The following is a 72089-nucleotide window of genomic DNA, read 5'->3' as shown; positions in this document are numbered from 1 at the left end:
AATTATACATCCATCATTTGCTGACTCATCTCCATTAAACAGATTTATTTGAAATATTTCCTCTTCAGAATCCTGCACACATTCTCTAGCGTCAGTATCTGCTTTCTCCTCAAATTTTCTTGCCCTTCATCATCTCCTTCTCTCTCCATCCGCGTCCCTTTTTCTCTGGGCTGTCTCTGCACCTGGAACATAAACAGGAAGTGTTACTGTAAAATGAGTCTCACTCACAACAAAGACAAGCAAGGGAAGTTCTCAAATGCCTTACCAAATTTTCTCTATTTATTTTTTATTTTTATTTTACGTTTGTTTACCAGGAGTGTCTGACTAAGCCGAAAAGACCCTATTATAGCAGAGGCCTGGGGAGAAAAGCTCCACATAGAAAAATTACAGATACATTTAGATATTTAGATATGATCTAAACACACAAATTACAATAGACATGTTTTTACAGTGGTATGCAGCACATCAGCAGTTACAGTAGAGAGAACAAACAAGAAAATATTAATTTAAAAATAAAGGCAATTAATAGATTTGTGGTGTACAGCTGAAATTTGGAACATAGGTAGAATACATGCATAGTACACAGGTACAGTACATACATTGTACATTAGCCAGTGTTTGTGAGTAAGAGTGAAAACTATTATCAAGTACTCTAGGTTTAGTATGTGTACCTTATCCGCTTTCACTAGTCTGGGGAGCAACCATGGCACTGCCAACTTTGCTTGAGATGTTGCCTAATGAGGTTTTTAAAGGCGGCTTTGAACGATGTGTTTTGTATGCTAGTGGGGAGATAGTTCTATTTTTTAGCCACTGAACTACTATATAGTGTGTCTCCAAAGCTATTGTAGCTGTTGATGACTTCTAGTAGTAGTTTGCTTGATGATCTAAGAGGCCTTTTGGCTGAGTGATGTTGTACTAGGTTTTTGAGGGCAGGACACTTATTGGGGATGTAATAGATAGAATGACAGAGGCAGAGCTGATTGTAGCTTAGGAGGTTGGGCAGTTCAAGCCAGTGGAGCTGTCTCGTAGCAGTACAGTGATGAGTTCTATATGAGCAATGTGCTGCAAAGCGGGCAATTCTGTTATAGCAGGCTTCCATTTTGCCTAGTTCAGTTTTGTTGAGATTAGTCAGAATGGGAGATGCATAGATTAGGGTGGATAGAAGTTGGGAGCGAGCAATGTCTGATCTTGTGTTGTTGGTAAGAAATGGTTTGATACGGTAGAGTGATCCCAGTTTGGCATGTACTTTTTTATAGTTGAGATGACTATCAAATTTTAGGTGGGAGTCTATGGTTATTCCCAATAGCTTAGCCTGCGCCATTGGAGCGATTGGAGTAGCATTTGTGGAGTAGATAGTGAACTGACTGTTATCAGTGTTTTTGTTAGAACTGGTTATAATCATAAGCTGAGTTTTCTTTGGACTGAGGATAAGTTGGATTTTGGTAAGGTAGTTTTCAACGTCAGAGAATGCTAGTTGATTTGTTTGCAGGAGGGTGGGAATGTTTTGTGCAGCACAGATTAAGGTAGTATCATCTGCATACTGTGAATAGTAGTGGTCCTAAGATAGAACCCTGTGGGACTCCTATAGTTATGGGCAGCTGAGGAGAGAGAGAGTTTTCCCATTACAAAGCTTGGTACCTGTCATTTAAGTAGCTCTGGAACCAGGTAAGAGTTGAATTTGATAGGTGATATTGGTTTAGTTTGTTTAGCAGGATTTGGTGTGAGACTGTTTCAAATGCTTTGGACATATCCAAAAAAAGAGTTGACACCTGCTGCAAGCCTTCCTTTTTGACACGGTTTACTGTGTCTGTGAAGCAAAGGAGGGCTGTAGTGGTACTATGGGCAGGTCTGAAACCATGCTGAGTAGGTGACAGGATGTTGCTGTCTAGGAGATATTTTAGCACTTGGGTATGGATGCAATTTTCTAGGATTTTGGCCAAGGGGGAGAGTAAAGCAATGGGTCTGTAGTTATTAAGTTCAGTGGAGGTCCTGCCTTTATGTATGGGTGCAACATAGGATATTTTCCAGAGTTTGGGCACATAGTTTTCAACAATTTATCTGTTTATGAGAGTGGAGATTGGGATAGCAATAGCATCTGCTGTGAGTTTCAAGAAATAGCTGGGGAGTAGGTCGGCTGCTGTTGATGAGGTTATTAGTTTGGAGAGCATGCTTTTGATTGAAGTGGTGGAAACTGTTTTGAGGGTAAAGCTTGTATTAGTGTTATTTGTGTTGGGGGGAAAGTGAGGTAGGAACTGTCCTGTAATACTAAGGATAGAATTGAGTTCACAAAGTGGGAGTTGAATTGTGTTTCGATGGTTTGGGGGTAGCCTTTTGGGTGGGTTTTAGTAGATGGTTTACATTTTTCCAAAATTTTTGGGTGTTGTGTTGGTATTTAGTTTGTAATGTCATGTAGTAGGATTTTTTGTCGAGCCTAATGCATTTTTTTGCATGGTTGTGCAGTTCTTGGTACCTAGGCTTTGTGTTTCTTTGGTTCTTTGATAGTAAAGCCAGGCAATGTCTCTGGACTTGAGGATTTGTTTGGTTTCTTTACTGAGCCAGGGGTTTGTAGAGGTTCTAACCTTGATTTTGTGCAATGAAGTGACAGTGTCTAGGTGTTGTAGAAATGTTTTGTTAAAATATGCTACAGCCTGGTCAAGTGGGTGGGTTTTTTTGGGGGGGTCAAGTCAAAGTTACAGAGTAAAGTATTGAGGACCTCAGGAGAGAAATGTTCTGTGTTTCTAGTGGATTTATAGTTAGTGGTTTTGCATATGCTTGTTCTACTACGTATGAAGTATGTTATGTTGTGGTCACTTAAGATGTCTGGGAGACTGCCTGTGTGGGGGTACAATGTGGGGTTGTTAGGACCCAGTCAAGGATGGATTCCCTTTTAGATGTTTTATCACATCTAGTTGGAATTTGGACTAGCTGCTGGTAGCCATGGAGATTTATTAGATTACTTGGTGGTTCTGATATACAGGTGAACCGATCTAGGTTGAAATCCCCCAGAATAAGGGTTTCTTGTGAGTATGTGGAAGAACACCAGGATAAGAAGTCTTCAAGGCTAGCAGGTATATTACCAGGTGGAATATAGATCACAATTGTGGTGATCACCTTTTTAGGGTGAAGTTGAAGTTGTGAGATAAGTATATCCCAATTATTGGGGGAGGGGTAGGAGTTTGGTAATTGGCGTACAGTTAAGATGGACTTATACAGTAAGGCAGTTCCACCCCCTTTATGAAGTGGTCTGTCTTGTCTAATGATATTGTAGCCAGTAGGGATAACTTCTGAGTTAGCTATGTTTTTGTTTAGCCAGGTTTCTGTTAAAGCAACTACGTCTGGTTAGTAGTGTGCTATTGTGGCCTGGAGTTCAGGTATTTTATTTTTGATACTTCTAATATTAATATTTAGCATTAAAAGATGGTTTGTTTTGCTGCTGTTGTTGATTTGCCCTGGGATGAAGACAGTGGGGGTGTTATGTTCTGACATTTGTGTTGGAGCAGTTTGTGTTGGACAGGATGGATTTGGGCCTGGGTTGGGGTGGATGTCCCCACTTATAGTGAGCCTGGTGTTAAAATGTTGATACAGATGTTGGAGTTTGGTGATGAGTGTGAGAAAGTATTGTGTTTTTTGGAGTAGGACTGAGAGCATGTGTGTTTAGTTCTGAATTGGTCTGTTATGTAGTTCCTGAACAATTGTGGGCAAATATTATTATAATGTGCGGTGTCTGTATATGAGAGTGGATGATATAGTGTTGTGCTACTAAGTTTAGGGATATTGCTAGAGTGATAACTTGTGGAGTTATAAAGAATTATGAGAAGACAGACTAGACTTAGTTGTGTGATAGTCATGGTTATAAAGTTTAAGTTGGTTCTAGGTGGAGGTCTGGATAGGAATTATAGGGTTGCACTATATGTGGATGGGTAAGTAGTGTGGGTGATGTAATAATGCCTAGCAGGAATGAGAGTGATTGGGAGTATTTTGTGGTGGAGCAAGTTGGTGTGGTGTAATGTGATCTGACTTGAGGAGCTGTGATTGGTGGAGGTGATGTGAGGTTGAGCTGTGGGTGTGGTTGTGATTACTATAAATGTAGAGGTAGTGGGGGCGGGAGGAAACTGGGGGCAGGGTAGGGGAGCGGAGAGAGCCCGAGCGTTAGCAAGGGCAAACGGAGTGGGGCAGAACCCACCAAAACAAGATTAATGGGCAGCAAAAAGTAAGTGTTACTTTAGAAATCTGATTACTTTAAACAAATTCCTGAGGTCTAATGGCTTACCAGCAAGCAGAATTGAATTGCTGAAGAGTGCTTGTGTCATGGTGGGAGACTAGTACTTTAAAGATGGCTCCATGCTTAGCAGGATTCTAATATAGACTTAGTACTGGGGGAGGGGGATAGCACAAGGGGTGTAAACCAGGTGGAATGCAAAAAAACAGTGAAACCAGTGAGACAATCAGTGGAAATCTATCAGTGAAGGCCTCAGAGGGGGTAAGTAATCATTCAAACTCTACCTGTAAAGTGAAAGAGAGAAGAGACAGCAAAGTTTATTAAATTTGGGAGTGTGTCTTCACATTGACTTGCTTATTAGTAGCCAATTTGTGCACAGATTATAGTAGGAGATACATTAGCAATGAAGGGGAATGTATAGAGATGCAAATAAACAGGTGGGGCTCAAGTGATGCAAACTAAGGCAGAAAACACTGAGAGGGCTGCTTGATGGTTAATTTAATCAGAGAGATCTGAACTAAATGTATACTGTCTAGTGGACAGTTAGGATTACTGCACTAGCTGGGGGGGAACACAAGGCTACAACAGTCAGTTTTATTAGCACGCTGAGAACTACTAAGAAACACTGCTAATGTTATAGCTTCACTCTCATAAAACATACAAGTCGAATGCCTGGTTGGACTGTCCCTGCTCTTGAGGCTAAAATTGTATATCTTTGTTTAGTTTTGCAGTACTCTTTCTTATACTGTATGGGTGGGGGTGGTAGCTGCAGACTGCAGATTTGCTTGAGTGTGCTCCTGCTCTTGAGGCTCAAAATGTATATCCTTGTTTAGTTTTGCAGTACTCCTTCTGATACTGTATGGGTGGGGTGGTAGCTGCAGACTGTAGAGTTGCTTGAGTGTGCTCAGCAAGCAGAATTCAATTGTTGAAGAGCACATGTGTCGTGGTGGGAGACTAGTACTAGTAATAGTATAAATGCCACCTTGGGTCTTGCCTGGAAAGAGGCTCCCAGCCTAGTGGGACTAATGTGGTCAACAAAGTATAAATTAATAAAATAAAAATAAATACATTAAATATATTAAATAATCAGAAAGGTGCTTAACAACTTTTTGTTAAGCACCTTCCACTGATAAGCTCTAGTCACAACAGAACATGAACAAAGGGCAGCAGCCATCACAGAAGACTGGCAGGAAACCCACAGAGTTTAATAAGCTTTTAAACACTTCAGTCAGCCCTTGTAAAAAGGCAGACTGAAGTGTTTAACAGCTTTTAATGCCATTTATGCCTTCTGCCAGTCTTCTGTGGTGGCCACTGGCTATATGGCAGTAGTGTTTTACAACTTTCAAAGCATTAACCAGCTTAAAACTCCTACACTTATTTCTCCAATGTTTGTAGTACATGGGAGCAGATAGATCTCTCTGCATACAATGAATCATGAACACGTCTCTCCAATGAATAACACAGATGTGGTGTAGTGTCAAAATGGATATCAAGATTCACATCTGGAGCTTCACCATCAAGGTGAATTTCTTTACATAGGTTCATAAGTTCATAGGTAGGTACTGGGCTATCTGCCCGAAGGCATATATTAGCCCAGCCATGTTGTGCGGTATTCACCGCCCCTTTGATTAGTTCCCTAGGCCCTAGATCTAGCAGCTAGTACCCTTGGCCCCTATCTAATAGAGCTGTTGGTATGATCCCTGGTGTGAACTTTCTGTTACCCATCCACTCGTCAAGGTTCCTCTTGAAGAGTGATAGTGAGGGGCTCTGTCTTATGTAGATCAGGACCTTGTTCCATAGCAAGAGAAGTCTTTGCGAAGGGAATCTATCTCTCCAGCATGTTCTATTCATTGTTGTGCTGAGGTTTATATCCCTAGAGTGTGTAGCTCAAGTAGATTCTGTTTTGCTAAGATGGAGCATGTTCAACAGTTCTGGGTAGGACATGGCTCTGTATGTCAGACAGAGATCGCATCTGAGAAGGTGGTATGCAACAGAGAAAAGCCATAGTTTTTTCAATCGTGCTGTATAGGGTAACTGTTTGAGGCCATTAATTAAGATTTGAGACTTAGGGATATTCTTTTTTAATTGCTTTCCTCACACTACAAGCAGGAGAGGTTGGTATTACTGAGATAAACTAATTTATTTTTCTACCTTTGTTCTTCAGACCAACATGAATTGGAATCCCCCTGCAGAAGAACAACTTGGCTCAATATAGTTGCCCAACATAGATGGTGGACTTTACAGATTCAGTTATACACCAATTGCACACAAAAAAATTGAAACAGGGACCTGTGTAAACCAACTAATTACAATGCAAAGCAAATACACAAAGACCAGCATTTAGTCTAATATTATCTCATTTGACAGGAGTAAAGGCAGTAAATTCATCACATGGTAGGTATACTCAAATAAGAGAAGCATTGCTGCCTTACAAAAAATTGGCTTTTGTGTCTGTATGAAAACTAAAACAACTTACTCTTCATATTTAGGCCAATAAGTTAAAATAATATTAATTGGGAACTGCAGTTCATTGCTTAAATCCATTTTAGATCACACAACAAATTAAACATAAAGAGATATGCATGCAATAAATGTATGTGTGAGCCACTAGGTTTGGGAGGGTGGCCTAATGGTTAAGGTGTTTGCCTTGCAAACACAAGATGCAGGGTTTGAGTCTCGCAAGGGACAATTGGCTAGGCTCAAAATGGCTCACAAGGGCAGTTAGCTTAGTACTAATCTATGAACCTGCACAGCATATTTAAATTGGAGGAATATTTATATAAATAACCCATCCAACAGCAGTAGCAGTTGTGAGGCTCATGCTCAGCTGCAGAATATACCTTTATCTGTTAACTCCAGGCTCCACGAGATAATATTTTCTGTTCTTGGCAGTGATACCAAAATGACAGAAAGTAAATAACCCCCCGTGCTCTGTTTTATTATGTTATCAAACCAGGTGCACACCCAAGACACAAAATTACTGCTTGTAGATTCTGCAGATTGCAAAATACAGACTGGGTCTGTAGTTCATTGTGTGTGCAAGGAATATGCATGGTGAATAAGCTAAAAAAAGACTAACAAACTTCCAGAAAAAAATTACTATTGATTATATTTCTGTAATGTTTTTCTTCTGAAAAAAAAAGACATGAGATTAGATAAGTCTGCAGCGGTCAAGGCCCTGAAAAATTCTATATAGCATATTGATTCCTTACTGTGGATGCTAGCTGATAAGGCCTCAGTCAGGTAAGCTTCAAGTTATCAGGTTCCATTTTTCTGAAATGTTTTTTAAACCCTACAAGTAGTACATAAAAAAAATCGGCTTCAGTAGCCTGGTCCTCACTGAGAAGAATGCTGCACATTTCAGCTGCGTCTTACTTTACAAATAAGTTCATTACAGTCCTTATTTCTGTTTGAAACATTTGGGTGTAGGAGGAAAGCATGAATGACAGGGATCATGATAAAATCAAACACCCTGCATTCCAAAAAGCAGCATTCCAGTGTGCAATGATTGGCTCAAAAAACATTGAGGGTGCAGATAATAACACACACACACACACACACACACACACACACACACACACACACACACACACACACACACACACACACACACACTTACACTTTACCTATTTTTGATTAAATGATAATTATAGACTCCATGTTTAGTGATATGAGGTATGCTAGAATCTTTTCTCCACAAATTGTATCCCACTCAAATATTTATTGAATTGTGAATGTCACTGACTCCAAAACTCACCATTGCTAAAATGAATAAATAACTCTCTGATATGATATCGGCCTCATGGTGCAGAACCTGGCATTCATCTGTGCTGTTGGTGACCAGAGATTGGGAATGAGCATGGGCTGGCAAGTGGGAACAGGATAACGTGGCTATGGTCAGCTCTGCGATACAAGAGGTAGTGTCTGAGTTGAACTAGTTCCTATGCAACCTTTGGTGAAGACCAGAAGTTGTGCAGTGATGCTGAAATTATTAGCTATCACTGCTCCAAGAATAAGCATTGTGTGGATCACAGCCACAAGATATGTCTCACAGTACCTGGCACATGGTTCCCTTTAGTGTTCTCACTACCTAGACTCTAGGAATTACCCTCTAAAGCCAGCTCCTCAAGAAGTTGAGAAGCTACCAAGCAAGGGTTGTCTGGCAAAGAGCAGTGGTTGTACCCAGGGTGAACAGTCAGGGCATACAGAAATATAGCTAGAGGGTTAGCAGGACATCAGGGGAAGTGTAACAGTAAATAAATACATAAAAACTTATATGCATACAGATAGACTGAGTTCTCTGATAAAGCAAAACATGTTAAGAATAAGATTAGGTGGAAATCAATGATTTGTCCAATGCTCATCTCCCATGGGGATCATAGTCACACACCTTCACTTTCCCCATGGATAATAGCTACGTATTCTACCATGCAGCTTATGTATTTTTGGAAGAAGTCTTATTCTATAAAGAGATTTAGCAGACCTTTTATGTTGCATAAAAGGACTTTATACGAAGGTCTTCCTCTGGGGAGTTAACATGATTGGAAAGGTATGATAATGTTTTAGACCTAGTTCTTTCATCCAGTTCATGTAATAGATCCCTTTTGGATGATCAGTTTCATAACCTAAATTAGAAACTTCTCTTTCTTATCTGGTGCCGTATACCGATCCTGATATTTAATACATTCCTTCTAGGTCAAGGGGCCAACATGGATCACTAGCTCATGGAGGGAAGTTGAAATTTGCATACAGTATTTCTACATCACTGCATTAGAGATGGAAAAACTGCATTATTCTTTCCAGGCTACCTGACTTCTCTTCTGCCTGGGTGCATGCAAACTGGCATCAGCAGCACCCAGTATGGTCTAGTATCTGAAGAAGAAGGTGATGGGTTAGATTGAACTACATTAGACTTAGTTCCTTTACTGAAACAAAGGTCTACAAACAGTTTGTATCCCAGGAGATAAAATCTTAGGAGACACTATCAGAAAGATGCCTTACCCTGTACTTTAGATAGTGGTATACAGAAGCTGTCTCCTCTGCATTTCTGTTTTCTGGGTACTGTGGTTTTTTTTTTTTTTTTGGCTTCATTGAAGAATGTCAGGTTCTCTGTTTCTCTCTCTCTGGTTTATATCTCGCTTACTCACTGTCACTCTCTCTGTATCCCTCTCTCTCTCTCTCTATTTATCTCTCTTTCTCTCTCGCTCTCTCTCTCTGTATCTCTCTCCTTCTCCCTTGTTGTCTCTCTGTCCATATTTCTCTCTGTCTCTCCATTACCTGTCTCACTCTCTGTCTATTTCTCCATTTCTTTCATCTCTCTCTTTCTCTCTCTGACTCAGTCCGAATATTACAGATAGCACGCACTGTGGAAACTTTGACCCTAGACTATTTGGCAGCTTTCTGGTATGCCTGCTCTCTCTTTGCGGTCTTTAAAATGATTCTTCAAGGTAAAAAAAGAGAGGAAAATGAGATTTTAGTGGTTCCATTTTTGAGCTGAAGTGGCTACATTTCTAATTACTGCTTTATCTAGAAACCTTGACGCTCTCTGAGTTATGATACATCTCAGCACCCCCCCCCCTTCAGCTCAGAGTCCCTGACCTTAAAACATGACTTTTCTTATACAAGTTTCCAGCAAGCCATCCACTGAAAGAACTTCTGATACCAAACAGAAATAATTTTCATCTGACCAATGAGAAGGTGCAAAACCTCTGTTCAGTACAGCCTACAATATCAAGGTGTATAAGAATCTCTCAGTGTATCTCTTCAGTCCTGCCTGCAATATCGAGGTACATCAGAGTCTCTCAGTGTATCTGTTCAGTCCTACCTGCAATATCGAGGTGCATCAGAGTCTCTCAGTGTATCTGTTCAGTCCTGCCTGCAATATCGAGGTGCATCAGAGTCTCTCAGTGTATCTGTTCAGTCCTGCCTGCAATATCGAGGTGCATCAGAGTCTCTCAGTGTATCTGTTCAGTCCTGCCTGCAATATCGAGGTGCATCAGAGTCTCTCAGTGTATCTGTTCAGTCCTGCCTGCAATATCGAGGTGCATCAGAGTCTCTCAGTGTATCTGTTCAGTCCTGCCTGCAATATCGAGGTGCATCAGAGTCTCTCAGTGTATCTGTTCAGTCCTGCCTGCAATATCGAGGTGCATCAGAGTCTCTCAGTGTATCTGTTCAGTCCTGCCTGCAATATCGAGGTGCATCAGAGTCTCTCAGTGTATCTGTTCAGTCCTGCCTGCAATATCGAGGTGCATCAGAGTCTCTCAGTGTATCTGTTCAGTCCTTCCTGCAATATCGAGGTGCATCAGAGTCTCTCAGTGTATCTGTTCAGTCCTTCCTGCAATATCGAGGTGCATCAGAGTCTCTCAGTGTATCTGTTCAGTCCTGCCTGCAATATCAAGGTGCATCAGAGTCTCTCAGTGTATCTGTTCAGTCATACCTGCAATATCGAGGTGCATCAGAGTCTCTCAGTGTATCTGTTCAGTCCTTCCTGCAATATCGAGGTGCATCAGAGTCTCTCAGTGTATCTGTTCAGTTGTACCTGCAATATCGAGGTGCATCAGAGTCTCTCAGTGTATCTGTTCAGTCCTTCCTGCAATATCAAGGTGCATCAGAGTCTCTCAGTGTATCTGTTCAGTACTGCCTGCAATATTGAGGTGCATCAGAGTCTCTCAGTGTATCTGTTCAGTCCTGCATATGATGTTGTGCAGTTTCATCAGTGTATTGTCATCTGCTTATCTTTTTTAGTAATCAGGATAACCTTGCCTACTCTATTCATCCTTTGCAACTTGGTAAGCACCAAGCTGTTAGTTCACCATTATCTAATTAAATGATTCTTTAAAGTCTTGCAGTTAGTGCAAAGGATTAAGTCACTGAGGTGTTAACAAGCTGCTGCTTATGCCCAGGGTACACAGTTTGATTCTTTCTACCTCTCTTTTCCTACTGTGTTACTCTAAGCAAGTCACTTAAGCAGACAGTGCTCCTGCGTCACCCCTGAAAATGGACACTTGCATCCAGTGCATTTACCCAGTTACTTTACATCTAAAATAAAGAGATATTCTGACTTCCCAAAAGGAGCTATCTATTTTTTCATTCCAAAAGGGCATTCTGTCTTCCCACCTGTGAAATCTATCCCTTTTTAGGATCCGAGTTTCATACTGATAAGACTCATGTTAACTTCTTGTCCCTTGCAAAACGTCTTTATTTTTAGTCAATACCTTTTGAAAGAAATGTTGAACTCTTGGATTTTATATCCTTACCTTGTTTCTCATAAAGATAGTTCTTCTGAGGAAGAATATGAAGTCTGTTTTGGATGGTGCTGGAATTTACATTAAACTACACCATCCACATTATATTAACATTTTATTGGAGAACTATAGTATTGAAAAATACATATTTCATATGTATCTCTGTTAACTTTTTTGAATTAAAAAGGTCAGAAAGTCAACCATTTATTCCCCTCTTTTGTGTAAAACAAGGAGAGCTGCACCTTTGCTCAAATCTCAGTGTCCTGTAACTAAATACCTCCTGAACTGCAGTAATTTATGTACTATGAAAAGTTAAAAAAAATACTTATCCATGGGTGTTTCATCAGAAGTGTAACAGTTTTTGGGGGTTAATTCAGAAGTGTCATTGACACCCCCACTGACATGGTCCCTATTCACATTTTAACTTGTCTCTAATCTGAACTTGGACACCAGATGCAAGACATCTTTAAATCATGGAGTATCCCATTACATTTTTGTCCTGCTAGGTTTTCTGTTTTGAGGATTATCCCTTTAAGAGTTTCCATCTCAGTATTTGAGTTTTCCAGTGTTTGGAACTAGTATACTTAGTGTAGTAACGCTCAGTACTAAGGTAATAAGGTTAAACAAACTCATTTCATAATACTACAAACCATTATTTTGATTTAACCACATCTGTAAATTTCAATCTTGCAGAAAGTGTGGTTTTATATGCATGGCAACTATCTTTTTATTTTTCAAAAGACTTTGTCTGAAAGAAAGTTTACTAATACTGGTGTAGTAAAGAAAAAACTACTGTTTTGTCCTACATATGTGTGTAGGGGGGGGGTCTCTTGCCACATTCCCATACTAAGCTGAGTCCTCTTCATGACTGAGCCATATCTCCAACAGCAGAGAAAGCACCCGAGGATGTGCAGTCACCCTATCTTTGGCAAAAAAGGTTCTCTCTAAGTCAAATATATCACACTTACTTTTGTTTTTTCCTGCCATCACCCCATGAGAATTTCCACAATTAGATATGTTTCTTTTTTCCATAACCTTTATTTTACTTAGAGCTCAGTCGGATTCATGAAAGTCTCAGAACTTTCTGCAGTGTGTTGCAGAAAGACTTCAGGGTGCACTAGAAAGATATACTACTGTAACGAGCTTTAATGTGGGCTGCTGATGTGGATTGAACGGCATTCCCACCAGGAGAGATACAAAACAGGAGGAATTCTGTTAGGAAGATAAATTCCACTTATCCTAGGTCACACTTGCTTTGTTAGTCCCACATTAACGATCAACTCATTGTATCTTCTCACATAGATATATTTTTGCTCATCACTGAAAAACATGAAAGGAACTTGTCATAATACAAAGCTCACAGTCTTGCTTTCAGAGAAAAATCAAACATTTGTCAGGTCGCTCTGTATGCTTCCCTGTGTTTTGAAGATTTTTTCTTATTACCCATTTTAAAATTCTACTCATTCTGTTTTAGATGGTGGCCCATTTGAGCATGTTTTCCTTTCCTCAGTCTGTCCTTTACTTTCCTAGGTTTTCTTCGCTGCCTGCCTTCTGAGGCACTACATAGTTATTTCTCCATGAAATTAGAACTGTTTTCTTTTAAACTTTAATCGGTAAAGTTACTTTATTTATTTATTTTTGTTAAACTAGAACTTTTTTAGTTTAAACTTTAATTGGTAAAATTACTTTATTTATTTATTTTTGTTAAATTAGAACTGTTTTCTTTTAAACTTTAATCAGTAAAGTTACTTTATTTATTTATTTTTGTTAAATTAGAACTGTTTTCTTTTAAACTTTATTTGGTAAAGTTACTTTATTTATTTTTGTTAAATTAGAACTGTTTTCTTTTAAACTTTAATCGGTAAAGTTACTTTATTTATTTTTGTTAAATTAGAACTGTTTTTTTTTAAACTTTAATTGGTAAAGTTACTTTATTTATTTTTGTTAAATTAGAACTGTTTTTTTTTTAAACTTTAATTGGTAAAGTTACTTTATTTATTTTTGTTAAATTAGAACTGTTTTCTTTTAAACTTTAATTGGTAAAGTTACTTTATTTATTTATTTTTGTTAAATTAGAACTGTTTTCTTTTAAACTTTAATTGGTAAAGTTACGTTATTTATTTATTTTTGTTAAATTAGAACTGTTTTCTTTTAAACTTTAATCGGTAAAGTTACTTTATTTATTTTTGTTAAATGAGAACTGTTTTCTTTTAAACTTGAATTGGTAAAGTTACTTTATTTATTTATTTATTTGTGTTAAATTAGAACTGTTTTCTTTTAAACTTTAATTGGTAAAGTTACTTTATTTATTTATTTTTGTTAAATTAGAACTGTTTTCTTTTAAACTTTAATCGATAAAGTTACTTTATTTATTTATTTTTGTTTATTTGTTTAGGAAAGTGGCCTTACTAAGGAAGATCCATCCATTTTAATCCATGACCTTGTTATAAAAGCTTTGAATAAGAAAGCTCTAAAAAGGAACAATATATAAAAAGTTAGGAGATTTGCATAAAATGTACATAAAGGCATTCTCAGGTGACACAGATAATAGCACTGCAACCTTACACCAAGAGGTTCTGTGGTTCAATTCTTAGCTGAGGTAGCTTCTGAGCAGAGTCTGCATGTCCTGTCTGTGTTCAGTGGGGTTTTCTGTGGGTAATCCGGTTTCCTCCCAGAGACAATGTAGGAAGATTGGTGGATCTAAATTGGCATGTGAGTTGTGTATGTGTTATGTTTTGTATGGAAGAAAGGCCTGTCAGTCTTTATCAGTTTTCTTAAACTATTGTAGCTGGCAGCAGCTGTTGACATGGTCTCTACAGGAGTATGGATGAATGGGAAGGCATGTTTGTATTCATGGAACATAAGCACTCTGAAAACATTAAGCACGGTGACCTCAGGAAATGTACAAGTACAGTACAGTACAGTATGAAAGCATCTGAAAATTGATCTGCTTCCAATGAGTTAAAGAAAAGTTAATTGTGTTTCTGAACATGCAGTTTGTTAAAATAATAAAATGGGACAGTTTTTATGTATTAGGATAACATATACTTTAGTAATGATAATGACATCTGAGTAATGCAGCAAATATGATTTACTAACCATGGACATTCAGAAATAGTACAGTTTCATGAACTGTGATTCCAGTACCCATTTTGTTTCTGTCTCACAAGACCGTAGCTTTTTACTCTGTACATGCTTAATCCCCCCTTGTATTTTTCCTCAGTGGCTTGAGCACTTACCTGACTGATCAAAGTACTCACTCACCTGATATGAGAGTAGAGGAATTTGACAGACTGACAGACTCGTTTAAGTTCCAGAGTAATGCATGATATGAGCCATATAACTGCAGTGAAACTATAATAAGATTATCTCAGTCTAAAGAAGAAAACCTGAATACTCCAAAGGACCACAAAGCATCCAAAGTTTCTAAGCTGCACTGAATGTGGAGACTAATAACTGAGTCATGTACATACCTCTTCCTATCTGACCTCAACTTACTTTCTGTCTCTTCACTGTCATCTGTAAAAAAAGGTTACCTGACTTGTGTTGCACAGCAGTATTCCAAATGTTTGGGTTGCTGTACTGAACTCAAAGTATTACTTAATGTGATCACAGTAAGCTGTTCAGTTTTCACTTCTCCTAAGCATTGCAAATTATGAGAATAAACTGCAGAACAAGTGGCTAAATGCACATACACGGGCCAGTTAAAACATCCTTGACAAGTTACAAATATTGTCCATTTGCCTTGGTACATTTCTGTCGTACTCCACAAGCTGCTAATTGGACTCTGAATGTACACTGATGCTGACTCACTTAAAATAAAAAGCACTACTCAGACAAGAACACAAAGGCTCAGTCATTATTACTGTTCACAAGGCAAGCCTATTTATAAATGTATGAGTGCACTGCAATTTGAAAAAATATAACTTCAGTTTCTTACTCATAGCTCTTCACATGTGACAATGCATGTCTACCTCTGTGTTACTATAGCTCTTCACGTGTGACAACGCATGTCTACCTCTGTGTTACTATAGCTCTTCACATGTGACAATGCATGTCTACCTCTGTGTTACTATAGCTCTTCACGTGACAATGCATGTCTACCTGTGTGTTACTATAGCTCTTCACGTGTGACAATGCATGTCTACCTGTGTGTTACTACAGATTTCATGTGTGACAATGCATGTCTACCTCTGTGTTACTATAGCTCTTCACATGTGACAATGCATGTCTACCTGTGTGTTACTATAGCTCTTCACGTGTGACAATGCATGTCTACCTGTATGTTACTATAGCTCTTCAAGTGTGACAGTGCATGTCTACCTTTGTGTTACTATAGTTCTTCACGTGTGACTATGCATGTCTACCTCTGTGTTATGAATGCTTTCATTTTATTACATGCCACTCTTATCGGCCTCCTTAGCAATCACTAGGAATCCAGTTTTAGCCAGGGCAAAAACATCTGCTTTATGATGTTTGTACTCCAGTTCTTTAGATAAGCATGGTTTGCATGAAATAAGATGTCTGTTAAAACAGCCAGTTATTTTTTCCAGTGCGGTTTTGAAAATTAAAGTTCAAATCCTGTTAATCCTTCATCTGCATGACTCTAGTAGTGGCCCCTTTGGGTGTCCCTAATTTGTATTACTGTGTTTAGTACCATCTCATGCCTGTGTAATGTGTTCCATAGACTGGATCCGTTAACATACTAGGTGAAGCATTATCCTGTTATGATTACCATACAGCCTCACAACTCGATTGTGATTCTTGAACAGAAAACAGAATTACATTACAAATAGAAGCTCATCATATGCAGTATGACCTAAATTTATGCTTATGGTCCACCTGGTATGCTGTAATTCATGAACCAATTAGTAGGAGACTACAAGTAGTCTATGAGCACCCTATATGTCATCAAAACATGTCAAATTTGTCTCAAACACCACCTTGGTAACAGCACCCTTGAATATCAATGAAGTCTGATGAATAGTAATCTCACATCTATCTTTGCAAGGACATCTTTTATATTCACAAAACAGCCAAATTCTATGCATTATTATGCTGTGTAGAAGCATAAAGACATAGCTTTGTCTGAACCAGTAGTGAGACAGACAGCACAGTTCCATAGCAATTTACTACAAGCAAAATCTACTATATACAGGACTGCTACATATTACTACCCTGACCTTGACTTGCCTTTAGTCTACTACGAAAATGCTGATCCATGTTTTTGAAATATAGTGTGGATGACACAGTGAGCTGCATTGGTTACTGTAACTGTCAATAATCACATTTTTGTTACCAGTACCATAGGAACAGTGTGGCAAATGGGTCAGCAGCCCTGGGCACCAGCATTCAGGAGTGTCAGACTTTAAAAAAAAACAGTTTGACAGTTTGCAAGCTGTTATAAAATAATTACAGTTGTGATTACTTACAGTTTGTAAACTATCTAAACTCTTCTGATTTTTTAATTGCAAATAGCGGTCTGTCTAAATTAAAAATGCAAATAGAACAGTTTAACATGTAGACAGTTTACAATCTGCCTATAAGTAATCATGACTGAGAACACTTAATGACAGCTTGTTAGCTGTCCAAGTTTTCCTTTTTGACAGTTTACAAGCTGAAACTATCATTAAGATACTGGGAGGTGTCAAATGGACGTGTTACCCAGGGTGTCAAATTCCTTTCATATAGTTCTACTTGTTACATAAACACACACACACACATGCATACACACACACGGACACGCACACACGGACACACACACACACACACACACACACACACACACACACACACACACACACACACACACACACACACACACACACACACACACACACACACGAACACACACAAACGTGTATATTGCTATCTGTCAGTTGTTCTAGGGTTTGTAGTTCTGGGCCAGTCTGGAAGAAGGATCCATATTTCACCCCTTCTTATAAAAGTGGGTCTGTACAGTCTGAAAAACTGAGTACCACAAACATTGGTTTCTCAAACAGGAGAGGAATTGAACTGTGATTTGTTTACTTGAGCCAAATTTTGAGTTTTTTTTCTGGACTGAATTGTAAGTATCATGTATAATGTGGTTGAAATGGTATGATGAGACAGTAAATAACCTGCACAACACAAAGTTACTCTAAATAAATTACACTAAAATTGTGTAGTGAATCTCTAGGGTGCTTGCTAGTGTTATACTGGTAGAAAATGTAGGCAAAGTTTGGCTTAACTACACCAAGAGATAAATATATTTTGATTTTTATGTTGAAGTCCATAACTAAAGACCCATCAAGAACTGACTTTTTCACCAATAAAAGGAGAGACCCGAGTGTGTGTTTTTTTGAGGAATTCTTATTTTATTCTCTGTAATTTAACTGACAGTGCAGACATGTTAAAATTCAACTGTAATGTAATGCAACCATTTTCACCAATGATAAAATTTACCAAAAACAGAGGCACCTGGTAAATGCATGCCACAAACAAAGCAATGGCACCCATCTATCTATCTATCTATCTATCTATCTATCTATCTATCTATCTATCTATCTATCTATCTAATCTATCTATATGTGTACACACACACACACACACACACACACACACACATATATATATATATATATATATATATATATATATATATATATATGAATGAATATTCATTTTGTTGACAAGTTTTGTGGGCATATAAAAAGAGTGACTGCACAAATAATTAAATGCATATTTGTGTGAATGCAGTATGGCTGAACTCAAGTTTTGTATCGTGTAGGTAACCAGGAGTGTGTAGGAAAATGAATGTTTGATTGAAAAGGAGGTGGTTGTAAAATGTGCAAAATTGTGTTACACCATTTAGCTTGTATGTGGAGTTAGGGTTTGACTAAGGGTGAGGTTAGGGAATAGAGTGCTGAGCCTCTTTGGTCTTTGTGTGTTTTGTGTCTTGTCTTTTGTGGTGTGCATAGTGAGTGTGTCTGATTGTGTATATGTAACAATGTAACAATGTACTTACATTTTCCTGTGTCCCACCAATATTTGCCCATTAGGCTAGGGAAGTTTATTTGTATGATAGCCCTCCACCGACATACACAAGCATACACTTTTATATAGAATACATCTATACTTTTTGGCAAATCTTTTGCTGACACAATTGCTCAAGCGGTTTTAAGATCAAGGGTGGCATTTGTTGAACTGATGAATAGCAAATGTAAGGTAAGTGGTATCAGGTAGTAACGCCAATTTTTTTGTCTATAACAATGAGCAATTGTGTGCAAGAGTCTGTTGGCTAGGTTCAGAGTAAGGGCTATTGAAGGAGATACACAGGTTTGAAGTGGGATACTTTCACAGCAGGGCAAAGATATGTTGTTAACAATTTAAAAACAGAGTCCTATGTTATTTAACAATTAAGTTAATTTTATGAACAGCATTACATTTGAACAATCCCAGTGAACATATAAACAGTTTAACACTAAGGAAAAACATTACCATTTATGCTAATAATGAAAAAATATTCCTAATGGAAAAATGATTCAGTAATTCAGATTAGATTTTATTTTAGAAACATTTAAAACATAATGTTATATTAAACTGTTTTCTAATACATTTCCAATATTTTGAAACATGAACATGATTTGTAATAACTGCATCAGTTTTGCTTTTGCATTTCTGCAAGATCAAAATTCAGACATAGAAAAAATAAATAAATTAGTGATGACGAATGTGATCTAGCTCCTAGTCTTTTTTCATTTCCAGCTATTTCCTACATTCTTCACTACTAGTAAATTTTATGTTTACACCAGAGAAACAAACTTACAGAAACAGAGCTCTTTTGCTCGTATGGACAGCGAGATGGTATAAGATTCTGAGCTCAATAAGTAGCTGTGGTAATCAGGTCTAACACCTTTGTTGCATCTAACAGGCATACTACTAAAGCACCTCCGTTTCTAGTAGTGGTATCAGAGACCAAGCCCTGAAAATGTTCTCCTTTAGGGATCTGCATAACTACCAAAGCAGGCAGTATACTAGAACAGGTCTTATCAGAGCAAATGAAATGAAGTATTAGCAAATGGCTTAAAGTGCATTGCCCCAGATACTGCTAGATATATGTTCTAAACAAACAAGTATTTATGATGGTACCAGAATCGGATTTAACACTATTGCACACTTTCACTTTTCCTTTTTAACAGGTATTTTTTTCTTTTTCTTCCTTTTTTTTTTTTTTTTTTTTTTTTTTTTTTTTTGTGAAGCTGAACTCAGTGACTCCAGTGTGTTGGCATTCCCTATCCTATAGTCTCTCTAGGATTGCCTGTAAAGGTTTCTGGATAGTCGTTCAGTTCAGCATTTAGCTATGACAGAGATGATATACCTATGTAAATTACAGAAGATGATATTCAACAACTGGGCTTTGTTTATTTTGAACATGGTTTGGAACCTGGCAGCCAGAAAGAGATCTAACAGGAATTATCAGACCCAGACCACAATGCAAAAGTAGTCTGGGTCTGATAAATACTTAAGCTAGGGCAGGATAATCCTGGAAGTACATAGGAAGGTGAAAATAGTGTTAACAATAAGTTCAAGAAATGGAAAGTAAGCCTTGGAGAGTAAACAGTGGTGCCCCCTACCAGAATTAAAACTATACAACTATTTAATAATTTTTCCATTAGGAACATTTTTCTTGTTCAAACGAAAAGCTCAGGATTTCTGATAAAAAAAACACTTAGACACGATGAGCATTCACACGGTACAGTACTGATGTGAATATTATGTACATGTTGGATGCAGATTCAGCAGACCAGCACTAAGATACTGCTTGTGGAAATTTATTTCAAGCTCAGATATGACTCTTCTTTAGACTGTTGGTTTATGTCACTCTTGTCAAAGCAAAATAAATTGGTGAACTTTCTGTGCAGGAGTTAGGCAATGACTGCTAACTGAAGCAGAATTTTTTATGGGAGTACTTATACCTACTCTGGATAATTTAAATACTTATAAAAGATGCTGACGGGTTCATATTTAAGAACGATCTGGATGCACAGAACAGCCTTCTATAAGAAGATGCAAAACATTCAGAAACGTGGGAATCCAGGAATGTAATGGATCAGATGTTAAAGCTATCTTGGAGATGAATAGGAGTACATAAAATAGTTCTATATCATAGCAATGAAAGTGCATATGTACGACTACATAAAAGTCAACACATAATACGCAAAATCTGTAAATAGCGAATGGCCACAAGATCAAATTTTTTTCCTAGTGAAAAAATTCACGCGGCTGTTCGGAAAACATAAAAATTAAAAAACATTATCAGGTGGGGGGGCTTTGCCCCCCACAAACCCCTAACCTGGGGGGCTGTGCCCCCACCCCCTAACTAAATATACCAACTCTGAGACCGCACTACAGTGAAGGAAAGGGCAACTCCGTGTAGTTGGCCAACTACCTGCTTACCCTGTGATATGTTCATCAACTCGTTTAAATGCAGTTTGATGAATATGTGTCGCTCTCTACCTGTTCGCTCAAAATCATTTTCATGCTTCTAATATAGACCCCATAAAATACACGTTAATTTACAGTAGAAAACAGTTCATGGGAAATGGGTAAATGACAGACTGGGGCAGACAAGGAGGCTCAGAATATCTCACCAGGGGCTCCAATATCCTCGATCTGGTCATTACCAACATGGGAAATCGATGCTCCACACCTATGGTCACCCCCTCGTTGGTCAGGTCTGACCATAAGCTAATCCCTCTTGACATCCACATCCCACCCCCACCCCCCAGTAAGGAAACCTCTGTAAAACATTTCTCCAAAGCCAACTTCATGCTACTCAAGTCAGAAGTGACAAACTTCATGACACTCATGCAGACGGGAAAGGAAAGTTTGACTGCTGAATCCTACACTAAGGAACTGTACAAGCAGATCCACTCATTTACGAATTGTGCCATCCCCAATAGAACCAAGATGCTCTCCTCCAAAAAAAGGAAGCCAATCTGGTGGCCCCTTGCCATAAACAAACTTTACAACAAAAGGAAGAAACAGTTGCAGAAAAGAGGAAAATCCCAGGATGCAAAAAACTCCCTTACCAGCCTCAGTAAGAAGCAGTGATCCCTCATAAAATCTTCCAAAGCTAGTTATGAAAATAAAATTGCCAAAGATTCTAAAGACAACCACAAGGCATTCTATAGCTATGTCAAGAATCTAAATGGCAATGCTCAGATCTGCTCTGAGCTACAACAGAACGGCATTAAATATACTGATCCCAAGGATATTGCCAATATCCTGGCAGATCAATTCAGTGCAAACTTCACCCCCCTCTTACCCCTTAAAGGGCCCATCTCAATACCGAAAGATTGACAAATTCCGGTAATAACAACCACACAGGTAAAAAACGTACTCTCCAAAGCTAAGAATACAGCTTCCATGGGACCAGACAACATCCCAGGCTGTGTACTACATAAACTACAAAATGAACTGGTACCTCACCTAAGTGTCATGTTTAAACATAGCCTCACCTCAGGCTTGGTGCCCACCGAGTGGCACTCAGCTACAGTTATCCCACTCCACAAGGGGGGATCCACCTTGGATCCCGAGAACTATTGCCCCATCAGTCTGACGCACCTGATCTGCAAGGCCATGGAACATTTTATCATGGAACTTATAAGCAAAGACATTGGCAACCTTCAAACACTGGACCTCATGCAGTTTGGGTTCATGAAGGGACGATCTTGTCTCCTGTACTTGACTGACTTCTTCGAATCAGTCTCCAGAGCCGTGGACAAGAGTAAGGTGGTCCACACATCCTATCTGGACCTTGCCAAGGCCTTCGACACCATCCCCCACTCTGGAATCATAGATAAACATACTAAGCTGGGCATTAATCCCTACATCACTTGATGGGTTGCCAACTGGCTTACTGACAGAACTCACACTGTAAAAGTAGCCGACTCCAAATCCAGCTCCAGACAAGTGACAAGTGGAGTACCTCAGGGTTCAGTCCTGGGACAGCTCTTGTTTGGCATCTACTTCTCTGAAGTACAGGCCAACACTAAGGGACTCTGGCTAACAAAGTTTGCAGATGACTGCAAACTGGGAGCCATTATTGAATCCCCAAATGGTGTGGACATTCTACAAAAGGGCATTACAGAAACAGATGCTTGGTGCCAGAGCCATGAGCACAAGCTAAATGCCAAGAAATGCATAGTTATCCCCTTTGGGAAAAAACATGTACCCGTGAATTACCACATAGGTGGCAGTACACTAAACACCGAAAGTGTGATAAGAGACTTAGGGACACAGGTGGACAGTGGTCTCACCTTTGAAAACCACATCACCACAACAGGCAGGAAATCCTTCTATGTGGCACACCTCATCACTAAGGGCTTTTCATCCAGGAAAAAGGAGGTCATTGTCCCACTGTACTCATCCCTCATTAGATCCATTATAGACTACAATGCCCAGTTTGGTATGTACCTCTCAAGACATCTGAAACAACTGGAAAGGCTGCAGAAATACCTCACTAAAAGAATCACAGGCCTAAAGCAGATGCCCTATGCTGATCATCTAAGAAAACTCCACCTATACTCTGTCGCATATCGTCTACTCAGAGACGATCTCTGCTTAACATACAAGGCCATGTCAAACCCAGAGCTGTAGGAAATGCTACACTTAAAGAAATCCCAATCCCTCAGAGACACACGCTCCAGGGATCTAAACCTTGTCATCACAATGAACAAAACATGCTGGAGTGATAGGTTCCTGACACAGAGACTCCCCAGACTCTGGAATAGACTGCCCATACATGTCAAGCAGAGCGCCTCTTTGGCCCTCTTCAAAAGGAACCTTGATGTTTGGATGGGAGATAGGAAATTCACCCCGGGGATCACGTCAGTCGCCCTGCTGGACAGGGGTCCAGGGAAGTAAATACTGTGGGAAGAAATTGCCAGGGAACTGTTATGGCTAGGCTTGTATAGGCCCTAGGACTGATAGCCTAGTTCCAAGCTATGAACCTTATTCACAAAACAACTTGCAACCTTTCTAGCAATTTCTTCCACGACTGTCTCACCTTATTCTAACTTCATTTACATATGTTTGCCTGCAGTGGCTGTAACTAATTGTTCCAAAAATAGATTTCCTTCGCATTGCTGCCTTTATCAAATACTTTAATGCAGACATAGTTTATGAAGTTGTTCTGTGTAACTTATTCCTTTAAGACATACATTTACTAATAGTTTGAAGTTAAATCTATTTATGGGCAGATAAAACTTTTAAACTATTGAGATAACTGTATAGAAAATATTTATGCAGAATCTAACAGCTGTAGATATATTACCTTTACAGTCCTTGTCTTATGATTTTTGATAATCATGGTTCCAAAGAAATACACACTACTTTTAGAATTATCACTTTTCCCCCTTCTTTGTTCTTGTCATTGCCATCTGTATAGAATTCTTTTTTGCTTCCCATTTGTGTGCTGTTTCATTTACTTTCTTCATTTGTCTGGCAGTTAGCACAAAGGATTGGATTAAAGATCTGAGCTGTTATTGATCCAAGAGTACAGGACTTATTTCTTCCCACCTACATTTGCTTACTATGTGACTCTGATTAAGTCAATTTAGTCTTTCTATGAAACATTGCTCCTTCTTTATAAAAAAATCATGTCTGTATACAAATATGAAAATTACTGTATCCATGCAAAAATGCAACAACAAATAATTAATTATGCATCTCTAGCATTCATGCAAATATGTTTGTATATGGACCCTATGCGGCCCACTTATATGTTTATTTTGTATCTTCTTTTTATGTTACTATGCTAATGAATATATTTTATTTATATCTGCTTACATATCATGAATACTGTTTGTCCCATTATTGTAAAAATATTCTGGTTTTGTTCTCTGTATATGGAGCTTGTCTCCCCGGGCCTCTGCTGAAATGAATTTCCAGCCCAGTCGGACTTTGCCAGTAACCAAATGTCAAATAAATAAATAAATCAGACAGTGCTTCCAGGTCACCCCAGAAAAGGGACAATTTGTCCAGTGAGCTTCCCAGGTGAGCAAATAGATTAAAAAAAAACTTCTGCATGTTGCATGATGTATACTTTTAATGCGTGCCCCCTTTCCTGCAGATATAGCAAACACTGACCTTTTGGGATTATTTCTCTTTCTGGCAATTTGCTATAGCATTACAATTATTCAGTATATATTATCCAGTATTCTGCTGATAATTATGAATAACTATTTTCTAGTGCTAAGAGTCTTGTTTATATAATTCATAGTTTTACCTTTAGATTTTGTTGCACCTTCCTTGTCATTCCTGGCTTTCTTTACTCAAGCATATTCAGTTTTGGATCATCAGTATCCTCAAACACTTCACTTTTTGTCTCTCCCCTCCCTTGTGCATTGTTTCTTAGACTTGTCTAAAGAACTAAACTCTGTAATACAACTGGATAAAGCATTGACTGAGACCTAAATGACCCAAGACTGACTCGCAGCCTGGACATTACACAAACCAATGTGTGAGGGTGTGAGTCAGACTCTGATGGTAGCTCACCCATCCAGTGGACAGGGAGGCAGTTTGGCTTAATATACTGACACCCAATCAAGACTGGATGTTGCAAAGAGATTGCCACAGGATTTGAGCCATGCCAGGGGCACAAAGTTTGAGCAATGCATGTTGTAGTAAGAGCTGAGCATGCTCACAAGGCTATTTGTGATGGGCAAATCCCTCAGCACCTGTGATGAGTTTGGGTTAAGTAGAAAACACTGAGCCATATAGATGATAGTTTGTCGTGCTTATATTTTGTCTGAAGAAGAAGTAATGGGCAGGTTGAGTCAGGAGAGAGATGATAGCAGAAAAGCACTGAGGACAAAAAGTATATATGTATTTATAAAAAAAAGTGAAGCCTTCCATGCTTGTTGTAAGAAACTTTAGAAACTTAACCAATCTATTAACTTTTGCTATCTTCAAAGTGATTTTGGAGCAATTTAATACAGACAAATGTGCATGTATAAAGGAGACAATCTTAAACATGCCTCCCTCCAGTGAAGAGAAAGCAGACTGTGTGAAAACTGGGTATGAGGTTAGGGATACTTCAGCACTATCATGTCAACAAGTAAGCAAGCCTTACACCATGGTCCTTCCAATCAGCAAAAAGGCCAACTATAAACTTATAAAGTGCTCCTGTGATCCCAGAATGAATGATTTATAAGTCATTGCTCATATGATAGACCCACTGTTCCTAGTAGAAGCACATTGTAGCAAACAAATAATGCATGCTAAGATATACTGTGTTATTAGCCCACCTCACCTAGGTAAGCCTAATGTAAACTTCAGTATTTCCATCAATTAAGATGACTGCTGGGTCACTGTGACACTTTCTCAGAGTTATTTACTGCACCTGTAAATTGGATCTGTGGTAATTTCAGGAAGACTAGTTGTGGGAATGCAGATTATATTAAAACACACTGCAATTACAAAGAAATTGGAAATGATTCAACCAAATTGCCAAAGCCATTTGCACAGGTTGCTTTCAGCCACTTGGCCTACACCCTAACAAGATTCTAAATTTGGCTTTGTGTAAAATGAAAACCATCTTGATAGCAGTCTTTCAAATGTCAGCATTATTTGTCCTGGTCCACTTCAATAAACACACAACACCGAATGACATTTGACAACCTTTATTAAACTTCCATAAATATGATTGTTAACCAATAGTTATAAATTTCAACCAAAAACATGACACCAGTGATAATAACATCCATGAAAGGAAACATAAAATAACCATAAGGGCAGCGCAACCACTCACCCTTGATAAGCAGCATCCCCCACTTGCTCACTTATCTTTTGCACTAACAAGGCAGCGTTCCCCTGCTCACCTTCAATTTATTGAATTACACCACCATCCATATATGTAGCTCAACTTGCTTATTAACTTGTCCACCAGAGCAACCGCTCACTTTCCTTCTAAACTTATTGACTTGCACATCCATCACCAGAGGGGGAACAGAAGAGGGCAAGCCTACTGCTCTTCTTCACCTTCCCAAACTGAAATAACCACAATCCCCACTAATAAAAAAGGGGAAGGGCAGGAGGGTAGCAAGTTCACGCCAAAATGTGACTCCTACCTCAGTTACCCTTGACAAAACCCTCTAAGCCCCTCCCTACCCTAACCTCATTTCCTCCTAAACATCCCTCCATCCCATTTAACCCTATCCTCCCCTTATTCTCTTAATTCCTGCTAGTCTATTTAACTGGCCTCATTTGAAGATGTCCCAGGTCAAAATGGTCTGTTCCAAACCTCATTTGTCCTGGTCCACTTCAATAAACACACAACACTGAATGACATTTGATGACCTTTATTAAACTTCCATAAATATGATTGTTAACCAATAGTTAGAAATTTCAACTAAAACATGACACCAGTGATAATAACATCCATGAAAGGAAACATGAAATAACCATAAAGGCAGCGCAACCACTCACCCTTGATAAGCAGCATCCCCCACTTGCTCACTTATCTTTACACTAACAAGGCAGCACTACCCCACTCACCTTCAGTTTATTGCATTACACCACCATCCATATAAGCAGCTTAGCTTGCTTATTAACTTGTCCACCAGAGCAACCTCTCACTTTCCTTCCAAACGTATTGAATTGCACATCCATCACCAGAGGAGGAACAGAAGAGGACAAGCCTGCCCCTCTTCTCCACCCACCAGCGTGACCAGGTTGTTACCCCTCTTTTCACCAAAGCTTCCATCCTAAGGCCAAACATCATTCGGTGCACCCATTTTCTAAACTCCAGGTACTCATTAAGACCAGCCCTCATCTGCAAAGAAACAACAAACCATGCCTTTGTTAAGCCTCTCTCATAGACACAGTACCCAAATCCTGAACCATCCCCTAAAACACCCACATACCTGCAATACCCAAAAACCCCACTATCTCAAACCAGTGTATTCAAACAGCAGGAAGAGCCACTATGACAAAACCATCACCTTCCAACCCAACGTCCTCCAGCCCCGACTGCTTACATCTGTAAAAGAAAGAACACTGTAAATTCACGACACTCACCCAACAAACATTCTTAAAAACATGAAGCCATATCAAAAAGTGCCCTTTTCCTCGAACTGCCCCCCATTGCACTGACCTATCTCCCTTACCTCAGCCCAACCCCACCTTACTTGCATAAAATCCTTTCACAGCCAAAACAAGAACATACAACAAAAGCAATCCCACAATAAGCACCAAAAGTAAAATGATACCAACTGAAGATGTTGCAAGTAATCACTGTGGAAACATAAGTTAAATATAACTATACCTTACCTGCCTCCCCTACTTATTTCCATATGAAACAATCTAATAGTCAGCTGAACTTGTATGTGACCAACACCGCAAAAATATCCACGCAGATCCCCACAAAATGTGGTAAGGGCTGTTTAGCTCACAGTTGCCATATGTAGTAGAAGAAAACAAATTTTACATACTCTTGCAATTTAATTTACCAATGCAGTCTATATGACAGCCATTTGTAAACAATAACCCCAATTCCCCCAACTAAACTGAACAACATGCAAAACATCCGCCTAGCAGCAGCCCTCCTAACCTCGAAGAACCCCATCTTCCATAAACAGAATACATATAATCCTAAATAACTCGCTATTACCCCAAATCTGCCTGTCCTCCCATTTCCACTACCTCTGTTCCTACAATTCCACCCCAGTGTTCCAAAATAATGGTTAACAGTACTAAAGTCACACAACAGACTGCCACCAAGGTCCACTTTCTTAACAGCTAAACTTTACCTATAAAACATCTGCTTGCCATCAGAGACAACAAGCCTAAACTAAACAATTAAGATCCTTCCTTCAAATCCCCTTCCTGCCAGCCTTCAATCTGAAAACTCCCCACAAAGCATCAAAATCATCCACTGGACCCATCATCCAATCCCATACCCAAAAAACATAAAACCCCACTCCCATGCCCCCAAAAGATGACCCAAACTCATGTTACAATAATTCTGTCCTTTATAGCCACCCCACCTCCCCCTAAACACCACCAAGCCTACTTCACCCTGCCTCTAAGTTAACTGAAATCACCTATCAGCACCTTGCTACAAATCTGACATGTCAAGTTAAATACTTACCAAACTAGGCTTACCAACCATCACCTCTCAAGAACGCATATGCAATCCACCAACTGATGATCCTCTGCCCTTCCCATCTGCAAAATAAAAGACAAAATAATAGATGTGCACATTAACTGCTTCACCATAGATGCTGCTAGGTGCCACCTTGCTCATAAATTTCACCTCTTTTATCCTAAAAACTCCCCGAAAATGTAGCAATAACCAGTTCCCGAACCATACTATTCATTTAAACCCAGAAACTAGACAAAGTCACTTTCTTCCATTGCTCCTAAAGCTTAGTGCTTGCAATAGCATGAATTCCCTGGCAGGTATGAAGTCAGAAATTGATGCAAAAACGCCATGTTATTGAATAGACCCAACATGATGAAATGGAAAATGCCGAACTTAATGTATATCTCATAAGTGACTTTAAGAATTATATAGCTAAATCATATTACTTCATTAAAGGGATCTTCTTCATAAGTAAAAAGCACATTGACCTACCTAGTTGAAGCTGTTAGTAAACCATAAACACTCGTTCCACATTTTGCCCATTTGTTCCACATTATGACAGTTAACACAACTATCAAAACATTTAGAAATAAGCTTTTTTTTTTTTTTTTTGAATAGGTAAGTATCCAATCTTTGTGTACATGTGAGAAAGAACTAATGAAGGCAGAGAAAGACTGGTAGAATACTTAGATGTGGAATTATTGCTGGAAAAGAAATAAGCAAGCCATAGTAATAAAATTAATGTAAGACACAATGAAGAGCAATACCATCAAAGGGGTGCATACTTACACCACTCGTGTTCGTGACCATATTAAGCCTAAACCATTCCCTCTTGTGACCGAAACTCTGCACGTTATGTTTGTTAAGGAACATTACGGCCTTTTCATGCTGCCCCAGCTAAAATCTGCCCCACTCAGGCACTGATATCCATGCTTCCTACTCAGACTTATCTTACTTGCTTTCCTACAATTTTCTCTCTTTTTCACTCCTAAGGAGTTGAATCTCTAGTGGTTTGTAATATAACAGTTATGCACCATTTTCACTGCCTCTCGAGAGTATCACACTCAGGAAAAGGGCCCTGAGCTAATCCCACCCTCCCCCATTTTTATATATATAAAAACTAAAGCTGGGCCATGCACATGTGGTGGGAAACCATAACACATGGGGCCTTGTAACCCACATACCAATATAGTAGAACACTCTACACATTTGAATATTGCTCTTATAAGCTGGAGCGGTTGTGTGAACTATTTAGCATGCTAAAAGTACTTAAAATCAGAAGCTGCCAAAAAGTAATTAACTGTAATGTGCACTTTCCTTACCTTATAATAAAACCAGAATTAACTGTAATGTACACTTTCCTTACCTTATAATAAAACCAGAATTAACTGTAATGTGCACTTTCCTTACCTTATAATAAAACCAGAATTAACTGTAATGTGCACTTTCCTTACCTTATAATAAAACCAGAATTAACTGTAATGTGCACTTTCCTTACCTTATAATAAAACCAGAATTAACTGTATTGTGCACTTTCCTTACCTTATAATAAAACCAGAATTAACTGTATTGTGCACTTTCCTTACCTTATAATAAAACCAGAATTAACTGTATTGTGCACTTTCCTTACCTTATAATAAAACCAGAATTAACTGTAATGTGCACTTTCCTTACCTTATAATAAAACCAGAATTAACTGTAATGTGCACTTTCCTTACCTTATAATAAAACCAGATGCACAATACAGAAGGATAATGAAAATGGCAGATAGGAGACCACGTAAATAACTATACCTGACACGAATTTCTAGAAGGCTGTAAAGGCACTAAACAGTTTCAGTGAAAGTTTGAGAAATAATGAATTATTCTTTGTACTCAACGGAAGCAACACGACGGTCAAAAGCCAGTTTGATAACAACCTGGGTACCTCCATCCTTCACTACCAATTTTGTACTTAGGACGTTGTTATTAATGTGATAACATGCTGGGATGTCCCCTCCCCAAAGGGGATGATGATGCATTTTCTGGAATTCAGCTTGAGGCCATGTTGCTGGCACCAGTCATTCATTTGGATGAGATCCTCTTGGAGGACATCCCCATCACTTGGGGAACTAATGACCGTGCTCAGCTTGTAGTCATCTGCAACTTGGTCATCTATAGCCCATGGCACTGACTCTGTAGACAGAAGTGTATGCCCCCCCCCCCCCCAGCTGTGCCTGGTCTGATCTGTGAGGAACTTGGGAGACTGGCAGAATGAACATGAGTTATATGTTACAAAAAGTAATATTTAACTTGTACCATAAGCAACGCTAACCTGTGATGACACTTGAATAAAAGGGGGTCCAGCGCCATTACTCTTCCTTCGAAGAACATGCAGACAAAGTCAAGCGACTGTCAACCAATGACCTAATCATGATGTGGTACAACATGACAGAAAAAGTCCATGAGGAACAGAGGACATATCTGTCCAACAAAACGTGGACAAAACCCTGGACACCCTGCAAGATTCACACAGCTGAGGGCGTGCACCCAAGCACCACCCCATTTAAACCTCATTTAACAGAAAACCAGTTAATCTAGCAGCTTCATATGTGTGTTAGAGTTAGAACAATGTTTAATATCTAAATGCATGGAATTATACCCTACTGAAAGTTTAATAGCAAATTCCATCACATCAGATGAACAAGTGCCTGCAACCTTGCTCATATTTAAGGGGGTCTTTGAGTTAATCACCCTCACCCCTGTGAGCCATTCCCAAAATTAGCCAATTATCCCTGTAAGAATCAAACTCTGTACGTTATGGCTGAAGGACAGATGCCTACCCTTGTTAGCCATTACAAACAAAACATAAGCCATGAATCTGGGCACTCTGCAAAATCCGAACAGCCGAGAAGCATGAGTCACGGACCCCACTCAACGATTCTTTTCTTCCCCTTCTTTTTTTTTTTTTTTAATAACTTGCTGTATCAAAGATTTCAGCAACATGACTTAACATGCATATTTCCCTATTATACTCCTTCAGGACTTTGTGATTGGAGGGAGTAATGATGCTTCTACTAATTGCTACTAATTGGCTGAAGCATTATCTGCTGATAACCTAACTTGAGGTGAAACTCCCTGGGCAGTTTTGCTCCACTGACCCTCCTTCTGATGTTAACTACTAAATGTGTCACAGTCAGCATTTAACCATCTTGGCTACACAAATTCTTACTTCACCTGAGGTTTTAGGCTTCAGTTTTGTAACTATGGGTGAAATCCATGGTGCTAGGTCTAGTACTTTTCCTCTTGTGCACATTTACTGTAGTTTCTTAATCTTCTTTGCTTTTTTATTTATTTGTTTTACAAGTAAAAAGGTATTCTCCTGCAAAGCTATGCTACTGAGGTTAACTTGAAATCTGTTTGCATATTATTCAGATATTCTGTAACTGTTAACCATCACAAAAAGATTTTTCTTTTTTTTTTAATACCTTCAGTAAACAATTAATGCAATAAGTGTCATCCTGTTCAATTTACCTTATTCTGTTCATTATATGTACAACACATAATGATTTTGCTGTGCAATAGATCAACAGGTCAGTTTCTATGCTTTGTAAAATACTAAAAATGTTAACCACATATCACACCAAATGAGCCACAAGGCATGTACTCCCTCATTCTCACAACCTCCAAGGATAGAACCAACATGCCGTCAAACTTGACTTTTTCTTTCTTCATTCTTAAGCACATTATTTCTCCTTGTACACATTTTCTACAGATGACTGCACTGCTCAACAAACCAAGCAAACGCACAATCTATTCATGTGCATATATTCTGCAAACAAGAACACAGTCTCAGGGCAATATCACATCCACCCCAAAACGTCAATCCCTCCGAAAAAAGCCCGCGAAAACCATGCAACCACCATTTTCTTCCCCTTCCTCTGGACTGAAACAGTCAACCGAAAGTGACAGAAAATCCCGCCTTTACAGTAAATGAGGAAAGAGCTTTCCCAATACAGCATTGACAGATTTAATCAACAACAATCTGGTCACGATTGTAATTACTAAGGACTATTTTTAATTATCCAGATACCTGCATGAGTGTGATAGCTCCCCACCAATTAGCAGCATGAGCATTAGCACTTCAAGGGGAACTGCAGCTGCATGAAGCATCTGTTCCCCTCTGATCTTCCCTACCACCCTGATGTAAATAGTTCCCAAATACCTGAATTTTTTTTGTGCTAACACATTACGAGTCACTCACTAACCTCCCATTTTAGGCAAAAGCTGAAACTAAGACCTTAACGCTATAACTGAGACAAGTGGTTGAATATTTTATGGTGAACTCTTCAGCGCACACAGCAGTAAAAGTTTGTAACGATCCAATCTATTAGGTAACTTGAAAACAAGGTCATCCACCAACTCTGAGAGAGACATTACATGAAAACTGCCACAAATTTACTAGAAAAGACCCACATTACGCAGCCAAAACCTGGACCATCTGCAGATATTTGAACTGGGAAATATGCCACATGTCCACCTTTACTTCACCTCTCTCCCTAACAAACAAGCTACCCATTGATCATGGCACACAAGAGCTCCAAAATAATCACTGCAGGTCTTGAACCCAGGCCCCTGTGAGCCCCCCCCCCCAAAAAAAATGAATACTGCTACTTATGTTTTGTAACCTAAACACCTATACCAACCATTGTTAATGTGAGGTCTGCCTGAACCAGCAGTTCCTAAAGGTCATCCTGGACATAAACTCACACTTGCTCCCCCTAACAAATATCAAGTTCACACCAAAACGTGACTCCTACCTCAGTTACACTTGACAAAATCAGGACAAAATTGTCTGTTCCAAACCTCATTTCTGCCTATGAATTACTAACAAACATGCGGCATGTATAAATGACCTGAAGTGCAATCAAAAAGTAAGATAAACAAAACAAAGCCCCTAACTTCATACAATGCTCTTAGACTACAATTTTCTGTAGTCTGATCAGTGAAATAAATGAATTGCCATTAGTAAAAAAATCATATTGTATTAATTAAAAATTAACATGAACAAGTATATGATACTAGAGCATATATCTATCACAAATGGAACAGCTGGTTTCTCATCTGCTAGGGTGATATAATACATATTTGAACAGAATTTATATTCATATTTGAACATAATTTATTGTTTTGTCTTTCGGCTTTTTCCATTTAGGGGTCGCCACACTCGCATAATAATTAGCATGTTATTCAAAGTATTAGACTTCACTTCCATACTCTTTTTGGCACACATAACCAACTATCACACACCTCAACATCAGTCTTATGCCCAGTGCTCAGTCCACTGCTGTCAATGGCAACTACTCTCATGTTTCATTCTGTATAGCCCACAACTTATACAACCTGACATCCATCTTTTCAAACATGTATAAAGGTAACAAACCCAACCCAATAACTGTTCACAAAAAAAAAAAATTAAAACCAACTGGCATTGCATATTTCAGTCATCAATACCCTGCCTGCAACTATGCAGTGACATTCACTCCAACCCAGGTACATCCACTACGGCCTCTCTCATAATGGCCCACACAACAATTACTAATGTAACACCTCACTCCTGCAGCTCAGATAAAACAAGTCTAAAATTTATAAACATTCGCCTTAGAAAACTCTGTAACAAAGTAACTGAGCTGAATGCTTTCATATCTCATTATAACTCTGACATCCTTGCAATCAGAGAAACATGGGTAAAAAAGAAATCAAAGACACTGAAGTCCTCCCACCAGGATATAGTATCCTTCGAGCAGATTGTATATCCAAAAAAGCAGGTGGTATAGCTATTATGTACCCTAAACACCTGAATATCCCTTTATCAGAAAAAGCATTATTGAGTAATGCAGAGGCTCCAACTTTATTGATTTGTTCAAGGTAGTCTTGTATAATGCCATACTGTATCATAGCTTTATATATTCCCCAGCAGTACTATCAGCATAGCAGAGGACAAACAGCCCTGGGCATCTACCAATTTTCCCTAAAAAACATCATTCTTGGGGACCTTAGCACAGACCAGACTCAAATTGTAGCTGATATCCCACTACCAGTATTAACCTATATGGTTTCTCTCAGCTCATAAATACACCAAGATATAACAAGCCTTCCTCTAAGGCCTATACTCTAGATTGGATTCTATCAACTTAACCTGGTATTATCTATGATTAAGGTACACTATTTGGCAACCTAAGTGACCACCTGCCCAATTTTGCTAACAGGCTTGTATGTAGTCCAGTAAAACATCATAGATACATGAATGTGTGTAATGTATCAATTTTTAATGTAGACTATTTCATCTCCACACTTAAGCAAGACAATTCAACTATGTTGAAAAATCTTCCTCCAGACAAAGCCACCCTCAAATTTAACAAAACCGTTACCAATATAATGAACTAACTTGCTCCTGTAAGGAGAAAAAGAGTCAACTTCATCAAGCAACATGGATCTCTAAATACAATATTGATGGTGTTTAGAGACTAGGCCTAGAAGCATGGTACACCAACAAATCCCAGAAAAAAATTCTACAATACAGAGATAAGAAGTAAAAACATACTATAACGCATGACAAAAAAATCTGTTACTTTAAGTTGCAGCAGGCACACCAAAATAATCATAAAAATTCTGGTCATGGATCCAAAATCTAGTAACACAAGTCAAAGTCAACAGCTCACTCCCTCCCCAGAAGATACTTCATCAATTGTTACTAATCATTTTAACAAGTATTTGCTTCATACTGTAGCCTCACTTGTCAGAGACAACCCCACCATCAAACCAACCTACCTCTACCCACAAAACCCAGTGAAAGTCCACTTCTCATTCAAACTTGGCCATAACTCCACCACAAGAAAATATCTCCTGAAACTAAAAATGGCAAGCTCTGCTGTAAACCATCTTCCTCCTACATTTCTAAAAATTGCAACTGAAGCTCTGCTATATCCAGTATTTATACTAATAATCAGATCCATTCTAGAATCTTACATCCCAGCTATTTCAAAGAAGGCATACATGCTACCTGTTCATAAAGGAGGACCCTCTGCTGACTACTCCAACTTCAGACCAATTGTCATTCTGACTATTGTCTAAAATATTAGAAAAGTGCATCCATTCCAGATTATTGCAGTAACTAACCATAAACAATCTTCTCTCTCTACCACACATGATTTTGTCCCAAAAATGCACCACTACTACCCTACTTCACTTGGCTGATGCCTTTTATAAAAATGGTAACACCAGAAACCTAGTGTCTTCCTTATTCCTAGACCCATCCATTCAACACAGCCTATCACTATAAACTATTACTAAAACTCACCTACTAAGGTCTCTCTCTCTCTTCTCCCTCTCCTGGTTTAACAGTTACTCCTCCCTCTCCTGGTTTAACATCTACCTAACAGATAGTTTCCTAGCAGTCACATGGCAGCAAGAATACTCATCATTTCTGCTCATTACTATAGGGAAGCCACAAGATTCCATACTTGGACCCCTCCTGTTTAATATATTATAAATGATCTACACACTACGTCCAAGAATGCCACTCTTGTACAATATGCAGATGACTCCACACTCATCTGTGTAGCTTTTAACTTACAAAAAAATCAAAACATTACCCCAAAATCCTTTAATGCCCATAGAATCCTGGCTAGACAACTCAACTCCTACTTAACCCCCAAAAAACAAAACTACCACTTTTCAATCCCAAAACATTCTCCTAAGCAAAAACTCTTTTTATAAACAGTAAACATCTTTATTAAATCACTTATGACATAGGCAATTGGACATTTATATAAATGAAAACAAACCATACTGACAATCTTAACTGAAAGCTTTATACATCACAAATCATAATGACGTAATTTTAGTTGCAAACATTATACATCACTTATAATCGACCCAATCATTGTCAGACAAACATTACATAGCTCATTTAAATCCTGCCTTCTTTTAAACCTCATTCCCCCGTATATATTGTTCCCACAATTTCCATTTTTTCTATGTAATTTGCTCCTTCCCTTTTCTAAAGATCCCAGTTCCAGTTGTTTTATCACTGTTTCTTTATTCACTATTTCTAGTTCATTTGTTTTCAACTTTGACTCCCATTTTCTAGTAATTGCTTGTTTGGCAGACACTGTAATTAGACTCAGCAAGGCCTTACTATGTCTAGGCAATGCCAATCCTGTATAATATCTCAGAAAAATCATTTCCCTAGGTACAGCAATTTGGTCACCCAGTATCCCGGATAGATTAGTCTGCAGGGAATGTTTAAAGTCTGCCAACTCATTACACTCCCAGAAAATGTATCCCAAAGTACCTCTTTCATTCCCATCACACCTCCAACATTTGCTGTCTACCTGGGTAAAAATTCTCTGCAGTCTAATTGGGGTATAAAAATACCTTAGGTAAATATTTCCAAGCAAAAATCCTAAATCTTTAGATTTTGTTGCATATTTGGGAGACGTACATATATCCACCTTTGTTTCTTTGTGAATTGATTTTCTAGTCTTAGTTTCCAATACTTTCTAACCTCCTCTGATTGATTCTTAGAGTTAATATGGAATAGTTTATACGGTCTACTAATTATTCATTTTTTAACAGCAGCTTCTGTTCTAGATTCTAATAAAAACTCTAGCCATGCTGATCTTTCATTCAGAACCCCTCTCCCCCATTTCTTTCTCTTTGTCTATACTCTGATATCAGTCCTTAATATGGAAGGCAATCTCTAATATGCAGTCGCAATACATTCTTGTTGTCTTTACATTCTATAACCTTTCCTTCTCTAGTTATTTGCTCCAAGTACCTTGGTCCCTTGGCCTGTTTTCTCCAATAAATTCCAGACCCTCTTACCTATTGTCTGTATCCCTAATTGCAGACATCCTTATTGGCAGAATCTCCTTTCTCCATTCCCATGTTGGCTTAGTTCTTAAAATACTTTCTGCTACTTTATGAATATAATATTCTGTATGATTAGTGTTATTCTCAATAAAGATCTGCATCCAAAATCCCTGTCTTTCCTTGTTTCTTGATCTTCTCCCTCTTTCATCATTATGCCTTTCCATTTTGAATTATAGGTTTCTGCTTGTGCTATGTATAGGAGCAATAACTAAGCTCCTTTTGTCAAACTCACTTTATTAAATAATACCATGATTGAGCAAATCCTTAACATCAAACTCTTAGGAGTCACCATTGATGGCAATATGAAATTTGACCTACACTTCCAAACTGTTATTTAAAAAACATCAAAAGCTTGTCTTGTTATATATTAAAAAAAACTATCTAACAAACAGAACTAGAGAAACCATAGCTAAAGCCAACCTCCTACCTACCTTTATGTATGCCTCCTCACTCTTTATTAACCTACAAACTTCCAAACAAAGCTGGAACATTGCTACAATAAAATAGCTCATTTTGCTGCAAATCATCCCTCTAGAACTCAGCACTGTTCTGCCCATAAACAACTTAATTGGACTGAACTCCGACATCACATCCACTATAATCCGCTGCTACTAGCTCATACTCTAAGATATTATCCTGATACGTGTCCAGCCCTAAAAGGCATGCTTCAACACTACCACCCTAGAGAAGCTCTTCACTGTAAAGACAAACTCCTCCTGTCTGTCACTAAAGCCCAAAATACATTGTGAGCCCTCTTATGCTCAGACTCTGTAGCTACCCTCAGAAGTGCCCTCCCACATGCTCTCAGGCTTCTTGAAAATCAACAGGCATTCAAAACACATCTAAGAGATCACGTCTCAACATACTAGCTCTGTAGTTATACATCTCCAGGATTAATATAACATCTCTGCCTTCTTCTTCATCTTCTACGATACCTCTCCTCTCCTCTACTCCGTTACTAGCAATCATTCAGTTGTTACCCACCCCACCTTCTAATTATGCACCTCCTAACTCTGTTTTGATACTCATTTCATTTATATCTCAAAATTAAATCAACCTTTTGCCATCCACTCTTGAATAACTCAGCACTCTGTATTGTGACATCTATCCTACCCCTTAGTTATTTATCTAGCTATATCTGCATAGAGTATAATTGGTATAAGAAGCCTTACTACTGTAAGTATAATTACTACCTTATCTATTTTTATATCCTACTATGTTACTAGTAGAACTAGACTTGTACATTTTAAATTTATTTGTTATTGCCTCTCTTGTACCATTTAGAAATCTATGTAGAAAATCTTTGATGTATTGTTAAATATTTTTGCTTTATTTATATTCATCACTGTAATTTTAACTGTAAAAATAAATAAATTTTGACATTGTAAAATTTAGTTTAATTGCATTCTGCCTTACATTGTTGATATTACATAATGTAAAAGATTTTGATTAAACTGCGTGTACTGGAGCATTTCTTCCTGGACCTCTGCTGAAAAGGGGCCTTTGTACTCAACCAGACTTTCCCAGTAAACAAATGTAAATTAAAATATAATACATTTTACACACGTATATGTATATATATAATTTTTTTTATATAAATGCAGTAACATGCTCAGTGCTTGGAAGGTTGACTCGAGCTATGCGAACCCTGCATTCCTACTGTTGGAATGTCAAATACTAACATTACTGACTGTCCAAACTTCCCTCCCTTCCAGACCCATGTTTGTGGTTGTTCTTAGTTGTGTAGTTGTAGGGAGTTTCAATGCTCTGTGCTGTTTTCATGCATGCGGGTATTCAGCTTGCTGACTTTCGAGCAAAGGCTGTGGTGATTCATAGACTCAACCTTCTGAGCATCGAGCTTTTAATAGTAAACCATATATATGAGTGTGTGTGTGTCAAAAAGACAGTACAGGTAGGTCTATATAAAACAAATGTATTCAGTACTCCAGCAATCCCAGATACGAGCCAATTTGGTTTTACAGATTTAATTAAAACTTAGTTACTCCTTGTAACAATGCTCAGCCACACAGGCCCTCTGCAACTCAGGTGTCTTAAAAACAAAAACCCAATGCTGCAGGCCTCTTCCAGGTCCAACTTTTAACTCTTTAAGCAAGTACTCCCACAGGTTACCCTCCACAGTTTACACTCTTCAGGCTAGCCCACCCTGATCACTTTCATTCCATGTTATCAGGTCTTCCTTCTGATAATTTTAAAATGAGGAAATAACTTTTCAATTTTAGCCCACAGAAAACTCCCTTTCATATTTTGCCAATTGGTAGTTAATATCAATGCAATAAGTAGGGTAACAATGTGTGCTACTTTTAAGCATTGCGTCAGCAACTGTCCTTAGCATAAATTTCAGTGCTGTACTCAGCCTGCCTACTAATCCATTAGTCTGCAGATCATAGACTGTCTTCGGCTGTTTGACTTTAAAGCACTGATATAACTGATGCAGTTCCCTTGACCTAAAGCAAGTTCCTATCTGTAAATATCTTCTCAGGGATATGCATTCTGGAGAATAACAGTACCCATTCCCTGGCAACAGCCTTGCCACTAGCTTTGTTAATGGCACTGCTTCTGAGAATTGGTAGCATAGTCCATTATTGCTAGTACAGAGTAATGCTAATTGCATTGAATGAGTGGGTCAGCTTGCCACATTGTCCCTATAGATTCCCCTTCTTTCCATAGTTGCTGTAGTGCTTTAAAATGTGGAAAATCTTTTCCTAATACTAAATCATGAGCTAATTCAGAGATACAGCTACAAATTTCAATAATTTTCCAAGAACTTTTTAAATTTTTACATGTAATAGGATTTTTTTTTCTTTCACAATGACTGCATACGACTTCTATGTTTTGGCTATTACTAATCTTATGCTTATACACTAGGGTACCTTGACAAGAAATGATTTTTCCAGAATATATAATGGATTGGACTTCCTTTCCTTCTAAAAATACAATACATTTTACTAGCTCAACTGTAATAAAGTCACACAGGGCTGAGTCCCTTTTCCTATTTGTTGGAACAACTTCAGGTAAAGCATGCACTGCAGTTTTCCCATTTCTGTGAGAGTCATTCACTCATCACACACACACACACACACACACACACACACACACACACACACACACACACAGACGCACACACGCACACACACACACACACACACACACACACACACACACACACACACACACACACACACACACACACACACACACACACACACACACACACACACACACACACAAACTTGTAACAAATTATCACATTGCCACTAGCACTGGAAGGACACAATCATTTTTAAGTACATCTGTTACAGCAGCATTAGTTTTAGAAGGACACAATTCATTTTAAGTATTATGTCATTAACTAATAAGAGTTGTGTTAAAGTTACTACCTTATCAGACTCTTTAGCATTACTTTGCAGTACCTTTTTTTCTTATTTTACCTAGGCAAAGCTTTTTCAAACCTATCCACTATTAAAATTCCTCCCAATTTTTTCTGTTACTATCAGGTTCAAACCATAGCTTTAAAATGTGTTTTGTGTCATGCATCTCTTCATTTCCTGGATGATCTACAGTAAAATTCTCTTTATGAAGTTGTAGTGCCTGTAAGGCAGAAGTTACAGCAGCCTTGGCTAAAAGGTCTTTCTTAAAATTTTCGTTGTCCATGCAATCAGTTTCTTCAATGTTTTTATGGCAGCTAAGATGACATGATTCTTTCTCAGTCTGCTTGGATCCAGTCCTGTATGGTAGCACAGCACTGAAATGTCACTAAATGAGATTCAAAGTCATCCTCAGTGGTCATTTTCATAAGAGATATCACAGTCTTGGGGCTGAATCCTGTTTCAGCCTGCATATTCAGCTGTTGTATCAGCATCGAATTTTGGTCAGTCTATGTGTGATTCCATTGTCTTCCCCTGTAAATCTTGCATGGTTGTGGAAATCAGTTAACAACATCAGAAACTAAATAGTCACAGTACTCTAGAGCATAGGCCAACTAGGCGGCCACCTAGGGGGCCGCTCTGGTAGGGGCGCTTTTCCAATATTTATTTGGTGTAGGTAGACCAGGATGGGGGCACCAGGTAGTGTGGTGCTCTAGGGATTGTGTAGCCCTAATATGGTTTGCATTTTGCAGCAATGCTGCTGTAAGGAATTAAATAACTTGCAAGTAACTGATCAACTGTCCATGTACATACCAGCATTTTAAGTCCAAAATGATACCAGAGACATGATTATATAAAACAAAGGTTTATTCAGTATTCCAGAAAACCAATATATTAGCCCACTTAGTTTTGCGGATAAATATAATGCAAACAGTACCTTAGTTACTTCTCATAAAATGTTTTGAATGCACACAGCTGCTCCAGGACATAGCCTGTCTTGAAAACAAAAGCCCAAGGGTACAAGCCTCTACCAAAATCATTCTCTAGCTCTGTGAGAAAGTATTCCTGCAAGTTACACTCCAAGGATGAAAAACATAGTTTAGGGCTGACTGGAATCTTTCACTTTACGCTTCAAATCTTCGTTCAAATGACTAAGTGAAGAACTAACTTTCTGTGTTTAGCTCTCCTGGCTGCTCCCTTTTATATCATAATAATTGGCAATTAAGACCTTGTGAGCTAGATAATTGCTGTGAGAATTTTTCTGCACTCCAAACTCTGCAGTACACATTTAAAGGTATATATATATATATATATATATATATATATATATATATATATATATATATATATATATATATATATATATATTCACTTTATAATCTCGAAATACTGAAATATCGAATTTCAGTATCTCGAGACTATAAAGACGAAAAACCAAAACACCGAAACCCCAAAACTGCAAACTAAAACAGCGAACGTAAACACACAATACACCACACAACACATACACCATCCTCCCCATATTACAACAAACAAACAAAACACACACAAACACAACAATACAAATAAATAAACCTACCCTACATATAAGCAGGGGGGCAAGCCCCCCTACACCCTCCACACCCTCGCTACTTATATGTACTAACTCCAAGGTCGCAACAAACAGGAAAAGACAGTAAACTCACTACTACACACTCTACAGTCCCCTCGCACACACACATCACAAATGTACAAACACCACCACTTTCAGCAGTTACACACTCATACCCTTACCTACCAGCCCTAACCCACACCTAAAACATCCAAACACACTCACATACACTCAAATCCCTACCCAAAACCCTTAAAAAAATTCACTTACCTTAATCTCCAACCATATCCACATACCAAACCGTAAACCAGGCACACAGTACATCCCACGTCACGCAGCGCACCACCACAACCACGAATTCAACATTTCCGGATTCTTAGTTATGGGTTTTCACTATTGCGGAAGTTTGGCTTTATAGTCTCGAGATACTGAAATTCGATATTTCAGTATTCCGAGATTATAAAGTGAATCTATATATATATATATATATATATATATATATATATATATATATATATATATATATATATATATAAAATATCGAATGCTTCAAAGAGTGAAGGAAAAAGAGTAACCATTTTAGAGTGAATCTAAAATTTTTTGAAAAGTACAAAAAACAAAAATAATATTTTTAAGCCCCCTGCACTCCCAACACCTACTGCTAATTATACATACCAAATCTGAGATTGCACAACAGCGTTATAAGGGCAAAGTCCGTAAGACTGTGCTGCAACATGATGCTGCACAGAAAGCAGATGACATGATGAAAAAAATTAAACTGGCGCATTTGCTTTTCTGAGTGTTCACTCTTATTAACTACGACAAATAGTGTATATTAGTGTATACTCATCATCTAAAGAAAAAAGTAGTCAGGCAAAACTAAAGGCAGTGTTTAAAGTAGTTTAAAGGATTAAGTTGTTTAATGAAGAAACACAACACAACACGTAAGTGCTTTCACAGTGTATCCCACAGCTTTCTCAGATGTTTGTCGTATACTCTTATCAACTCTGTGTGTGTGTGTGTGTGTGTGTGTGTGTGTGTGTGTGTGTGTGTGTGTGTGTGTGTGTGTGTGTGTGTGTGTGTGTGTGTGTCAAGGTGGAACTAGAACATGCTGCAGAAAAAGAATTTTTCAATGAGTTTGTTCAATTTTAGGAGCTGGTAGTAAACCCTTTCATCAAAATATTTCTTCAAGATATGTTTTACATTCTGTTGCATCATTTTAACATTAGTCACATTGGTTTAAATATATAATGCACATTCAAATACTGTAACTAAAATAATCAGGCTTTATGTCAATAAAGCAATAAACTTTAATCTTTCAGTTAAATCGTTCAATGATTTTGTTAATCCTTCATCCTCTACTATTCCTTTTACTACAGTCTTGTGCAAAAACCATAAATTCAGAATCACAAATAAACAAATTTTACACAACTCCAGGTTTATTTCCTTACATTTCTGAATTTGTTTTTTTGCTGCCGTATGCATAACATAAGATCTACTCTGTATAGGAAAAACAAATAGAAAACACTGAAGAGAATATATGAACATTAACATGAGTGCAGTGAATACTTTAGAATAACAAACTAAAGCATGTGAATGTTTTTAAAATGTTTTATTTTATGTGGTAGATTATGTTAAAGTGAATTTTAAATGGGGAGAATGAGGAGAACTGGAATATAAAGAATTTCATTGGCAAATAAGGTTAGATGCTAAGCTCAGTCAAGGTTTGAATGCTTTATTAAACTTCAGGCCTGTTTTTAAATTGAATGAATATTATTAGATGAATTAGATGGAAGTTTCATTTTTTATTTTCTCGCATGATTTTTTTATGTCATGTAATAGTATTATAAGAATGTGATTTGTGTTTTATTAAATCAGTTTGATGAAGTCTTCAGTAACGCTTAATCCTTTAATTGATTTATTAAAGTCTATTTCTGTATTGACATCAAGGTTCTTTCTTTATTTTCTGTTATAGCAATTGAGTAAGTATATGGTTTTTCATTATTTACTTTAGAAGTTTAACAGTTTGTATTTTTACTTGTTTAAGTAAATGTAAAAGCATTACATCTTCTATTTCAAATCATTTGTCTGTAAAAGCAACTCCACTATTAAAATATTCTGTAGGTATTTATGTGCTGTATAATATGATATTTATAGGAGAAATATATATGTATTCATTTTTATGCTGACATTTAATATACTGGGTATTACTGCTTTAACATATGAAATTAAATGAGTTCTTCAAACATGGTGATGCTGCCACAAAAAGTTTGTTGATTATGGGAATACTAGACAATGCCATAACCATAGCTACATTATTTGGCACACTATGCAGTTCTTGCTACATTTAAAGGGCCATAAATGAGGTACCATCACTGCAAGTCAAAAGCACAAATACAGTATTAGTGCAGCAATTCCACACTATCAGTATGTATCATTTGCACCCTCAAGACTGAGCCTGGGGCAGCTGTCCCTGTCACCATGCTCTAACTACACTTCTGGACCATGCCAGTCTCAGAAACCCTTAAGCCAAGTAAGAGCAAGGCCAAATATTCCCCATAGCACTGGCATTGCTACTCTTAGAAAATGCATTTTATTTACTTGTTTCATTTATGTGACTTTTGACATAGGTGAAGTGAACCACAAGAATACGTTTTCAACTGCAAACTTATTAAACTAATCATCAACCAGTAGAAAAAGCAACAATTTGATTACAATTAAGCAAACACTTCAATGTTGCATATATTAGCAGAAATTTATTATATAGCAAAATGTACATTTGTTTTTCCTTATGTTAAATGAATGAATGGGTTGCTTTTACAAGGTTTTAGTTAATTTTGATTGATAATATAGAAAAACAGTGAATTTATATGCCTTTAAAGAAATTGAAGTATAGTTTTATATAGACCAAAACAGCAGAGACAAAAGGCAAACTTGTGAAACATAAATTATGTTAGTTGCCAGATGGAGAAGCAGTAAAGTTCTTGAAGAAACGTTTATTATCCACAAATAAATAAACTGATAAACGCTTTCATTCATATAAGAATAATGAACTTCATCAGATAAAACTGAACCTGTTTTTTTGTGTTCAAACAAGTTATAAAAGCGCATTGATCTAAGACAATGCTAAAAGTTCTAGGGAGAGAAAAAACAACATCCACTAATATAGGTTTGCATATAGTGGCTTGTAATTGATGCAGTGAATCAGGAAAATCAGTGACTGATTTCTTTTCATATCCACTATTGGAAAGCATTTTCTTAAGTCATTACAGCCAAGTTTGCCTTCAGGTGTTTCTGCAGTTACCTCCTACTGAGCCTCTAAGCATTAAATATTGCTTGTTAATATTTACATTAATAATTGCAAACCCGAGCTACATATAAAGTCTCAGAATATTTTATCTTGAAGCATACATGATGGCAAACATAATTGTATTGATATTTGACCTCTGTCTAATGCAAATAAAGAGAGATTAAATATTGTTTGTATTTATTTGTATTGTAATAATTTACATATTTATCTTAATAGCTTAACATTCAGGTAGCACAGACAGAACTGCGTAATCTCATATGAAAGCTCACAGCTATATGAATAAAATCCTGCTGGCAGTATGAGGTTTGCTCTGGATGGTTACTGAGATGTCATAATCTGTTTATACAACATTACAAAATTAATAGTCGCTGTCATTATTTTGGCTTATAAAATCTAGTTTAAAGCATCAGTCAGAATGAATACCACCAATGTAAAGATTAATTTATCCTGAATAGTTTGCCATTTACAATTTCTTTAACACTTACAGTTCCAGAGATATGAATATTTGTTTGAACTGTAAGGTGATAACTTCATTTTTTAAAGGATTAAGCTTAAAGGCTTAAGCCAAGTCCACTGGGAGTTAAAGGTACACACTCAGAAGAGCTGTACTGGAGGGAATGAGTTAAGAATAGTCAGTTCTTGAACAAAAACAATCTCTACTGAAACCATTCGAGGGAGCTTTACTATTTGCTCTTTGATCATACCTCATTTTTGGTAAAAATGTATGGCAGCTGGATCTATGGAAATAAGTACTGGAAAAAGTAGGTACTGATTACCAGTCCATTCATCCATCCATCCTCAACCCATTTTTCCCATTAATAAAAGGGGTTAGTGTAATCTTTCCAAATTTTAACATCTAAAAAATGTATTTGTGGAAAAGAATATATATGTGATAATTTAGAAAAAATAGTACTAGTCTTTAAGACTTCAAAAAAACCTCACTCCACAATTTTAACATTCCTCTTATCCTCCTGAAAGACATGGGAATAAAAGAAACAACAGTAAAACAGATTTTTTCCTAATAAATTTAAGAACAATCCTTGGTTGAATGTTTTAACCTTTTTCATCTTAAATATATTGTAATTAAGTTAATTTGTTCTTAGAACTTTTATTCATGGCATGTGTTAATTATTAATAATTTGGTCTCAGGCATTTTGTATATATTGTAAATAGTTAAATTGTTTAATTTATATACAATTTGTTTTAATTTTTCACTTATTATATTATATTTTAAATCTTTATTTACTTTGTACTATTTAAATAAGTTTAATAAAATATAAGAAAAAAATCAATTCTACTGTTCCTGACCATAATATAAAAACATGGTACTTTAAATATAAAGAAATACATGCCATATAATGAGAATTAAAAATAAAATCTTTTTCTCTTTTGATAAATGCCAAGTTAACATACAAGGGAGCAGATGCAGCACCTATTGCTACTCCAGCATGCAGTCGATAATATTCTACTTAAAAAAATAAATAATTTTTAAAGTAATTTCATAAAACACTCTATTAATCACAAATCAACATCACTGAGCATTTTGAAGTTTTTGCTTCATCCATAAACCATTCCATTTCTACGTCATAGGGTTTAACAGTATATAAACTACTAATGTCAGTTGTAACAAACAAGCTGTTAGGACTAAATGACAAACCACAGAGATCCTTAAAAAATGCCTAGAATCTGTACGTAAATATGGAAGTGACGCCATAATTTTTTTTTTGTTTTCTATCCACATAAACTGTCAGTGGTTCTATAATAGATCCTCTGGCCGAAACAATAGGACAAAAACGAGGATCTACTATGCTGGAATGCACGTTTGGAATCCCAAAAAATAACAAAACCACTGGACAAAGATCAAGTAAAAACTGATACAATTCATAAGATGCCATCTTCTGCATTAAGAGATTATATAAAATACATCTAATGTGTTTATATGCAGTGTTTATCTCATTCAAAGAAACAGAGCTGTAAAAACAATGGTCAGACAATAAATTTGACACTTAACTGAATAATCAAATGACCTCATAATAACTAACTCACTGCCCTTATTAGACTTTATAAAATGAAACTTAGTAGAAATGTCTTTCATACATTTGTCCTGAACTAGTTAAGTCAGAATAAATTCTCTTCCTCTGAGAAGAGCATAAGTCTCTCATGTCTCACTTACACGTATTTTCAAAAACTTGCAATGGGGAATGCAAAGGAGGGTTAGAACAGTTGTACATCTTCAAGCCTAGAAGAAAACCTTTGATTAGTTAACAACAATTTTAAGTTTTATGTGAACAATTTAAGACCAAAAAGGAAAAAAGACAAGCTAACTTCAGAGAAGGGCACAAAGTTAAACCCTTTTTTAAAAATGTCAAAACCCACTTTTTCAATAATGAAACCATGGTAGTTGTAGTTGATGAGGTCTCCAGCTGATAATATTCACACCTGTTCATGTTATAAATCTTCATTTAAACTACAGAGTAGTGCACATTTTGTCAGGAAGAATTCTAATACAAATCCTCTTTCTTCCACTGCTGTTTTGAATGAAACTGAAGATTCCTGCGTTCATTTAAAAGGGTTGGTAAGTCCTGTTGGCCAACTCTTTTGACATCTTGGGTGCTGCGCATCTGAAAAACCTTTCCTCTGTTGTACTAGACTGGTCACTATTCACGGCACTATCTGTGGAACAATTAATGTGATTACATTGCAGGTGCTCCTAATTTGACTGTACCCTGTTATTTGGGATGGTCAGGGGCAGTTTTTAAATATTACTCTAACTCACTTAAATGTTTACTAGACCAGCAGGTTTTGCATCAACGTGAATTTTCTGAACATTAAGAAGTATAAAACTATAATTTCTGACATTATTCACTGATTGTAAACCAAGGTGATTTACCAGAAAATAAACTAAAAGGGATATGATAGTATGTCATGAAGCTGCAACTCTGAATTTCACAAAATTGTATTGTCATCCTAATAGCATCATGCATTAAGGTGTGAATTAAGCCTTAATGTGTGATTAAAGTCACCATAACATAACTAAATAAAACTGGTCACTCCACTATGCTGTAAAAACTTTGCACCCTTTTTAAAAACAGATAAGCTGTGTAGTTCTGTTGCTTGCTGCAGACTGCACCTGCATGGTGTACAGCATGCAAAGGTCACCCCACCATGTGAGAAGGATCCTTCTGAAACATCACATGTGCACTTGTTTGTTCCCTTCTTACTTTGAGAAGGAGCCTTCAGTGTCTTTTGGATGTTTTCTTAACTCTATCCCCACCTATAAAACCTTTCTCTCATACACTTTCTACCTCCATGTCACAGTGTTAGAATTCTACTTATCAGGAGTTTATCCTGAGAGTCAAAAATATAGGGTCTCTATAAAGAAATCCAGTTTGGTTTGTGCCAAGTCCTCAAGTCACAAGATGCCAAGGCACAGACTGATGATGACTGCTATCCATATGAAATCACCATCTCTTCTGTTTCTCTTTGTATGCAGCAACAGTGATTCCTTTATCAAAATGTGCCATGTTGATAGACTCCTGCCCAAGAAGACTGAATGCTGTCATTAAATCAAAAGGTGCTTCAACAGAGTATTAGTTTAAGGTTGCGCACACACAAGAAAGTATTAGATTAAGAGTGTGCACACTTATGCAACCAGCGTATTGTACATTTTTTATTTTTTATATTTTTCCCCTAACAGATTTGTTTGCTTTTCAATTGAATTGTACAGGTTGTAGGTCACATTAAAGGTGGGAAAAGTTTTGAAATGATTTATTGTGGTCTCATTTTTTTATATCACAAAAACCTGGCATTTTAACAGGGGTGTGTAAACTTTTTATATCCACTGTGTGTGTGTGTGTGTGTGTGTGTGTGTGTGTGTGTGTGTGTGTGTGTGTGTGTGTGTGTGTGTGTGTGTGTGTGTGTGTGTGTGTGTGTGTGTGTGTGTGTGTGTATAAATACGTACATAATGTATATACGTGTGCTCAGAGAGTGTCGAAAGCTTGCTTATTACATTGAAGTGCAGGGGCTGTCTCCCCCACCATACACACACACACACACACAAAAAAATTCCAGTTTAATTTTTCTTCATGTAGAGTTTCACATATGTATATTCAACAATGTGGTTCTTTGGTGTCTGGTGGCACAGTGTTTCCAGTAGAAGTGAGCTTGTCAAGCATTTTGAGTTATTCTAAGTTCTTACACATTTATGCAGTATTTTTCCCAAACGAAATGCTCTTTGCTTTCCCAGATGCATTTGTAACTGTCATTTCTTTGTTTTAACTAGAAACTTGGGAACTGTGAAATGTGACCATAAGATATTTGTTATTCTTTTCAGCCCAGTCCTTTTCATATTGCATTTCAGTTGAAGTATTCACAGCCTAAAAAATCTCTTGAGTCCTCTAGCTGCAGTAGTAATATGAGATTGCCTTCCATCTGCCATTATTGTTTTCTATAGTAAAACTACATGCATCCATACCTCTCAATTGTCCAGCATTTTGCATAATGTTTAGATGTTTTGCCTCATATTTTTGATCTGTTCTTCATAATACCTTTTGTTTGCTGGCAAACCATTGAGGATTGAAGTCATTAAGCATCATACTTCTCAAAGGTACAGCTTTTAGCAGAATGCCCAAATTTTTGCATAATATTTTCGATCTTTTCCTCATAGAATGTTTTTGGGAAGCACAGAAGCCTTTAGTTATCTGGTATCTCAGCTCAGAGTTGTGGCTGGTAGACCACCTCAGTTCAGCTCAGTTCAAACAAGCAGAAACCAGCTAAAATATAGGACTTAAATACCAGAAGCTAAAAACTTTAAAAAAAACTTTTAAAAAAATTCAAAAGAATGAATGAGGGTGTTTACTCCAAGCCCTAGACCAATCACGTTTCACCAGAGAGGTTCCAATCAGCACACTTCTCTCACAAAGGTGCAGAAGGACCCCTTCCAAACAAAGATGGCTTGGAAAATTTGTTTAGAATAAAACAGCCACTACAAGCAGACCCAGATGCAGCAAACTTGTATCTGGACTATGCTACAGCTACTAGCTGCACTAATTTAGGTGGGAAACACTAAAAAATATTGTAAGCAGCAGAAAAACAGCAGTTAGATACTAAAAATTTTTTAACAGCTTGATTACTGTTAAACCCTTAGCCAGTAGAGTCTCTTCATACATACATACTTGACACTCTGGATTTCTTAAGAAAACTCACGACTGCAGAAGTCGCATGAGACACTTGTTCTTACCACTGATACAGTGGCACTGTACAATGTCTGACCTCATTCCTTCTGCATAGAGAGACTAGAAGAATTCCTAGAGCTCTATGCCAGCACACTTCAAGATGAAACATATATTATCACTGAACTAATTGGTCTACTAATCAATTACAACTTTGTTCTGTTTCAACAAGCACTACAAAACAAAAGGCATAGGCTTGGCAGCAGCTATGACTCCTAGCTTAGCTAACACTTCCTTAACATAGTCAGAGAATGACCCCATTTATCGGAGTACCTCAAAAGGGATGAAATGCTATCACAACCTTCCATCCCAAAATTGAGGAAAACCAGCTCTTATAATGAGGAAAGCAGAATAACAGCCTGCTAACAACTTCAACTAGGAAGGTCACAGGATGGTTAAAATATGCCAGTTTTACTTATAAAAAAGATATTTTAATGAATTAATATGATTCATTTCTATTACCATGAATATCAGTTAAAGTATCCTAACACAGAGTGTGTGTCAGACCCTTTTAATGTGGAACGTTGAGGAACATGAAGTTTTTAAGACCCCCCCAAATGAAGTATGTTCCTTGTAATGAGGTATACTTAAGAGGTATGAATGCTACCTACATTTCATTAATGATATATTTTTAACCCAGGAGGAAATGCTTAATGAAATAAGGAGTTCTGCCAACACATCAGCAACTCTTTGGATTTTCTGAAATTCATCACCTACTACATCAAAGAAAAGACAGAATTTCTGGACTTCTCTAGTATTAAAAAGAAAGGGATAGGGAAACTCTGCCATGACTATTTCCAAAAATTATCAAGAGTAAGCCTATTTCTGCATGCCACCCTCATGCACTCCCACATAGCCAAAACAAAAGTTAAATCACAGAAATAAGAATCACACGAGTTATGAATGACATAAAAAATTTCTAGAAAATCTTGACAGGATCTGAAGAGACTTTCCTAAGTGAGGATACATATTGGGATTTATAAAGAATAATAGATGCAAATTAAAACTAAGGAATGACACATCCATCACAGAAGCCCAAAGAAGGGAATTAGCAAAACTCATAATCCTTTTTTAAAGACCCATAAACACAGAAACTCAAAATGTAATGGTGCTCAATTACTACAAAGGTGCACAAGAAATTAATAGAATCATGAAAGAAAATGTGAGCCTCTTAAAAAGCAGCAAATCACTCCTGCTTATCCTTGACAATGAACCAAGCTTAATCTACAAAAAAATGTAAAAAAGTCTACTGAGAGATTAAAACCAAAATCATAGTGGAACATACACAGGTGGCCCCAAACTGCAAATGTTGTGCACTAGTAGGCAGAAAACAAACAAACAAACAAAAATAACTCCATTTCCCCAAAAACTCACAAGAAATATTATAGTACCATGATAAGTAATTGTAACCATGATGGGGGATTACACATGTTGCAGTGCACTAAATGTTTTGCATTTTATATTTGGAAAACCAACAATTGCCTAAAAAGTTGTATTGTACAGTACAGCTAAGGTATCATGCTTAAAAACACAAAAACACCCATAACAGGCACTCCATTGAAGTCAGTCAAAGACACAGCAATTTTCTCTTTCAAATGATAAAAAAGCTGTTGTTTTCCCCCTAAATGTTGCCACCAATGGCATCCTTGAAAAGGATGAACTTGAATGGCAGATTCCACTTCATACCAATTACAGTCTATCCCAATTATACTCCATGCTAATTCCACTCCATGCAGATTACACTCCATACCGATTACACTCCTGATGATTATATTCCATGCCTATGCAGGACTAGGTCTCAACAAATTGTCTTCATCAAAAACATTCTTAGGACATTGGATCACTACAACTTCTACCTGTTAAAGTGTATTTTTTTATTGACATCAAACTCATTTCTTTATTTTCTGTTACAACAGTTGAATAAGGGTATTGTTTTTCATTTTTTTTCACTTGCAGAGGTTTAGCAGTCTTTGTTTTTACTTGTTGAAGTTAATGTAAAAGTATTAAAACTTTTGTCAGATTTGCCAAAAAAATTTAATTCTCGGGACCAACCAATACTTTCTAAGGAGACATCCATAAAAAATGAACAGGCTGTGCACACTGACTCACTTCAGCTACAAAACATTGGGAAGAAATTACTTCACCTTTTGAGAAACACCAGTGTAGGGGGGATCATTCTTGTGAAGATTGGGTGAAGATAGATGAAGGCTGCCAGCCTAGCCAGACAGAATTTTGGAGATAATTCTGTGATCTGTAAATATTAATGCAAACCACAGGTTTGTTGTCTTAAATGGTAAAAATAATGTTACATGTGGAACTGGGAAAAATGTAACAACAGTGCACTCTACTGACCAAGTAAAGCATGTTGTGACCCTTTGATGTTAAAACTTAAGAGTCAGTGAATCTAGAGTGGGGCATCCTGCCTATTGTTTTAAGGCCAGAGTTAATGGCCAGAATTTGGATGCATAAATGTCCTTTATTGCTCTGGTTTCTGCCCAGAGGTGAAGAATGCAAATGTAGTTTCTGAACCCAGGGAATTGTGAAGAATGACATAATGTGCACCAGTAATGTGATTTTAAAAACAGAGAGACTCAGAGAGCATTAAGCATTTTTGTCTTGACCATCCAACTCATCAGCACTGTATTGCTCTATATGTAAGTTTATCTTAGACTTGTGTATTCTCTTAGAAATAGCTAGAAACTAGAATGATTAGACTATTTTCTGTGATGTCAAAACTGTACTACTGAATTATTTTAAGTATTTTTCTGTGATCTTTGAGCTCTATACTAGGACTGTGTAGAAAAAAGTATTGTCTTGTGTTTTGACTATTTGTTATTAAATATTTTTAAACCCTTCCAACTGTGGCTGTTTTTGTAGAGATAATTTAAGCTCTTTAGAGTACTTGCATGTCTTTAGTAAAATTGCACAAAGCCACTTCAATAGCTGTAGCCCTGGGCTATACTACCAATTGGATAATAATATTGCACAGTAATAATTGGACACCCTTTTAAGGGCCTTTGAGTAGCTGATAAAGGCTTGGGCTGACACCTCAGTGGAAGGAGTAGCAATGTCCCAGCAGCTATCTCCTACCCAGGTTCGAGAGATCCAAGCAGTGTTGCAGGAATTTGGGGACATGTTCACTGGGAAACCAGGATGCTCCCACCTGGGGCAGCACCAGGTGGATACAGCACCCCAAAGGCCTATTAGGCAGGCCCCTTACAGCGTGCCTGAGAGAGTCAAACAGACTCTGAGGGAGGAGGTATAGGAGATGTTGGAACTAGGAGTGATTCAGGAGTCCAACAATCCTTGGGCCTCCCCAGTGATGCTGGTGCCAAAGAAGTTGGCAGCACCAGGTTCTGTGTGGACTACAGGAAATTAAATAGTCACACTGAGTCAGATGCTTACCCCATGCCTAGAACAAATGAAGCCCTAGAGCAGATGGGTGGGGCTAAGTTTCTTACAACCATTGCTCTTACCAAGGGTTACTGGCAGGTGACCTTGACTCCCAGTGCTATAGAGAAGTCAGCCTTTGTGACTCCTTTTGGCTTGTATGAGTTCACAAAGATGCTCTTTGGGATGAAGAATGCCCCAACAACTTTCCAGAGGCTGGTAGATCGTATCCTAGCAGGAGCAGGAGGGTTTGCCCTTACTTATCTACATAATATTGGCATCTACAGCCATTTCTGGCCAGATCACCTTCAGCATATCAGGGAGGTGCTGGGCAGACTACAGAGGGCAGAGTTGACCATTAAGCCAAGCAAATGTCAGGTGGGTATGGCAGAGGTCTCCTACCTAGGACATAGAGTGGGGAGTGGTAAGATAAGGCCAGAACCTGCCAAAGTGGAAGCCATTCAGGCATGGCTGACACCTGTTACTAAAAAGCATGAGAGGGCATTTTTTTTGGGACAGCAGGGCCCTACAGAAAGTTCGTCCCCAGATATAGTACCATAGCTGCTCCACTCACAGGCCTGACAAGGAAGAACAGGCCATATAAGTTAGTGTGGACCCCAGAATGTGAACAGGCATTCCAGAAGCTTAAAGAAGCTTTGGGAGGACCCCCTGTATTAGCCAGTCCAGATTGCAGCAAATAATTTGTTGTGCAAGTGGATGCTTGAAACCATGGTGTGGGAGCTGTACTTAGCCAGATTTCTTCACAGGGGAAGAGGAACCAGTGGTTTATATCAGTCGTAAGCTCCAACCCAGGGAGGAATGCTATGCAGCTGTAGAAAAGGAATGTCTAGCCATAGTGTGGGCACTGCAGAAACTTCAGCCTTATCTGTATGTAAGGAAATTCACTGTTATGACAGATTACAACCCGCTAACATGGTTAAACAGAGCCAGCCAGCAAAATGCCAAGTTGCTAAGATGGAGCTTGGGGTTGCAAGCATATGATATGTCCATGCAGCACTTCAGTGGGATTAGCAGTGCCAATGCAGATGAGCTCTCAAGACAGGGAATGGGGTAAGGTATATTCAGATAGACCTAACTCCCTCAAGCAGAGTTTCTCAAGGGTCACTTGAAACATTAGCTTGAGTTCTCCAGGGGGAAAGATATGTAAAGATTGGGTGAAGATAGATGAAGGCTGCCAGCCTAGCCAGAAAGAAATTTGGAGATAATTCTGTCATCTGTAAATATTAATGTAAACCACAGGCTTGTTGCCTTAAATGGTAAAAATAGTGTTACACGTGGAACTGGGGAAAATGTAACAACAGTGCACTCTACTGACCAAGTAAAGCATGCTGTGACCCTTTCATGTTAAAACTCAGAGTCAGTGAGTTTAGAGTGGGGCATCCTGCCTATTGTTTTAAGGCCAGAGTTAATGGCCAGAATTTGCATGCATAAATGTCCTTTATTGTTCTGGTTTCTGCCCAGAGGTGAATAATATAAATGTAGTTTCTGTTAGCCTGGGAACCCAGGGAAGTGTGAAGAATGATGTAATGAAACCCAGGGAAGTGTGAAGAATGATGTAATGTGAACCAGGAATGTGATTTTAAAAACAGAGAGAATCAGAAAGCATTAAGCATTTTTGTCTTGACCATCCAACTCATCAACACTGTCTTGCTCTATATGTAAGTTTATCTTAGACTTGTGTGTCCTCTTAGACATAGCTAGACACTAGAAATATTAGACTGTTTTTCTGTGATGTCAGAACTATACTACTGAATTATTTTAAGTTTTTCTTTGTGATCTCTGAGCTCTTGACGACTAGTACTGTGTAGTAAAAAGTATTGTCTTGTGTTTTGACTATTTGTTATCAAATATTTTTAAACCCTTCCAACTGTGGCTGTTTTGGTAGAGATAATTTAAGCTCATTAGAGTACTTGCATGCCTTTGGTAAAATTGTACAAAGCCACTTCAATAGCTTTAGATATGGGCTATACTACTAATTGGATAATAATATTGCACAGTAATAATTGGACACCCTTTTAAGGGCCTTTGAGTAGCTGATACATATTAGTGGGTGGTGGCAGCTGGTACTACCATATAGTCTGGGAAAAAGGGTCACAGATGGAGAACCTGTTCCAGCCTTCCACAGGAGTGTCTGTGTGGTTGTATAAACTCTTCTCAAAGTGTGTGTGTGTGTGTGTGTGTGTGTGTGTGTGTGTGTGTGTGTGTGTGTGTGTGTGTGTGTGTGTGTGTGTGTGTGTGTGTGTGTGTGTCAGCTACTTGGGCAGGGACACAAAGCACTGGTTGGACAGAGAGGGTGCTGGAGGTTTTAGCTTGCCCACTAGGCTGAGATATGGACCCTATAGCTGTGCCAGTGGGGAATCTTACTGGGGACCTGGAGAGCAAGGGAGCGACCAGCCCTGGACTTACTGTGATCTTTGTGTGCTCTTAAGGGAAATTGCACTTTACTCTGTGCATTTGTTATCCTTTCCTCCTATATGAGATGCCCCTCACTGGTGTTAGTGGTGAGGATTGAGGCTCCTTGATTGCTGGGCCAGGGCACGGGCATCACAGTTTTTACACATTTGGACTATGAAACAGACAGGTGCTTCAGGTCCTCTACAACCCTAACTGTAGATGTGAGCATTACATCTTCACACGCATTGTCTTAGACCAGAACTATAATTATACCTTCAGTATGAGACAAGAAGATTTTTAAACCACTTGTACTATAACACCAGTTTTTATTGCTATTGTGATGTCCCTTCTCTGGGCCAGTAATCAAGGAGCCTGAATCCTCACCACTGACACTGGAGAGGGATGTTCACTTGGAACAAAAATAGAAACACACAGTACTTCCAGATGCAGCTCTCTGCATCAAGCAAAATTTCCCTAAAGAGCACACGGGGAACACTCTCAGTCCTGGGGCTGGTTTCTCTCTCTCTCTCTCTCTCTCTCTCTCTCCAGGCCCCCAGCTGGCACAGCTGTAGAGTTGGAGCCTTGGCTGAGTGTTCAAGCCAAGTCATTCAGCACACTGTCTGTAAACCAGTGCTTTGTGTCCCTGCTCCAAGCAGCTGACACACTCTTTCAGATGTGATTTTCACACACTCACACTCACACACACACCTGAGAAAGACTAGCACAGATTTACTAGCTATGCCCCTTTCTGACCAGACTATAAGGTAGTTACACTGCCACCATACACTCCAAAGCCAGCTACTCTAAGGCTCTTACAAGGATACCCAATTATACTGAGTGAAATTAATATTAATACAAATTATAGTGTTTGACCAATGCAGTAAGCCTTTCAGGAGTGGTCACAGAGTAATGAAATAGATATGAGTACTTTCATGGGTTAAAATATTCTCTAAAGAACCAGCCATAATGAAATGTTTAAATATATTTAATAATAAATAATAAAAGAACATGAAAATATGGAATATCTATTTACAATAAACACCAGAGTTTCATCACAGGAAATATTAAAATAACACAGATTAATAGATTCACACAGATACAGAAAAACTGTACTTAACTAATCTCACTATATTTTTCTAACTGATCTAAAGAATTACTATTCCCTGGTCACTTACTAAAGCAAGGCAAGATGAAGTAGGTGAGGGGTCCTTCTTTGTCAGGTTCCAAAAACCGACTGCTCTGAGACTTCTGGCTCATCTGATATTAAAACATCATTTTAGTCCTGGATTACAAAATTACATCACATACATCTAGTCATCTGATTTCTGGTTTCTATACTACCCCCCTTTACTAGACACTGAACCAAAATCTTGCACATATGTGTTACCATATGCACAGATAGAGCTTTGCTAAGATGTGTTATAGGATTTGGGAGCCATAAAACCATTTTAACACTTCCACCCTTCCTAGGTAGCAATTAATTCACTGCTAAGGGCAATACAGCAGAATTCGTAGTCCTTTTTTTACAGACATTTTTTCTCTGGCTGCAATCAGAACTGTAAGATAAATCCTTATTACCTAAATTAAGTAATTTAATTTCAAACTATTTTTCAAAGTTAGCTGGACTGAGATTAACCTATTCTCTTCCAGCATCCACTGTTACAATATACTAATTTCAGTAGTTACCATACAGTCTGATGTACAGGTAGACTTCTGTCCAGCAGGACCCACTGTTGGTATATATTTTTAACACAAGCAACTTTACAAATACATTTTCAACACAATCACCTGTACAAATCAGTTTGATATACAAATGACATCTAATTCTTTAAAAAATCTTCGGCTAGCTATGCTGGCATATGTTACACATCCATTGCCCTACTTCTCCTGGCATAGCTGGCAATACCTCACATCTTCACAGCTACCAAACCTATTTTTTAATTTGTATTTTTGTTTTCAGTTGTTATATGTTTTTTATATTTTAGTTTTACTTTTACTTTTTTAATGAAAGCACACTAATGAGGAAAAGTATAGTTTTATACCTCCAATAAATGTTGAGACTTTATTTGAAAGAATTTGTGAATATGAAATCAGGAATTTTTTGTCTAACCCCAGCCACAGATTTGAAAACATGCCCCAAGATGAGAGTCAGATTCTTGCCAAATTGGCCAGTGAACAGGACTTGAGAATAATGAAGCCCAACAAGGGGGGGGAGTGGCTTAGTGGTTATGACACAGTTTGATTACACTTCCAGAATGTTTGACATTTTAAATGACAATAACACTTATTCTAGGATTTCTAGAAATGAATTGAATGGGGTTATATGAAGATGATTATTTCCTTTCATACGCCCTTTTTCAAGGTGTGATTGATGGACCTTTGTTTGAATTTTTGAGTGTAAATAATCTAAGCCGGCAACTTTTGTTTGGAATCTCCAAGATACATAAAAATGTGCACAATCCACCATTTAGACTCATTGTGTCAGCTTGTGGGTCTAAAACGGATCCACTGGCAGCACTAATAGACAATTGGGCTAGTGCTGCCGTGTTGGAGGTTGACCATATCTTGAGGGATTCCTGGCACTGTTTGGGTAGACTTAAAGGTATGGAAAATATTGAAACTTTCTCATTTTTGACCATTGATGTTATTAACTTGTTTTCTGTGATCCCACATGAGGAGGGAGTTGTGATGTTCCAAGAGAGTTTATACAAGAGTTCACAGGTTTCTACCAACAAGGTTTTATTTCTTACAGATGTTATGGAATTGTTTTAAAAAACAATTTCATGTTATTTGAGGGTGAAATTTACCATCAAATATCTGGAGTAGCTATGGGGGCCATGTGTGCCCCCACTTTTGCTAACCTAGTTCTCCTTGAGTTGGAGAGAAGATGTGTGTTTGGCTTTGAATTCCAGGACAAAATTTTTTATACAATCGATTTCTGGATGATTTACTTATCCTGTGGAAAGGATCTGAGCAAGAGACCACAGATTTTGTTAGTTAATTGAATTCCACCACTTAATTTTTAAAATTTACAAGCATATGGAAATCTGATGAGATTGATTTCTTAGATATTAAGTTGTTCAAGAACCAAAGGAACCAGGGACTGTGTAGCACTATTTTTAGGAAAAAGTCATATTCAAATATTATGCTACATTTAAAGAATTGTTACCCTTCACATCAGCTAAAAAGAATAGTCAAGGGTCAAATGGTGAAATTATCTCACCTTGTGAGCAAAGATATTGATTTCACCAAAGAACTGTACATCTTAATAGGGATGTTCTTGGAGAGGGGTTATCCCCTGAGTATGTTGATCAAGATTAAGAAGGAAACTTTGACTAAGAGAAAAACATATTTTCTTCCTATCTTGACTGAGGATAACACTCTATTCCACTCTGGACCCTGACAGATGACCACAGATGTAATGGTCCTGCATTATAATACTGACTCTCAAAAAATATGCTCTATTGTTAACAAAATCTGGAATGCCTGTTTTAGTGAAGGGACTAAGCAACTCTTTGGCAGCAAGCCCAAAATAGTGTTCAGCGGAGGAAAGAATATTAAAAACATACTAGAATCAAATTTCAGATCTAGTTATGTTTCCCATATGTCTAAATGTGGGATGTGCAAATTTTGCAAATTCATCAATGATGGTCCATATGCAACTGTAGTAAATTATGATCATACTTTAAGATGCCCAGGGAAATGTAGTTGTAACACCACTATGTTGGTTTACCTTGCCAGTTGCATGTCTTGTACGTCTTTCTATGTTGGTAAGGCAGTGTGCAAGTTAAAAAAGAGAATTGGGGAACATGTCAGAGCTATCAAAAATAAGGATTTACATAATGCCCTTTACATTCATAGTAAATGTGTCAATTTTAAAAAGTTTATTTTTTTTGTGATTGACAATGTCCAGCAAAATGACAGGTGTAGTGACCCCCAAAATGGATGTGGCAGTAAAAGAAAGTAAGTGGCAGATGAGATTGAATGCCACAGTATCATCGGGGCTTAATGACAACATTTCTTTAGCCCCTATATTAAAGCAAAGGGCTAGTGTGGTTTGACTGTTTATGTTAAATACTAATTAAGTTAAAATGACAACATATTTTAAAAAGTTTAAGCACTTCTTGTTCTACCTAACATCATTATTTAGTGATGGTTGTGTTTTAAGATTTGAATGAAAAAAGATTTTTTTATATATTGTGAAAGGGTTTACAGATTTATATTGTCTTTTTAAAAAAAGTTTTAATGATGTCGTAATGGCTTGTGAATTAACTATGTGATTAACTATGTGTTTTCATTGATTAATTACCGTAATTGGACAATATGTGAGGGTATTTAAGCTGTCATTCATTATTTGATTTTTACAACTCTGATGATGCCTATGGAACCCAAGGTGAAAGCGTTTAGTTGTTGTGGTATTTGCCTCTGTTTGTGTGATTAAAGCAGTTTTTATTTCTAGTTGACTGTTGCAATATTTTTCATCACTTTTATAAGTCTGAATTTAATTGCCATCTATAAGTAGCTACCAAACCTGTTTTTTTTTTAATTTGTATTTTTGTTTTCAGTTGTTATATATTTTTTATATTTTATTTTTAGTTTTAGTTTAAGTTTGAATTTAATTGCCATCTATAGGAGTGTGCGCTATTACTGTACATTCAATTGTATTTAAGCAACTTGTTTTCTCTTCTCTGGATCTAAAGAAGCTATGTACCAGAGCAGAAAAGTACAGGCATAAATATATTTGGCAATGAGGGCTTGGTAAATTGGGTAGTCAGTAGCTTGTTTAGTTTATTTTCCACAATCTTAACATTTCATATTCACTGGATTGCAAACATTATTATTGATATATTTGAAATCCTAATTTTTGCATTTAAAAATGTATCTACTCCAGCTTTTTCTCTGTAATACTCTATTCTCAGAAAAAAAAACACAAATGCCAATCCAAAACAACATTCAAATTTGGGTGGAAAAAGCACCCAATCTTAATTCCACCTAATGATTACTTGTGATTGGCTCTATCAATCTCTCCAGGCATCCAATGTTTAACCTCCATTTTCTGAAAATACACTGGCCAATCTAGAAACAGCATTAAAATTAGAGTGGAGAAAGTACCCATTCTTAATTCAATCCAAGGCTAGTAGTTTACTACCTGAAGTGCCTCTACTAACTACTCTAACCCCCATCTGCATACTTTTCTTTCCTGTATTAATATATGAATAGTTTTGATATACAATAACTTTGATTAAGTCTTAATATGAAAATACTTATCAGGAATAAAGCTTATTAGAGAAGATACCATGGATCTTTACCTCTTTTTTTAATATTTCAGTTATGTGTCAGTGCTTAGATGACAGGCTTCTAGAAAAAAGTATGTTTTATTTAAATTCAATGGCTGGCCATCTCAGCTTTTTGTAATATTTAATGTTCATCCTGTAGTAATTTCAAGATGAACAGCAGGGTAGTTAAACACTGTTTGAAAGAGGGTCTTTTCTTTGAGATGGGAGGGAAGGGATACCCATTGTTTAGGGTCAAGAACAGAGAAGGCATGGTTTGTGCAATGAAGTCTTATTTTGGGTGTTATGATGGCAGCTGTCTGATTAGTTTAGAGACTGGGTGGAGAAGGTCTCTTCCTGGAGAAGTTGGAACAACTATGAGCAGTGTAGAAGGTCAGAGTATTGTTGTAGGTGCAGTCACTTTGCTCTTTCAGTAGATTTAAAGTGGTGTTCCATTGTAAGATACACATTGATTAAACAGCAGATAGTTGGTATGTTGGAGGCATTTCTTTTGGAAACTGGTGCTATTAAAGAGAAACCATATTATAGTTGAGTCAGCAAAATGTATTTTCTAATGGCAATCCTAGATGATCTGAAAAAAATGGGGAGATTTTGGACAAATCAAAAATTAACTGGGGATGCTTTTTAAATACTGATACTGTTAACTTACAAAGTCAGTAGAAAAAGAGGCTACAAATTATCACATTTTCTGAAGTAAAAGAAGTTTGTAATGGCACAAAAATTTGAGCTAAAATTAGGGACAAATGAAAAAAATAGGGAGAATTTATTGGAATGTTTTGAGCTTTTTAATATTTCTGGCCATGGGTAATGTCAGAACAGGGGTTGGAAGCTGCTATGGCTTTTCTTAGGCAATGCATTTATACATTAAAAATACATTTCCTGTATTTTTTTATATTAGAAATGTCATGTTTCTGGTATATAATCAGTATATAATTAAAAATCATATTGTCACTTTTATCTTTCCTGAATCACTTTAAACTTGCACAAGTTATTTTCAGTAAAATTCAGTGGAATTGTCTGCATAGAGGGCTATAGGCATTTATTTATGCTATTACTCTGCATTTTCAAATGTATTTTCTTTAACATTTAAATGTTTGTATAATCTGTTACAGATGAATATTTCTAAACTGCTGCAGTTAATAAATGTATATCAGGCTATAGGGTCATTAACTGCATTTCTATCAGAATATTGTACAAGGCCAAAGCCTAACTGCTTATAATTGTCAGTATCATCCTTTTTAAAGAAAATAATAGTACCTGGTCATTTTATGCACATTTTATTACAATAATGCACCATTAATATTAGTTCTACCAATAAGTAGACACTTTGCCTTTCTGTCTCTTCCTCACACCCTTGTAAGTACTCTGTCCCTGATCCATTCCCAGAGATTAACTTCTTTCGTTTGTAGACACTTTGCCTTTCTGTCTCTTCCTCACACCCTTGTAAGTACTCTGTCCCTGATCCATTCCCAGAGATTAACTTCTTTCGTTTGTAGACACTTTGCCTTTCTGTCTCTTCCTCACACCCTTGTAAGTACTCTGTCACTGATCCATTCCCAGAGATTAACTTCTTTCGTTTGTAGACACTTTGCCTTTCTGTCTCTTCCTCACACCCTTGTAAGTACTCTGTCCCTGATCCATTCCCATAGATTAACTTCTTTCGTTCGCTCCCAGTCTTCTCATTCCTCCTGGATTACCACAGCTTGCACAAGATAATCCAGTTCTCTAAAATCCCACACCATCATCTTTGTTCTTTTATCCTTACCCTCCCTCTACTCTGTATCACAGGGTGGTATGGTCATTGTTGACTAACAGTGACTTAGCCTGGACATGCATGTCTTCTGCACTGGTTAGAAACATGCTCTGAATTCTGCTGTTTCTGCTACAGTCCTGTACCAGCTGCTTGAACTCATTGTCAAATACTTGAAATAACTCCTTCCTCTTCTACCTCTTTCTTATATTATTGCTTAGAATCTCACAGTCTGTTCCTAGCAGATTGAGATCCCACTGATTATAACCCTTTTTCTCCTTGTCTCCTTTAGTATTTACATCAGTTTTTCACCCACCTCTCTTCTCATGCTTAGTGGATAACATACTATATCAGTACATCATCTTTCTCCCTTCCTCTGCCTTAACTCACTTAACCTAGAATCTAGACTTGTTTTCCTACTGTTTGCATCTCCCCTTCCAAACTGGTTTTCTTCTCCTTGTCCCCCCTTTCGTGGTTGCTGCTCCCACTTTCTTCCTTCACCTTACTCAGTGCTACTGACTTGCTCATGCTCTTTTGACATCCTCTGCCCTTGATGCCTTGTCTTCTGCCTCCCCCCCCACCCTGTCTGCAGGCCTCCTGTTGCTACCTCTTCTCTATTCCCACTCTGTCTTTTCATGCCTAACAAGCTGATCAACTGAGATCAATAGCTTCCATATTCTGTTATGAAAAGTCCCTCTTCTCCTACAGATGCCATCCTCAACAACTTACATCTCTCCTCCACTTTTTCAGCCTATACTGCTATTATCACATCCATAGGTTCACAGATTTATAGGAGGTTACTATGCTTGCAGCCCAAGAGCTTTTGCAAGCCTAGCCATATTTATCCTGCGTTGCCCCAATTATCAATAGTTAGGTGAGCAAAGTTCGCAGAGGTATGAGTCTGGGGTATGGTATTTGATACCAATTGCTTCTGTCCATGAGGGACATGGGCACCACCCTAAGAATGAATTTATGATCACCAATCCATTGATCTAAGTTGCATCTGAAGAGGGTCAAGGAGAGGCTCTGCTTCACGTGACTGGGAAACTTGTTCCAGAGAAGGGTAGTCCCTGGGAGATGCAGCTATCTCTCCAGCATGATTTATTCTTGTCAGACGCTAGGTTAAGATCCTTGGAGCAAGTGACCTTCATGCAGTTTGATTTACGAATGTGTAGCATTTCCATCAGGGCAATGTCCGAGACTACCCTGTAAGCCAGGCACAGATCACCCCTTAGCAGCCTGTAGGAGGCAGAATACAGTGTCAGGGCTTTCAGTCTTTCTCTATAGGACTTGTTTTATGTACCCTCTATTTTCTTGGTGAGAAACCTATGTGGTCATTTCAGCTGTTGTGGGTGTCTGGTGAGATACATGCAAAAGGGAGCATTGCACTCAGTTAATGGTCTGATGAGGGCTGAATATAATGGAATTATAGCATCCTTACATCTAGATGCTACGCCTTTACTTATGAGATGTGCCACATAGAAGGACTTATTCACCACTGTGGATACATGGTGGTCTAAGTTCAAATTGCTATCAACCTGAGTACCCAGATCACATACCATTGGGTCCTCTCTTAGGGGGGGTGCTGTCTATATTGTAATTAGCAGGTGTGTTAGCTTTCCCAAAGGGAATAATAATGCATTTTTTGCATTTAGCTTCAATTTGTGTCTTTAACACAGATCATTTGTTTACATTAATCCTTTCTGCAGTATATTAGCATCTTTGGGGGTCTCAGTGATTGCTCCCAGTTTGCAGTCATCAGTGAACTTGGTCAGCCACAGGCCATCTACATTTGCCTGGACTTCACTAGTGACTGGCCTTTTGCTAGAGGTAAATTCACCCATTTTGACACTATGTGTCCTGTCAGTGAGCCAGTTGGCTAACCATCTGGTGATGTAGAGGTTAATTCCCAAATGGGCAAGTTTCTCTATATTACCTGAGTGGGGGATTGTGTCAAATGCCTTGGCAAGATCAAGGTAGGCAGTACGCAATGTTTTTCACTCATCCAGAGGTTTGGTGACCTTCTTGAAGAAGTCAACCAGGTTTAACAGAAATGATCTACCCTTAACAAATCCGAAATAGGTTAGGTCCAGAGTTTGGAGATTACCTATGTCCATGTTGATAAGCTCCATAATGATTTTTTCCGTCACCTTGCAGATGAGGCTAGTCAAGATTATGGATCTGTTATTCCCAGAATCAGTTAGTTGTTCCCTCTTTGTGCAGAGGGATTACTGCTGCTGTCCTCCATCCTGCTGGAACATAGCCAGTCTGCAGGCTGTATTTAAACAGGGATCCATGTGGGTCTGCTAGGTCATGTTATCAATTGTTTAAAAGGCAACCTGGGATGTTGTCTGGTCCCATTGATGCTGTCTTTTCGGCCTCAGAGAATGCAAAGATGCCCTGCTATCTTGAGATAAGATAATAGGATGAGGAATGGTGGCAGGTATACCTTGGATAATGACTGGTGGGGACAGGGGGTAAAGTTTGATCCAAATCGGTCAGCTAGAAGGTTGGCTATTACCTCTGGTTTATTATGGGTGGTGCCATCCACAACCAGTTCAGCACATAGCTGGGTATTCTCCTTTAGATTTTGGACATATTTATAGGTTCATAGGTTGGTATTAGGCTATCGGCCCTAGGGCCTATACAAGCCTAGCCATAACAATTCCTTGGCTATTTCTTCCCACACTATTTACTTCCCTGGACCCTTGTCTAGCAGGGCAACTGATGTGATCCCTGGGGTGAATTTCCTTTCTCCCATCCAGTCATCAAGGTTCCTTTTGAAGAGGGCCAAAGAGGTGCTCTGCTTGACATGTATGGGCAGTCTATTCCAGAGTCTGGGAAGTCTCTGGGTCAGGAACCTATCCCTCCAGCATGTTTTGTTTATTGTGATGACAAGGTTTAGATCCCTGGAGCATATGGCTCTGTGGGATTAGGATTTCTTTAAGTGTAGCATGTCCAACAGCTCTGGGTTTGACATGGCCTTGTATGTTAAGCAGAGATCGCCTCGGAGTAGACGATATGCAACAGAGTATAGCTGGAGTTTTATAAGGCGGTCAGCATAGGGCATCTGCTTTAGGCCTGTGATTCTTTTAGTGAGGTATTTCTGCAGCCTTTCCAGTTGTTGCAGATGTGTTGAGAGGTACATACCAAATGGGGCATTGTATTCTATAATGGGTCTAATGAGGGATGAGTACAGTGGGAGAATGACCTCCTTTTTTCTGTATAAAAAGCCCTTAGTGATGAGGTGTGCTACATAGAAGGATTTCCTGACTGTTGTGGTGATGTGGTTATTGAAGGTGAGACCACTGTCCACCTGTGTCCCTAATTCTCTTATCACACTTGCAGTGTTTAGTGTACTGCCACCTATGTGGTAATTCATGGGTACATGTTTTTTCCCAAAGGATATAACTATAAATTTCTTGTCATTGAGCTTGAGCCCATGGCTCTGGCACCAAGCATCTGTTTCTGTAAGGCCCTTTTGTACAGTATTGACATAATTTAGGGATTCAATAATGGCTCCCAGTTTGCAGTCATCTGTGAATTTTGTTAGCCAGAGTCCCTTAGTGTTGGCCTGTACTTCAGAGAAGTAGATGCCAAACAAGAGAGGTCCCAGGACTGAACCCTGAGGTACTCCACTTGTCACTTGTCTGTAGCTGGATTTGGAGTCAGCTACTTTTACAGTGTGAGTTCTGTCAGTATGCCAGTTGGCAACTCATCGAGTGATGTAGGGATTTATGCCCAGCTTAGTAAGTTTATCTATGATTCCGGAGTGGGGGATGGTGTCAAAGGCCTTGGCGAGGTCCAGATAGGCTGTGTGGACTGCCTTACTCTCGTCCATGGCTCTGGAGACTGATTCAAAGAAGTCAATCAGGTTCAGGAGACAAGATCGGTCCTTCACAAACCCAAACTGGGTGGGGTCCAGTGTTTTAAGGTTGCCAATATCTTTGTTTATAAGGTCCATAATAATACATTCCATGGCCTTGCAGATCAGGCTCGTCAGACTGATGGGGCGGTAGTTCCCGGGATCCAAGGTGGATCCCCACTTGTGGAGTCGGATAACTGTAGCTGTGCGCCACTCAGTGGGCATGAAGCCTGAGGTGAGGGTATGATTAAACATGACACTTAGGTGAGGTGCCAGTTCATTTTGTAGTTCATGTAGTACACAGCCCGGGATGTCATCTGGTCCCATGGATGCTGTATTCTTAGTTTTGGAGAGTGTGTTTTTTACCTGTGTGGCCATTTTTACCAGAATTTGGCAGTCTTCTGGTGTTGAGATGGGCCATTTAGGGGGTGAGAGGGGGATGAAGTTGTCACTGAATCGATCTGCCAGGATATTGGCAATATCTTTGGGATCAGTATATTTAATGCCATTCTGTTGTAGCTCAGAGCAGATCTGAGCATTGCCATTTAGATTCTTGACATAGTTATAGAATGCCGTGTGGTTGTCTTTGGAATCTTTGGCAATTTTATTTTCGTAACTAGCTTTGGAGGATTTTATGAGGGATCTCAGCTTCTTACTGCGGCTGGTAAGGAAGTTTTTTGCATCCTGGGATTTTCCTCTTTTCTGCAACAGTTTCTTCCTTTTGTTGTAAATTTTGTTTATGGCAGGGGACCACCAGATTGGCTTCCTTTTTTTGGAGGAGAGCATCTTGGTTCTATTTGGGATGGCACAATTCATGCATCAGTGGATGTGCTCATACAGTGCCTTAGTGTAGGACTCAGCAGTCAAACTTTCATTTCCCGTCTGCATGGGCGTCATGAAGTTTGTAACTTCTGACTTGAGTAGCATGAAGTTGGCTTTGGAGACGTTTTTTATGGAGGTTTCCTTACTGGGGGTGGGGGTGGGATGTGGATGTTAAGGGTGATTAGCTTATGGTCTGACCTGACCAACGAGGGGGTGACCATAGATGTGGAGCATCAATTTCCCATGTTGGTAATGACCAGGTCTAGGATATTGGAGCCCCTGGTGGGACTATGGATTAGTTGATCCAGGGCATTGGAATTTATGAAATCCAAGAACCGTTGGGCAAAGGTGTTGGTTCATGAGTAGTTTTCCCTGTTAATGGCAGGGTAGTTGAAATCACCCAGTATTGGGGTGTTTTTTTGTATATTAATATTTTCCAGTATGTTTAGAAAGGTGTAGTGAGAATCTTGGGGCATGGTGGGGGATCTGTAGCAAGCTGCAGTTTGGATTGCAGTCTTACCTAGTGTTAGTTGCACCTGGAGAATTTCAGAAGCATTGTGTTGGGCAATTAACCTGGTGCTGTGAATATCCTTGGTGATTATGGACACTCCTCCACCTTTAGTGTTTCGATCCTGGTTTGGTATCCGAAAAGTGTGGTAAGAGTTGTAGCCTGGTATTGCAGGGGTGCTCTCTGGAGCCTTGAACCAGTTCTCAGTTACTGCACAGATATCAATGTTCTCCATTTTTAGGAGTGCCTCGAGAGAGTGCATTTTGAGGTTTACAATTCTAGCATTGATTAGCATTACCTTCAGATTTTGCATTAAAGAATGCTTTGTGATTATATTTAGCTAGGGAGGCTATTTTTGCTTTGTAATTAGCTTTGGAGGACTTTGACAAGGTCTCTGATTTGTTTGTTTAAGCTAGAGAGGGATTTCATCCCCTGCTGAGCCAGTTCCCTCTTGTTTTTGTACATTAGTTATTTCTTTTGTTGTATAGCCTGTTTATACTAGGGGTCCACCAGGGTGGCTTGTTTTTCTGGCAAGGCTTGGTTTTAATCCAGTCAAGTACAGCCGATTCTATACAACTGCCTAAGTGGTTATACAAGGTGTTGGTCTACACGTCTGCAAAGGAGTCTGTGTTAGCACTGAACCTATCTGCCAGGATGTTGGCAATATCAGTTGGTTCTGTAATTTTCGTGGCATTGTGCTATAACTCAGAGCAGATCTGGGTGTTGCCATTGAGATTCTTGGCATAGCTATAGAATTCTTTGTGGTTGCCCTTAAAAATCAGTGGCGATTTTGTTTTTGTAGCTAGCTTTGGAGGATCTTATAAGGGATCTCAGCTTCTTATCGAGGCTGACCAGGGAGCTCCTCCATTCATGAAATTTTACTCTCTTTTGCAGCAGTTTCTGCCTTCTGTTGTAGAGTTTGTTTATGGCAAGGGACACCAGATTGGCTTCCTTTTTTTGGAGGATAGCATCTTGGTTCTGTTTTGGATAGCATGATCCATGCACTCGTGTAAGTGCTTATAGAATGCATTTGTGTAGGATTCAGCAGTCATAACTGTATTGTCCATCAGCATTGGTGTCATGAAGTTCACCACTTCTGTCTTAAGAAGCATGAAGTTGGCTTTGGAGAAATTTTTTACCATGGTTTCCTTAATAGTGGGTGGGGGCGGGATGCAGATATCTAGGGTGATTAGATTATGGCCGGATCTGACCAACGAGGTGTTGACTTCAGGTGTGGAACACCGGTCACTCATGTTGGTAATGACTAGGTCTAGGATATTGTTGCCCCTGGTGGGGGTGTGGATATCTTGATCCAGGGATTTGGAATTTATGAATTCCAGAAAGTGTTGAGTGTAAGAGTTGGTACATGAGTAGTTTTCCCAGTTAATGATGGGGTAGTTGAAATTGCCCATTATTAGGGTGTTTGGTTGAACCCTAATATTTTTCAGTATATCAAGAAAAGAGGAGTGGGAATCCTGGGGCATGGTGGGGGATCTGTAGCAAGTTACAATTTGGATTGCAGTTTTGCCCAGAGTTAGTTGCACTTGTATAACCTCGGATGCATTATGCTGCGCAACTAGCCTGGAGATGTGGATATCCTTAATGAATATGGACACACCTCCACCTTTGGTATTCTGGTCCAGGTCAGATGGCCGAAAAGTGTGGTATGAATTATAGCCTGGCAATGCAGGGGTGCTCTCTAGAGCCTTGAACCAGGTCTCAGTCAATGCACAGATATTGATGTCCTCCATTTTAAGAAGTGCCTTGAGTAAGTGCATTTTGAGATTTAGACTTCTAGCATTGAGTAGCATTATCCACAGTTTTTGCTTGCCTGTTCCTGTTATCGTGGTGAATTTGTCATTTGAACCTTGCCTAAAAAGGCACTATAGGGGTGTCAAGACCCTTAGCCGGTATCCGGAATCCCAGGGGCGACAGGTGCAGACCATCTCTGGCAAAGCATCGTGGTCTGTCGACCATGTCGTCCCAGGCAGACAGATATTGGATCCCCTTAGAATGACACCAGAAGCTTAGCCAATTGTTGAAGTCAATCATTTTGTCCTTGTACTGCGGTATCATTCTGGGTGATGGCAGGATGCTACTCAGGGCTAGAGTCATACCTGCCTGGGCTACAAGATCGGAGAGCTCTTCCATGTCTCTTTTCATATAGTCCAGGGAGGTACATCTCAGGTTGTTCACACCAACATGGACAATGACAGAGTCATATTTGTACTTGTTGTGGAGTGACCTGAGTGCATGGGTTATGTGGCGGATCCTGGCACCCGACAGGCAGCTGACAGTAACCTTTTTCTTGTTTAGCCTGGTGAGTGGGACATCAGTGTGCCTGCCTATAGAGTCACCTATGACTAGTGTGTTGGTTACGTTGTTTTGCCTTATGGGCTGTGGTTTATTGGCACACTGAGTCTGTGGGCTATGTGTCATTTGAATTGTGTTGGGGGTTGGAGGTTGCTTGCATTTCTACTTTGGAGGTCTCTGTTGCTTGAGCAGATTATTATTGAGAGTCTTTTTGAATGTTTTTTGTGTTTCTATGTGTGGATTTTGGTGGTGTAGGTTTAGTGGGACTATGTGATGAGTGTGGTGTGGTGCAAGTGTTTACCTTCTCCTATTGACTGTCAATTTCAGTCTTGGTTGGAGAGAGCTTTACCTCCAGTTTGGCTAAATAAGTGCATCTCTCACAGGTTGTGGTGTTGGGTGGTAGGAGGAGAGGGTTGTCTGTGTACATGAGGCAATTGCTACATTGCCACAAGATGCCCAGATTCATCACATAGACAGGAGAAAACACTGGGAGCTGACCCTTCGACATGCCTGAATAAAAATTTACTTTCCTCTAGGCAAGTGAGGAAAGTGAGTATAAGAGCTGTTTTTCTCTAAGCGAGTGAGGAACGTAAGTACAAAAACAGTTTTCTTCTAGGTAAAGAGGAAGGTTGAGTGCTGTAGTAATTTGTAGCTTATTTGGTGCTAACAACAAGTTCTGAACAAGTGCTGAGCACAAATAAGCAA

This window comes from Protopterus annectens, chromosome 7.part0, assembly GCF_019279795.1.
Source record: "Protopterus annectens isolate FY-2018-M chromosome 7.part0, PAN1.0, whole genome shotgun sequence".
NCBI lineage: Eukaryota > Metazoa > Chordata > Ceratodontiformes > Protopteridae > Protopterus > Protopterus annectens.
Note: the sequence above shows the minus strand (reverse complement) of the source record.